This window comes from Notolepis coatsorum (genome assembly GCF_963971535.1).
Source record: "Notolepis coatsorum genome assembly, chromosome: 8".
In the NCBI taxonomy this organism is placed as follows: Eukaryota; Metazoa; Chordata; class Actinopteri; order Aulopiformes; family Paralepididae; genus Notolepis; species Notolepis coatsorum.
Window position 1 is genome coordinate 31317095 of NC_140172.1, and position 63075 is coordinate 31380169.

Genomic DNA, 63075 nt, shown 5'->3' on the forward strand with positions numbered 1-63075 from the left:
AGGCAACAACGCCATCTGAGTTCACCACTGACATCCAGCATGTGGCGGGGAAGGACAACCCTGTGGCTGACTGCCTCTCGCGGGCCGCCATTGGTGCTGTCCACCTGGGAATTGATTACGCCCGTATGGCTGCGGATCAGGTTTCAGACCCAGACATCCAGGCATGCAGGACGGCGGTTACTGGCCTCCAGTTGGCGGACATCCCCTTCTTTGATGATGGCACGACGCTGCTATGTGATATATCTATGGCGCAGCCAAGGCCAGTGGTTCCACGGGCATGGAGACGACAAGTTTTCGAGGCTGTCCATGGCCTCTCGCACCCGGGCAGGAAACCATCACAGCGCCTAATGGCAGCGAAATTCGTCTGGCCCAGGATGAAGGTTGACATTGGGGTTTGGGTCAAGACCTGCATGGCATGCCAACGCGCGAAGGTCCATCGACATGTTAAGGCCCTGTTGGAGCGGTTTGATGTCCCTGAGAGGCGTTTTGACCACATCAACATGGATCTGGTGGGACCCCTTCCTCCCTCCAGGGGGTACACTCACCTTCTGACGATGGTAGACAGGACCACCCGTTGGCCGGAGGCTGTCCCACTCACTGCGACTACTACAGCTGACGTGGCCCGCGCATTCATCAGTACCTGGGTCGCCCAGTTCGGTGTTCCCTCTGATCTTTCCTCTGACCGAGGGGCCCAATTCACTTCCGCGTTATGGACTTCCATTACCCAGCAGTTGGGTGTCTCCCTCCACCGCACACTCCCTGCCATCCACAGGCCAACCGGTCGATGAAAGCTGCTCTCAAGGCCGATCTCCGAGGCGACAGCTGGGTCGACAGACTTCCTTGGGTGATGCTGGGGCTCCGTACTGCACCTAAGGAGGACCTTCTTTCATCTTCAGCTGAGCTGGTATATGGCCAACCCCTCCGTGTCCCAGGGGATTTTCTTCCCTGTGTTACGGCCTCCTGGTCAGCACTGGAACAGCGGGATGCTCTGCTGGACAAGGCCAAGTCTTTCTTGCCCATCCGTTTCTTGCCACAGCGTTCCGAAGGTGCGTGTCCCGCCTGATCTGCAAGCAGCGGGGTACGTGTTTATCCGCTGCGACGGCCATCGAGGCCCCCTACAACCACCCTACGATGGTCCTTACCGGGTTGTGAAGGCAGGCGATAAGACCTTCGTCGTTGACATGGGGGGGAGGGAAGAACGGATCTCGGTGGATCGCCTGAAGCCTGCTCACCTGGATTTGGACCGCCCCATTGACTTGGCCCAACCGCCCCGCCACGGTCGCCCCCCTGGTAGGGCAGTCCCGACACCTACTCTAGCTACGGCGGACCCCCGGACCTGCCGTCCGAGGCCTGTTCAGTGTCAGCCTACTGCTTTACCACTGCCTCGGTTTCCTGTGCCTGCCCAGGGGTACCGGAGTCGTTTTGGGCGGGTCATCAGAGCCCCTGGAAGTTTTTTGGGGCCAGTTCTTGTGAATTCTGGGGGGACGTGTGTAGTGGCTACTGGGACATAATTCACGGCATCCTAGCCTTATGTGGTGTTTACTACATCTCCCGTGATCCTTAGCGGGGGATGACGTAGTTAAAGAGAGACGAATGAAAGAGGAATGGCAGTGTTGTTGTGCGACAGTAGAGTGCGTAATAAAATAGTATTTTTGCATTGGAACACGGCTCCGTTTTCACTATCATTACCGCATTCCTACAACTGAATGTTAATTCAGGTTGACAGTTGACATCAGTTGACAGGGGGCTGGAAAGTTGATTTAATAAAAGAAAAAAGACTAATTTAATCAGATTAATCACTTTATTCAAATTGAGGATTAAGTTTGAGGATATAATAAAAAAAATAATGTATACAAAAAAAATTAAATCGAATAAAAACGAAGGTTCGAATGTCCGTTCGAAGAACCCTAATGAAGTTTGAATCCCAAAAACAGGCTTCGGGGACAGCCTTACCAAACATATTATTTATATTATTCAAATGGCACTCAAACATGTTCCGTTGTGATGTCACAGTATGATGTCATAATAGAACATTTGCGATGTCACAGTATGATGTCATAATATAACATTCTAGAACATTTGTGATGTCACAGTATGATGTCATAATATAACATTCTAGAACATTTGTGATGTCACAGTATGATGTCATCTTGCCATCTGTTGGATTTAGCCAGGTATATCTTAGTTCTTGGCTCAGAGTCAAAACCATATCACAACACTGAAATAGATTTTTTGATTATCTTTAATTTATCTTAGAAAATAGAATCAATTATCAGCGCCCCCACCCACCCTAGTACTGCTAGCTGTAAGATAATGCTATTTGAGATTATGACTAGGTTTGCAGTGGGCTTGCCTGAAATTGATGCTTGATTTGTGGATCTATATAACGTGTTGCACTTTTTTTTTTCTTTTTTTTTTACAATACAGGTGCAGAGATGCAGATCTTCGTGAAGACCCTCACCGGCAAAACCATCACCCTAGAGGTTGAGCCAAGTGACACTATTGAGAATGTCAAGGCCAAGATCCAGGACAAAGAAGGCATTTCCCCAGACCAGCAGAGGCTGATCTTTGCCGGCAAGCAGCTGGAAGATGGACGCACCATGTCCGACTACAACATCCAGAAAGAATCCACTCTCCACCTTGTCCTGCGTCTGAGGGGAGGCATGCAGATCTTTGTGAAGACCCTTACCGGCAAAACCATCACCCTAGAGGTTGAGCCAAGTGACACTATTGAGAATGTCAAGGCCAAAATCCAGGACAAAGAAGGCATTCCCCCTGACCAGCAGAGGCTGATCTTTGCCGGCAAGCAGCTGGAAGACAGACGCACCATGTCCGACTACAACATCCAGAAAGAATCCACTCTCCACCTTGTCCTGCGTCTGAGGGGAGGCATGCAGATCTTTGTGAAGACCCTTACCGGCAAAACCATCACCCTAGAGGTTGAGCCAAGTGACACTATTGAGAATGTCAAGGCCAAAATCCAGGACAAAGAAGGCATTCCCCCAGACCAGCAGAGGCTGATCTTTGCCGGCAAGCAGCTGGAAGACGGACGCACCATGTCCGACTACAACATCCAGAAAGAATCTACTCTCCACCTTGTCCTCCGTCTGAGGGGAGGCATGCAGATCTTTGTGAAAACCCTTACCGGCAAAACCATCACCCTAGAGGTTGAGCCAAGTGACACTATCGAGAATGTCAAGGCCAAGATCCAGGACAAAGAAGGCATTCCCCCAGACCAGCAGAGGCTGATCTTTGCCGGCAAGCAGCTGGAAGACGGACGGACCATGTCCGACTACAACATCCAGAAAGAATCTACTCTCCACCTTGTCCTCCGTCTGAGGGGAGGCATGCAGATCTTTGTGAAAACCCTTACCGGCAAAACCATCACCCTAGAGGTTGAGCCAAGTGACACTATTGAGAATGTCAAGGCCAAGATCCAGGACAAAGAAGGATTTCCCCTAGACCAGCAGAGGCTGAGCTTTGCCGGCAAGCAGCCGGAAGACGGACGCACCTTGTCCGACTACAACATCCAGAAAGAATCCACTCTCCACCTTGTCCTGTGTCTGAGGGGAGGGCAGTAAAGTGTAAACATGAAAGAAAGGTCTACAGTAGAGGTTGAGCCAAGTGACACTATTGAGAATGTCAAGGCCAAAATCCAGGACAAAGAAGGCATTCCCCCAGATCAGCAGAGGCTGATCTTTGTCGGCAATCTGAATAAACTAACATATTTAGATAAGGTTATTTAGCATTATTACATGGCGTTTTAACAATCGCCAAAATGCTTGATTGTGATTGGTCAATAGCGCTCGGTTGCCCCTGACAGCGGTAAATTATTTCTCGATAACTGACCGATGTCATGGGCAACGCGCAATAATGACCGTTGTTAAGGGCAACAGAGTGCTATTGACCAATCACAATCAAGCATTTTGATTGCAGTCACGAAAGCTACAGTAAGCATTACCATTATGCACAGCTGCACTACATCAGGTGCAATCAGACCACACACCAGCCGGCTGTCGGCGATGACAGAGGAGCCACAGACAGAACAACTGCGTCTGCATTTGATCTCGTCTTGTCGATGGTGTAAAATGAATTAGGTATATTGTTAGTAAGTTAGCCATGTAATAAGCGGGATAATGTATAGCTATACTCGGTCATTGTCGCAAAATAATTGACCTTCACTTATCACTTCCAGAACTCTGTGTTGGTCAATTATTTTGCGACGATGACCTCGTAGCTATACATTATCCCTTACATATCATTCATCTGAAAACAAGATTCTTCATCTGAATGTTTAACTTGGAAGCTGAAAGGATAACCTCCAAAATATTAATACTTATACAATTGGTTTTCATTGCTACCTACTGTGCAATACTCATAAGTCTCTTCTAGGCTCACATTTGGTTCATAGTGCCTCAAAATTATTTCGTTTTGATTTATGACAATAAAAACTATTCTAAGAATAATAAATAAAGTATGTATAGTATATGTGTTTTGTAGACATCCGGCTCTTGACGATATTTTATATTTACAAGTGTATTTTGCGTTCGGAAAAAAAAGAAGCTATCGTTCTCTCGAAAATGTCAGGAAAATAGAAAGATTCCGTCATAAACGGCATTTATTGGAATATTCTCGAATACACTAGACACGTTGTCATTTGTCGGCCTATTTATGAATACATTTACATTTACATTTACATTTAGTCATTTAGCTGTGCGACAAGACAGCAAGAAGGGTATAACTCTATCAGCTGAGTAACAATGTTCATCAAAGTGTTGCGTGTTACAGTGTAGGTTAGTTTATTAGGACAAGTGCATGACATTAAGGTTAGTCGGGGTTAGTTTTTTTTTTTTTTTTTTTTTATCATTTCTGATAATGGTTGAAGAAGTGAGTCTTTAGTCGACGGCGAAAGATTGGACGGGATTCGGCTGTCCTAACTGGGATGGGTAGTTCATTCCACCATTGTGGGGCAAGGACTGAGAATAGGCGGCTTCTCTTTGATGACCCTCCGGGAGCTTGGATAGGAGTAGATCTGAGGCGGCCAGAAGACGCAGAGCGTAGGGGTCTTGAGGGTGTGTAGTTAGAGACCATTGAATAGACGCTAGATTAGACGCTAGATTATCGATAGTATATGTGTACTTATGCACGCTATAGAAGCGAGCTGAGAAATCGATTCTTGTAGGCGCCGTAATGGAGGTCTCTTTATTATGATTCAGTATTCTATTTGTGTTGTATTATTAGTTGTACTGTCACTTTAGGTGGTGGGCGTGCTCACGGGGGTGTGGCTCTAATGGGAGTGTTTTATGGAATTTCATTCACCTTTTCACGTCTGACAGTTCTCGTGTTTGACAGTTCACAGAGGTTGACAGTTCACTGAGAGAGGGGGTGAGAGTTAGGAGAGCATATTTTCTTTTGACCGCAATAATGCAAAGCGCAAATCGCAAATCGTATCTTGTTTGTCTCATGATGAAGCGAAAGAATAAAAGCCTCAAAAGTGTTTCCTGGACGTGGAACGGAGTTATTTCACGTTGCGCGTCAATTGTTTGAACTCCTCCACTCAGCCCCTCGGCACTACCTGTCTATGACAGTCTACTGCCGCAACATAGGCTCAGCTTCTTCCCCCAGGCCATCAGAGCCCTGAACAATGAACATTGAGTGCCACAGAACACTGAACTATCCACACACAAGCACACATGAACACACACACGACACGCACGCTGTGCACGCTCACACACTAGCAGCCACTTAACACTTTAACATGAGCGGGCACACACTCATGCCGCACACACGCACACTTATGGCCAAAAGGAAAGGCCACTTTAAATTAGAATAACAGGAACAGTGTATTGCACTACCAAAGCTACCTAGCATGTCCTATACGCTCTGTAAATAACTATATGCTCTGTAAATAACTATGTACAGATACCGAGATGTCACACCATGTTACCTGTTACCTGTTTATTGCACAATGTTGTTTTTTATTGGATTCTATTATATGTTGTACCACTGTATTGCACATCGTTGCGGGCAAGACCACCCGCATTTCATTGTATACTTGTATGCCGTGACAATTAAAACTCTTGACTTGACTTGACTTGACATAGTCAAAAGAAATTAAGCAAGCAAACAAAAGCGTTGATAAGAAGGAAATCAACTGGGACTTCCGGTACGAGAGGAAACGGGTAGCACGCGTGTGCTGGAGCTCCTGGTCAAATAAGTAAAAAAACGGATGAATAAAGACCCGAAAAGAAATAAAAAATGGAGATGCAATCAAGGAACAAGGAGGAAACAAGGAATGAGAAGAAGAGAGAAAATGAGGGATCTCTGAGAAGGGAGAATCTGAAGATACAAAATCCCCGTCGCAAGGGAGAGAGGGACCAGGTGGAAGGAGGAGGTGGGCCGGCCGCGCTCGACAGGGAAGTGCCAGGATGGGCGGTCTGCATGCAGGCCGAGATATTGGCATATATGAAAACAATGATGAAAACAATGACGGACGCAATATTGGCGGATATGCAGACAATTACGGACACGATAAGGACCGATGTCGGGAGGCTGGGGGAGGAATTGAAGACGGAGCAGGAGGATATCGGGGGAGAAATGGATGCGGGACTCGAAGCGGTCAATGAAAAGATGGTGGAACAGGGTGAGAGCGTGGCGACGTTGGAAGGGAGAACGGCAGAGGCGGAGGAATGGGAAATGAAGATACACGAAGTACTGACAATTGCAATTCTACAACAAGAAAAAATGAAGTTAAAGCTGTCGGACATGGAAGGGAGACCGCGGAGAAATAATACCCGGTTATGGAGATTGGAGGACGGAGTGGAAAGGGAGTATATGGCCCTGTATGTGGTGATGGAGATTCAGAGAGCCCACGGGGCGCTTGCGCCGAAGCAACCCGCTGGCAGGCCCCCCGAGAGCGGTTACTATTAACTTTTTGAGATTTGAGGTGAAGGAAATGATAAGGAGACGTGAAGGAAGAGACGAGGTGAGACACGGGGAGGCGAACGAGAGGAGTACATAAAGAACGGATTAACCACCCCAGCTATAGACAATAATGCCCAATGGAACACATACACGAATGCGCACTATAATCACTGCAGATAGAAATAATTAGGAGGGTAAATATACAACACATAGAATAATTGGAGGAGTAAACATGCTACACACAGAGAATGGAGAACTATAATCACACAGAGGTTTACACACATTGGACTGGGATGAAGGAGAGTCAATGGAACATGGGACTCGAATCACGGGAGGACTGGAAGGTGGGGGTCTCGGAACAGGAGGAAAAGCAGACAGAGAACTTTGACCAGGAGTTCTAGCACAATAGACAACACTAATGTTGGACAATTATAGTGAGAGGAAGGGGGGCCAAGACATCAGGCACCCCTCGCCACTAGGCAGAGCCCTCTCAACAGGAGAGCCAATACTCTGCACCTACCAGCAGGGGAGAGGGGGAGACACATGGATCCCCCGTGCACCTTGGGAGCGATTTATGTAAAGTATATATGTTTTAAATGTGCACATGGACAAATATGAAGGACAAGAATTCAAAATGTTGGACATGAAGAGAGGCTTGGAGAGCCTCCTGCGGGGGGTATCTTAGTCTCTGGGGGGGGGGGGGGGCTTCTCCAGTAGGAGGGCTGATCCCCCTCCAAACCGCCAACCGGGGAAAGAGTGTGCTTATTGTATTGTTAGTTTCATTTGTGTGTGGTGATGTCGGTGACATGGGAGGTACAGTGGGTTTCCTGGGGTCCTCGGCCATCGTGCCTGGGCGGTCAGGTGTCGGGACCGGGGGGGCACCGGGCTTGGCGTCGCGGGGGGTCGGGGGGCCATTGAGGCGTGGTGCTTAGACCTTCTGCGGACCTGGGCTTGGGGCTCTAGTGGGCCAGGGGCCTGGCGGTCGGGCGGGGGTGGGTGGGGGCTCTGGGGGCTCGGCTCGGTGCATGGTGGACCAGGATATGGGGGTGTTCTATCTCTCGGGGAGGAGGGAGGGGTCTCTCACAGGGGGATCAGAGAGGCTGGACTTTGCCCGGCGGGGCCCTGAGTGTTGGGGGGCCGATGGGCGTGGGGTGGGGCTCTCGGGGGCATGGGGAATAGCGGGCTTGGCTCGGTGGGGGGGAGTCCCCTATCCTTTCCTCTACTGGGCCTGGCCCAATTGATTCAAGGGACCCGTGTCGATGGGGGCCCGGCTACGGGCGCAGCGGCCTAAGATATGGGGGGCGCCAATGGGCTCAACTCAGGGGGGTGGGGGTCAGCGTTTAGGCAGTTTGACCCGGAAGAGTGGGATCCCGTGGGTTGTGGGTTGGTTGTGCGTGGGGTGGGGGGCTTGGTGGCATGGGAGGTAGCGGGCTTGGCTCGGTGGGGGGGAGTATTGCCCCTCGCCCCTCTACTGGGTCGGGCCCAATCAGATTCAAGATGCCCGTGTCGCTGAGTGCTGGACCCCGCGTGGGACGGACCTGGAATGCGGGGGAGCCCGGTTTCTAGGGGGGGAGGGTGGGAGGTTCCTCTGGCGGGGGTCTGGGAAGATGAGCGCAGCCGAGCTCAAGGGGCCTACATCATTGTACTGTTGTGTTATTGATGTTATTGTATATGTTGTGTTGTATGTCTATGAGTGTTCAATAAAAATGTAAGTAAAAAAAAAAAAAAAGGAAATCAACTATATTGACATTACGGATTCCTCGAGTCGCTTCGGGGCGCTGATCTTGAGGGCATCATTGGGACGCCTGGATCATCGCTGCATTGGAGGAGCGCGCCATCACTTCTGAAGGCCTGACACGCAGACCAGCAATAGAAAGCTAAGTAACTTGTTTTATTCAACTGTAAGCCTTTCGTGTTATAAAAAACAAAAACAGTGTGAATGAGTTACTCTGCTCGTCCATTGGGGACCGGTTGTTGGCTGGCTGCGTCGTCTTGCGCTCATGGACATTGCGCGGCTTAAGCGGCAGCTAATTGATTGATGGATTGATTGTTCATTGAGGAGGACTGTGGATTATTGTATAGTTACTAGGGATGGGTACCGAATTCGGTACTTTTGAGGTACCGAACCGAAACACGTCGGTACTACCGAGTATCGAATCAAGTGAGAAACCGAAAAAAAAATTAAAGAAAAAGAAATTACTTATTTTTTTTTTAACTTTTTTCTTTTCATGTCAACGTTCACACGCACAATATATGCTTACCTAGGATTTGACTTGATTCAACAACAAAGCAGTCGGAGCAATGACAAGCCGAAAACTGTCGAAATTGTAGTTATTTGAAGTTTGTATTTTTTTTTTTACGACTGAGGTAGGTAAATTAAATTTCTTGAGACTAAAGTACAGAAAAAAAGGTACCGTTGGGTACCGGTATCGATTCACAGGTACCGGTACCGGTATCGGTTCAAATGTGAAAGGTGCCCATCCCTAATAGTTACACTTGAGCTATTGAAGAATGGCGTCAGGAGGATCAAGTGTTGATACTAATGGCTCAAGGGTGGATGGGCAAAAAAAAGAAATTAAACTCACTGCCAAAGGCATGGCCTATAAATTGGAAACACTTCATAACGAACGTCACGCAAATGTTCGCAAAATGAAAGGTCTTATGAAGGTATTGAAGCAGCTTATGGAAGATAATGACAATGCTTCACAGGTGCAGTCTGAATTGGAACATTTGAATCAAATGGTTGAAGATACCACTCTGTTACACAAATCTGTAATTTCTTTAATTTCTGAAGAGGAACAGGAAAAAACAAAACGAATGGTTTGAAACAATATTAAAATGCAAAAAGGGATTCATGGATGATGTAAGGCAGTGGCTTTCTGAAACTGGGAAACAAAAATACAGTACAAGTGCCAATGTTTGTGTACATGATTCCCCCATACCTGTAACACAGCAAGTAACTCCCGTTGAAATACCTGATGAACACTGTGATGTAATTGAAGCTGATGATGAAATCAAACCAAGTGACAGTGTGTCAAATTCTGGAAGCAGAGGTTCAGCCAATCGAAGCTCTGTTGGGCCTAGGTCTAACATCTCAACCACGTCTTCCGCACGCAAAGCTGAATCTGACATGGCCGCTCTAATTGCAAAACAAATGCTATTAAAGGATAAGCATGCAATAGAGCAAGAGGAAGCAGAACAAGAGGAGCTGCTAAGAAAGAAAAGGTGCAATTAAGAACGGAGGAAGAAGAGCAAGAGGAACAGCTAAGAAAGCAAAAGGAGCAAAGAAGAAAAGAGGAAGAAGAGCAAGAGGAACAGCTAAGAAAGAAAAAGGAGGAACTAAGAAAGAAAAAGGAGCATCTTGAACTTGAAATGGAAATAGCTTCAGCAGCAGCTAAAGTCAATGTGCTAAGAGGCTCTGGAGGATCTCGTATTTCAACTAATATGTCTGTTGAATCTGATGGCATGAGCTCTTATTTCCGAAGAGGACAAAGGAATGTTCAAACACTCAGTGCTGAAGCACAAACCGCTACAACCACAGCTCAGAATCTACAACCACAACCCGAATTGTCAGGACACACAGGGGTCAAGGGACAAAGGACATTACAGAGCACTCAAGCACAGCCACGGATTCAGCACCAAAGCATTCACCCTGCACCACAACAATCAATCAGCAGCAGTAACATAATCACTGTTTTAGAGAAACAAAATGAAATAACAGCTTTGCTAGTCCAACAACAGTCTCTTTCATTCTTGCCTAAAAGAGACATTCAAATTTACGATGGTGATCCTTTACATTATCACACCTTCATGAGGTCATTCGAGCACAGTATTGAACAGAAGACTGACAACCATATGGACTGCTTGTACTTCCTTGAACAGTTCACTAGGGGGCAGCCTCGTGAGCTTGTCAGAAGCTGTCAGCATATGGCTCATGACCGAGGGTATGTGAAAGCTAAGGCTTTGCTACATGAGCACTTTGGGAATGGACATAGAATTGCTTCAGCCTACATGGGAAAGGCTCTTTCATGGCCACCAATAAAATCAGAAGATGTCAGAGCTCTGCAAGCATACAGTCTCTTTTTGAGAGGATGCTGCAACGCCATGGAAGAAGTGGAAATGATGTACGAGTTGGACATGTCTGCCAACATGCTAGCCATCATTAGAAAATCACCTTACAAGCACAGGGACATATGGAGAACTGTGGCCTGTGACCTGCAGGAAAGGCGTGGCCATAGAGCTAGATTTCCTGACATTGTTGACTTCATTGAACGACAGGTGAAAATTACAAGTGATCCAGTGTTTGGCAATATACAGGACACACCATCAGCAGCAGCACCTAAGGATGTGAGGAAGTCCAGCAATCAACCATATACAAGGGCAAAGGAAAGTAGCTATGCTACCACCATTGCAACAATTGAAAGGAAAGAGGAACCTGGAACAAAGATTGAGAGAAGCTCATCCAGTACAATGACTTGTTGGTTTTGCGGAGGTGGACACACATTGGATATGTGCTCTCTATTGGAAAGGAGGGTGCATAGCGAGAAGATTGGCTTCTTGAAGAATCATAATGTGTGTTTTGGCTGTTTGTGCATTGGGCACATGAGTAAAGAATGTAGGCAACGCCTCTATTGCAAAATATGCAATCTCAGGCACCCTAGCATACTTCACATGTACCACAAGGAGGAGGGAACAGATCAAAGGCCAGCCAAAAGAAAACCGGAGACAGCAGTGGGCAGTGCTCCGATCTCTGTACAATCCAGTGGTCTTACAGGGGCTGGTGAGCAGGACTGTACACTCTCTATAGTACCAGTACAGGTCAAATCTAAAAATGGACCGGATACAGTATGTACATATGCCTTCCTGGATCCCGGTAGCTCAGCATCCTTCTGCACTGAGGGGTTGATGAACAAGCTGAACCTCACGAAAAGAAGGACAAGTATTCTCCTTAGGACTATGGGCCAGGAGAAAGTGGTTGAAAGCCACATTATTTCAGACTTGGAAGTGGCTGCGTTAGATGGTGACTGATTTTATGAACTCCCTGACATCTACACGCAGGAAGGCATGCCAGTCCACAGAGGCAACATTCCGAGACAGAAAGACCTTCAAAGATGGCCTCACTTGGAACATGTTTACATTTCTGAGATTGACTCTGGGATTGACCTGTTGATAGGAGCCAACGTTCCCAAGGCATTGGAGCCTTGGCGAGTTATACGGAGTGTGGACGAGGGTCCATACGCAGTCAAAACTGTGTTGGGTTGGACTGTGAACGGACCTCTCGGAAGAAAATTGGACAACCAGAATCGTCCAAATAACGGGAGTTTCTTTTTTGAACCGAAAATTGGAAAAGAAAGAAGAGCGAACAGACGATTCTGTTGCTTCCAAGAGAGCGAGGCGGCGTGACAGAAACGTAGACAATAACATTAAGTTTGAAAGCAACAATTCTGAGGACCATCACATGGATTTCAAGCCTGTGTCCGAGGAAAAATCGAAGGGCAACATTGATACAGGAAAGAAATTCAGAGCTAAAAGAGAATCAAAGAAGGAAGCACTGGCGAGTCCAAAATCGAAATGGCCAGTTGAAGATTCATACACAACTGACTCTAGGGACAAAGCAAACGATGACACTACTTCTGAAATGCCCCGTGGCTATAAGGGCCAAATTAAAACGAAAAGGTGTCCAAGGAAGAGGAAGCGGTGCCGGCTCAAAGACAAAAGGTTTGCCTTCAACAGGAAAGAGAGGTGAAAAGAAAAGAAAGCCGTGAGAACGTCAGAAATTGAACTTCATCAGGAAGCGGAAGAGCCATGAGGACATCAGATGTTCATATTCATTGAACCCCATAGACTGGTGATACATAGATATACACCCATAGACTGATACATAGATATACACCCATAGACTGATGCATAGATATACACAAATAGACTGATACATGGAGATATACACCCATAGACTGATGCATAGATATACACCCATAGACTGATACATGGAGATATACACCCATAGACTGATACATGGAGATATGCACCCATAGACTGATACATGGAGATATACACTCATAAACTGACTTTGCCACTTTGGATTACAGTTTTTTTTTTTTTTCTGACTTGACTGACCAAGCGATCATAAAGATCCCTCCTTAAGGCTATGTGCTAGTAACCTCTGGCCCTAGGATACAATTAAGAAAGAAGAAAAGGACATTTGCGAGAAAATTATAAAAAAATCGAAAAAAGAAGACACTTGTTTGAATAATGTCAATAATTGTGCCTTATATTGAATGTTTTTCTTGTAGGCTCCTACATAATTTACAATTGTGTAATTATTACATTTGAATAATTAGGACCGGTAACGAAAAAAACTATTGTTTGAATAATTAGGAGCGGTAACGAAAAATAACTATTGTTTGAATGATTGTGCCTTATATTTAATGTTTTTCTTGTAGGCTCCTACATAATTTACAATTGTGTAGTTATTACATGTGAATAATTAGGGGCCGGTAACGAAAAAAGCTATTGTTTGAGTAATTAGGGGCCGGTAACGAAAAATAACTATTGTTTGAATAATTTAATGTTTTTTCTTGTAGGCACCTACATAATTTACAATTGTGTAATTATTATATTTGAATAATTAGGGGCCGGTATGTAGGCGCCGTAATGGAGGTCTCTTTATTATGATTCAGTATTCTATTTGTGTTGTATTATTAGTTGTACTGTCACTTTAGGTGGTGGGCGTGCTCACAGGGGTGTGGCGCTAATGGGAGTGTTTTATGGAATTTCATTCACCTTTTCACGTCTGACAGTTCTCGTGTTTGACAGTTCACAGAGGTTGACAGTTCACTGAGAGAGGGGGTGAGAGTTAGGAGAGCATATTTTCTTTTGACCGCAATAACGCAAAGCGCAAATCGCAAATCGCATCTTGTTTGTCTCATGATGAAGCGAAAGAATAAAAGCCTCAAAAGTGTTTCCTGGACGTGGAACGGAGTTATTTCACGTTGCACGTCAATTGTTTGAACTCCTCCACTCAGCCCCTCGGCAGTCGGCACTACCTGTCTATGACAGTCTACTGCCGCAACAATTCTCTTATTTCCTCAACAGCACACACACACACATATACACATACGGGACACGCTGTTATCTCAGTGAAAACAGCTCTGATTATCCTAAAACTGGTAACATAGACTACTTACCTTAGATCAGATGTTCTCCAAAAAGATTATTCCAATTCCTGATCGCCATTCGAAATATCAATCGCGTTTATTGATTGATTATTGGCTTCTGTAAATATATATTCCAGGCTGCTTTCCATCTCGCGATCACTTCCCTCTTCATCAGATCCCTCGCCAGCATAGTGGAGCCAGTAGGCTCCCCCCACAGAGATCCACCAGTGTAATCGAATGGCCTGCAGTTACACAGGGATAGACGATAGGGGGCAGTATTTTCCAATCGGAGCTCCTAGAGGGCCTGCTGTACCAACGGGAGACTCGGTTGATGAAATATGAATTCAGATCGCTAATAAAAAAATCAAACGACAATTAGCTTCGTCGGCACTCAACGGGGGGCATGAAATAACGACATAACACGTTGCTGGCACTCAAAGTGTTAAAGGCGGATGGATACCACCAAATGAAGTATTGGGTCTAGTATAAATACTGTATCCATCGCAATATCAGGCATATTTTTCGAGAAGAAAGAAGACATAAACCTGTGGGGAAAAAAACTCAAAACTAAAAAATGGCATAGCGCAAAACTGTTATATGTTTAAATTGAGAGTTCAACTTCCTTACACAAGCAGAAGATGAAAGATGCATTGGCCACAGCCATAACAGACATTCCTCTGAAGCCTGCTTTATTTATGGGTGCAGATAGTTGCAGACCTATTTCTGGTGGTTCACAGATGGCAACATTATAATATCTACTATAATTTAATGAGCTGGCGTCCCAGGGTGAGATTTATTTTAATTGGGTTCCACGCTGAAAACGTTAATAATTAACTTAAAAAACAAAGAAACTTCGCTCTAGGCTTTCCCCGTGACGTTTCTTGAGCTGCCCTCATATTACCGTGTTGAAGTGTTTAATTCCCTGTCTCTCTCCTTGGCCCTGGGGGTCTAGTTCTTCTTGACCTATATTTTCAGAGATGTAGGCCACAACACGTCACTCCACTACAGAGGCAAAACAAAAAAATACAAATCCAAAAAATACAAAACAACAGATACAAGTCTGCAGTCTTTCACTGCCACACGACAGCCGGTTAACGTTAGGTTATGACTATAACCAAGTTCTGTTAACACTTAGTGAACGCTCAGCGTTTCATGCATATATCTCGCTTCAGCATATATACACTGAATAATTTCACAAATGTACCTTTAAATGCCAGCATTCATCTGGCCACACCCCCATCCGCTTACCTATATAAGCAGGGATGGTGCCACACACTCATCTCCTTCCCAACAAATTTCACCACAATGAAAAATCAAGGGCCGCAGCGGCGTCTAGACGCTGAGCGTTCACTAAGTGTTAACAGAACTTGGTTATAGTCATAACCTAACGTTCTGTATCACACTAGCTCACGCTCAGCGTTTCATGCATAATAGGAGCTGAGCGGGAGCTAGAAGCTCGACAAATGTACCCTGCTGAGGCCCCCCACAACCATCAGATCAGGGAGGACCGAGCCCCCCCGACCCCCCCTAATGGAGGGCACCCCCCCTAATGGGGGCTTCACGGGAGGGCGACGGACCCGACCGTGCGAAGAGGTACTCAAGCAACTCAACGCACAGGGTGAGCAGACCGTGGCTTGACCCCACGACTACACACACGCACAACCCGCATGCCACCCGGGAACGAACGGAGGGAAAAACCTCGTTACTGCCCCCAGAATCACGGGGTCAAGGGTAAACCCAACCCCGTGGCAAGGCCGTAGCAGCGGAGCGCGAAGGAAGACCCAGACCCACCAAAGGGACTGGACCCCCTGGAACGGGGGCCCGGAGAAGTCCATGATGCCAGCATCAAGACCCCACCAGGTGGGCACTTAGTGACCCCGCCCCCCACATCGCCAGCGTATTCGGACAAAGGCCCCTCAGCCGAGCGGGCCCTGTCCCCCCAATAGTACACCGCCTGGCACACTGACCCTGCAGAACAGGCAGTCAGCATGGCCGTAAGCACACAAAAAAGGTTAACCAACGGAAGCAGGCAGCGCACCGGGGAAAAACCAGGCAACAGGCTATTAACCCTAGCCTGGAGACTGTGGACGAGACAGGCGCCAGAGGGGACAGCTGAACACAGCCGCTCCGGCGGAAGGAGCGTAAGCTGGCGGTGTTGCATGACCAAGCCTCCATTTAAAAAAACCCACCCAGAGGGGTTGAGGCAGAGAAGGCTGACACGATCGGCAGACGTCATGAACGTGCAGGGGCACCCTCAAACGGTGAACCCGGGAGTTGACACTGCTCCAACACACCAGGGAATCAACCACCTTGGTGTTACCTAATGCGGTGGTTGTTCCTATAACCCCTCAAGAAAAAACTCCAAAACACACCTGCAGGTATACACCGGCTATACCGCAGTACAAGTGTTTCAGTTTTCAAAAAAGGGTTAACCCAGGCCTACGGGTCGACGAAACATTACTTCGGACCGGGCCTGGCGATACAGGAAGCACAGGGTCACCAGAGGAGGTCAAAGACCATCCCAACAGGCCCCTCTTTGCCATGCGTGAGAGAGGAGCGAAAAAGAATGGAGAACCCGCCCCTAAGCACACCGTACTTGGTATTCCCAGGCGGTCTCCCAACCAAGTACTAACCAGGACCAACCTGTGTAGCGGCCGAGATCTGACGAGATCGAGCGTGTACAGGTTGGCATGGCCGTAAGCCATTACGACAGTGCTGAGTAAAAAACGTACCCAACCAGGGTCTCCATAGTGCTTAACCCTGTGGCACCCGGACCAACCTGGCATTTTTCCCTCTGAAAAAAGCCCAAGTCCCTCAGGGTACCAGAACAGCAGATCTGCATCCCCGGCGGACAACGGGTTCAACTGATCCGGACCAGCGTGACCAGAACCAGTCCCGTGCCCTAACCACGGCGACATGCCTACTCCAGGAGAAAGGGCAGATATGCGTGTCGATCTTAACATGAAAAGAAGGCGCCACCCAGACGTTCGGGCGAACCGCGCCTGGTGGCCCACCCCCAGGGCGTGAGACCCCTCTACATATGTTCAGATCCATTCCATCATCATCCCCCAGACATGAACGAGAATCCGTCGATAACCAACCCAGGTCGTGGGATGTGGTCGTCGGAAGAGGAAAAACCTCCATCCCAGTTGCTTTATAAAAACGCCGTTTTAACCTCAAGCAACCAAGGCGTGCCAGTCAGTCGCCTGTTTACAGCGAGCTAGCACTATGCATGCGTCGGGACACACCCACATCAATGAACAGGCTATTTAGACCTGTCATTGAATCCCCAAGGCGCCCAGGGGAACGACAAGAGGGGTGTGACACTTCCTAACTCCAACTCTTTTTTAATAGAAAAGAAGGAAGCACCAACAGCATGTATCCCAGTCTACACAGCCGGGGGTAAAAAAAATTCGCATTTTTACATCCCACCACCCTCCCATAGGAAGGAGACGGGAATCCCCAGAGAGACTTCCCACACGAGCTGTACAGATTGAAAAGAATATATTGCACCTTGAGCCATGTAAAAAATTGGTTTTTAGGGCTCTCCGGGGAAGAGGCACTGAACCCATACACACTCAATAATCGAATTGAATCGAATACATACACAATAGAATAGGACACCTTCTAGAGGGTCCACTCACTTTGACAATCTGAGGAGGAAGGCTCTGTACTCTGATGGAGGCTCCCTCACATGGAAGGAGGAGTCCGAACTCACAGAAGGCCCGAATAGGCGCTTGGTGAGGAGGAGCCCTGACCACCCCCCCGAAACAGATCCATCACATGGACCTGAACAGCACACGGAAGTCCTACCAACAGAGACGCGCATGGTGACGTACTCTATGGCGGGGGAATTTCTGCGGTGCACACGCCCAATATTCCAGGCCGTGGGACCAGGAAACTCCCCCCCCCCCCCCCCCCCCCCCCTCACCCCGTAACGTGCCGAACCGCAACGTGACAGGAACCTTGAAGGACAGGGGGTGTACCCCTGACCAACAGAAACAAGGGGAAGAGGAAAGGTTACCAGTTCACCCCTTTACGACCCCACACCCATGATACGATGTAATGACAAAAAAAGAATATGACACAGTCATAGTCAGCTCTATGAAGCGCATGAGCTAACATGCTATCTGATTTTTACTAAGGAAAAAACACAGAATAGAGAGGGCTCTCTAAGAGCCCCGGTCCAACATACACATGTGCTTCTGTGGCCAGTCCAACCCAGTTGTAGGTCACATGACACACACAACCCATCATCACCTACAAAAAATGGCAAAAACACTCTACAGAGGAACGCCGTTTTTCATAATGAGAGAATACATAATTCTCTATTAATATCGGCCACAGGCCTTGCTAAGCACACACGACAGCGACCAAACAATCTTTTTTTTTTTTTTTATCCACTTTTTCTCCCATTTTTCCATATTTTCTCCCATCCCAATTTCGTATCATCCAATTCAACCCTCCCCTGTCACGAACGCTGTTTCTTGCCTCCCACAAGCCGGCTGCAATGTGGACTAAGTCATACATAGCACAAGTCCCCTCCGGTACTTGAGGTAACAGCAGTCGCATCTTTTCACCTGCGCAGCTCGATCTCTCAGTGTCGAGGAGTAACGCGTGGGAGGCTCACGCTGCCCCCGACACTTCCTGATTCTACTGCGCAGGCGCACCAACCGACTTGTAGGAGTCGCTTGTTCACAACGTTCGATCCCCACCCTTCAGTTTTCCCTCCCCGTAATACGGCCAATGTGTATTACTGCGGACGACCAGCCAAACTGAAAAACAATGTGGAGAGCTGGATTCGAACACGCGAATCCTAGCGTCTCCACACTGGTGGCGAGTGCCTTGCCCACTACACCACCTAGCCGCCCCCAAACAATCTTTTCTTTTAGGAAAATAAAGTTTCTCCAGCAGTCATAGCACAACCTCAGCAATCAAGCTAAGGGTTACATCGCATCCCTACCACACAAAGACACAATGTAGTGCAACAACATGTCTGATAGGAGGATGAAAAAGTCCCCAGGGAACCGGGGGAAAACACAATCCTCCTACTTTACCCTTAATACGGCCAGTTAAAACAGGAAACCTGTTAATATGTGAACACACTGTTCATTGTCATCACAGGCTGAGAAAAGAATATTCTTTCACTCATTTGTCACTAAGCATAGCTTCATAGGTTAGTTACCTTAGTTGTGAGTACACGGTACATAAAAACACACATGATGTTTCACAACCAGATCATTTTCACATCTGTAACAACAACCCGATTTGCCCGGAGAAGCTAATTACCAGTGACAAGACAGTTCACACAAAACTTGCGTCGTATCCCAAATGTATTGCAGCAACACACGTTTTTGGAAAACAGCGTTATTTACAAAACATGTAGAAGGTAAAGCCAGAAGACGCGTATAAGGTCTGGCCAAACCTTTGTCCTACCCAGAGCGTAGATCAGCGAAGTGCAGTCTCAAGACACCGTAGAAAACACAGCCATCCTGTGTTGTTCGATCTGGGCAGCGTTGCCGCTCCACCCGTCGCTACGGTCCCCTTGTTGACGCAATCCTTGCCGTCCTGGCTCAGGGCAGGGTCGACGAACATCCCCTGTCAAAGATGACGTCGTAGTCAAGAGTGTAAAACATGTTATAATCAAAGCACGTTCAACAGAGTAGCATTAAGCTAACGGCCGCTCCAACCGTCGGTCGCTACTGCCCCTGCTCGCGAGACGCCGAGCGAACGGCGCACGTGACCAGTGGGGAGCTCGCGGCGGCGCGCGAGTAGCCGGAGCTACCCCGCGCTGGGCCTTGTCCGATAGCAGCAAGCTAACGTTACCTAGTGATCACAACAGGCTAGCGCCGCAGCTAACAGCTGACTGGCTAACAGTAGGCCCAACCTCTGTAGGCCACGCAGTGATCCCAGCAGGCTAACGCCGCAGCTAACAGCTGACTGGCTAACCGTAAGCTAAGCAGCTATCACCTGAACTTGTACACAATGATATAACACTCACCCAGACAGGCCGCCGTTCTGAAACCCTCCTCACTTTTTAAAAGAAAAGAGAAACAAGATGTCAACACAGCTTTACAACGGTGATTTTACCAACACCCGACGGAGCCAGCACAATACCAAACTGGCCTGTGTAGCTGACTTGAACATAGATCTTCCGCTATCGAACATCTATGCACATATCTCCTCGTGAAGGAATACTCTCATTTGGATATGAAAGAAGGGGCTACACGGTGACAGAGAGATACCCACTCGTCCAGAAAACACAGGGATCACCAGTGTTAATGGTCGCGGCCCACTAGTTAAAACTATAATGGTCTTCAGACCAAGGTCTTCTGTCGCCTAGGAGGCTGAATAAAGGACCCTAGCCTGGGGCCGGTTTTCATAAACATTGTCAATTAGCCCCCATAGCACTAACAGACAAGTGAAGCCTGCCAGCAACAGTACTCACCCAACCTGAAACCCACCGCTTCTCACAACAGCGGCGCGTCCTACAGTTCAGCTGTGGCCTGAAAGGTTTCACCCCAACCAACACAGCAAGGAACTGCAGTTGAGAAGCATGCAGCGGCGTGCTCCCAATACGAAAACCGGTGGAGGGTTTTAGAATGATCACCATCTTCCAGACACTCCAGTGACGAAGACAACATCGCCGTATTTTCTCGAAAATAGTGAGAGAGAAAATAAAGATATGATGTCAACGTATCTCCTTGTTCTTCCTTTCTTTGTAAACATTGCTTTTCCAGTCAATATTTTTCTCCACGTCAAGTGGGCATATGAGCAACACGTTGCTTGTGATGAAATTTGAGAAGGAGATGAGTGTGTGGCACCATCCCTGCTTATATAGGTAAGCGGATGGGGGTGTGGCCAGATGAATGCTGGCATTTAAAGGTACATTTGTGAAATTATTCAGTGTATATATGCTGAAGCGAGATATATGCATGAAACGCTGAGCGTGAGCTAGTGTGATACAGAACCCTTTCACTGTGACAATACAGAATGTTAGCCTGCCCCGCCTTTACTATCACACAACTGATAATGGCGGGGATGCAGAGCTAATGATGCTAATGATGGAGCATCACCGTCGGTTGTGTGATAGTAAAGTGTTAACCTTCTGTCGTGTGGCAGTGAAAGGGTTAAAAGCCTAAATCCGGGCCGTTCTTTAAATTATATCACAGTACGGTTAATTACATTCGTGAAGAGTTTTTATTATGGAAGTACTTTACGAACCCATTGTAAATAGGAATATATACATTTTTTCTATATATATATTTTATACTTGTGATTTGAATAAGTGACTTAACTTGAACAACAACAGGCATAGAATAAATACAACATATGTATATACCCGTCATTGTCGGATTTTTTAAATATATAATCTATAGGGAATATAGGCTTGGATCTAAAGGGATATAACACTTTACATTTTCGTTTCTTTGTTTTAGGCCTAGTTACTTCACGTCCCTCGACTAGCCTCGAAGCGGCATGTAGTAATTTCAGGCATTATCCAATAATAGTAATACCATTGGGTTCTGCTTAGGGGTGGGTGGGCACTCCCATGAATTAAATTATGAATGGTGACTCTAAAATGTATATCTATATAGGCTATTCATCATATTTAGTATTGTAATCTATACTATTTATTATTTATTCCGCCGATATTTGTCCAGTAACTCCTGCCAGAGCTTTCCCACCACACACAAGTGTAAGGTATCAAAACGACCGGCTTGGTCCAACTCGAGTTGCTATTACTTTTTGGAAAGTTTCACTGCACCGTTTGGCTACAAATCGACTTTAAAAGGGAGAATTTGGTCCATAAGGAAATGAATGGCAGAACTAGAGTGTAGAAGCTGCATTTTTGTAAATGGAATAAATGGAATTGGACATTTATATCTCAACTTATGACCATTTCTTTGAAAGTCATGCTCCACATAGACACGAATGGGCTCTCCACTCTAGCTAAAATCAAAAAAATGTACCGTTCCTTCCCTTGTTTTCCGATCGCCACACAGGCCACAATTGTCGACGGAATTATCACATAACCCTTCACATGTATCTTTTGAACCGTTTGTCCTACAGGGTATCCGCGGATCCTTAAAAACTTAAAAAGTCTTACATTTGTTTATCAACAATTAAGGCCTTAATTTGTCTTAAAATTTCTTAAATCCATCTTTCAGAGGTCTTAAAAATGCCATAGACAGGAAAGATAAAATGCCATGTCATCTTATGTTTCATTATGAAATCTGGGGAAAAACGGGTAACGGGAGATAAAGTCAGACTTTTTATTTACCGTGTTGCAGCATCACGCAGACCGGAATGGAGCGGAACCAACAGAGGTCCTGTTACGCACCCCAGTAGGGAGACGCAACACAAGGCCACAGACAGGGTAGGTGAGGGTGCAGTGACACAAAATCCAAGAGACAATTTGCAAAATAATAATATTTATTTTACAAAACACAAAACTCAGCAACACAGAGAGCAAGGAGGACCTACCAGTGGCACCAAATTAAATATCAAAAGGAAATGAAAGCCCACCCCCCCTTACAGGCGTGGACGCCCAAAAGTAAAGGTGGTGGTGCTCACTTCTAAGGTTGGTGTCTTTAACAGTAGGTCACCTACGTGATGCAAAGTGTAGACCCAGGGTATCTTCCTGTCCTCAATGTCCCTGTGTGCGAAACAAAAGATTAATACAAAAGAAAAGCAATCACCATAGGCTGGGTGACACAAGAGAACAAAATACACGGGTTAACAGAAATGTGCAACAAACTATAATGATTTAAACACAACACAATGAACCAGAGCTTTAGCTACCAGCTCTATACCAAACTAATGCCAAAAAGGCCACAGCTCTACAGAACACACAAACAGCACAGAACTAAACTAAACTCCTAAACTAACTAACAGCACCAAGTGCCAGAGCCTTCACCACCTCTATTACCAGAACACACAGAGCTCTCCCCCAAAGACACAAAATAGTTACCACAACCAAACGAACCAGGGAGCCTACTAACACTGCACACAAATGGGGTATATGAAGGAGTGTGGCGCTTGATTGCTTGACGAGCCTCAGCTGCTGCTCCTGCTGCTGCTGTTGTTCTTGATGCTGGAACTGAGACACCTGAGAATGGGGATATGTAGACACAAGAGGGAGACAAAAGAAAACAAACACATGCCTATACAACAGCTACATACATTACCCCCTCTATATATACACATAAGGACACCGTCCGTGTTTGCCGGGAACTATTTCAGCAACGGAGTCTATAGCTAACGTTAGCAAGCACTAACGTTGCATTTAGTTATGGGAAAGTGCAAATTTTACGAGAACTGGCTCGACAACCCAGTGTTTGCATCATGGAACTATTTCAGCAACGGAGTCTATAGCTAACGTAGCCCCTTTCGTGACTGTGATGCACGCCAATATGCTTTGGCGTGCATCACAGTCACGAAAGGGGCTATAGCTAACGTAACGTTAGCAGCGAAGCCTGCTGCAAACGCCGCAAAACAAGATTTTAAACTGGGGACGGTGGGAGTGAAAGCAGTCGAGTTGCACATGCTGAGCTCTAAGCATACCAACAAAACCCGCCTGCAAACTAGTATTTCGCATATCAGCCTCCACCTCAGCTGCGCCATCTCAGGTAGGACTACCGGCAACGTGTCATGTATGTTGTGTATGTCATAAATGTCACTATGAATCGAAAATGGGGGACCCTGATGTAAACGAGACAAATGTCTTTCTCTGGTCTGCATTCCCTTACCAATTGTGTGTATTGAGCCGTACTGTATTGTACCATTCTGCAATCTGTTAAATAAAGTTTTCATTCATTCATTCATTCATTCATTCATTCATTCATTCAACCTATTAATACTATATCTATATCTGTACATATATCTTACTTACTCTTAGTTATGCTGCTGGCTAGTACGACTTGAATGAATGAAAACTTTATATAACAGATTGCAGAATGGGTACAATACAGTACGGCTCAATACACAATTGTTAAGGGGATGCAGACCAGAGAAAGACGTTTGTCTTGTTTACATCAGGGTCCCCCATTTTCAATTCATAGTGACATTTATGACATACACAACTGAACATACTGTACGTGACATCATGACATTTATGACATAGGGACATACATGACATACAGGTATATATAGTACTGTTACATTTGTGACATATACGATATGCAAATATACAGTACTGTTACCCAGAGATCCTAACAGAAAATATATACATATGATGGGGAGGAGACTGTACATTAGGAGGGGGTGGGTGGGTGGGAGTAAATATATACATACGGTGGGGAGGAGACTGTCCATTAGGAGAGGGTGGGTGGGTGTCTTAGTGTCTTTATACCTGTATCACTGTACTACACATTAATTAATACTACTCTAATACAGCTCTGTACATACATCTGATAGCACTATTACTCAATAGTAGTACTAATGAATATGCTATATACCCAGTTTAATCACCTGTAGCCTACATTGTATATTACTTTTGCACTTTACTGTTACAGTTGCACTCTGGTTGAAGGCCAAACTTCTTTTCGTTGTACTGTACAACTACTAAGTGCTTTTTAATGACAATACATTTGAATCTAATCTAATTTGTTCTAATGGAGGAAGTGGCAGCAAAACCACTGAAGAGAGAGACATAGAAAGAGAGGGACAGCAGTCTGCCAGTGAGGTGGGTCCGTGTACGTTTTTCAAAAGGAAAAACGAAAAACGGAAATACGAGGTGTTTCCTATTTCCGTTTGAAACCAAAATCGAAAAAACGGGGAAAAACTGAAATACGGACCTGTTTTTCGTATTTTGGTATAAGAATCAAATGAAAAAAAGGAGTCAATAATGGGCCGTGTACGTTTTTCGTTTTTGATGTGAAGAATGGAGAACGGAACCACGTGACAAGTACATTTTTCAATGTAAAAGCCATGCACGATCTAACGTTAACGAATATGTATAACGTTATGAATAAATACATAAATACATGCATACAGATCTATACCAGGGTAACGTTATGATACATACATTTTTTGTTTTGTGCATTTCATTTAGACATGATATTTTATGTGAAGTAATAGCCTAATAATATGGAAATAGCCTGTGTGGTCTGTCCCAAGCAGTGTTGTCTAAACGCACGTTATACAGATATCCTAGTTCAGTGGTCAGCAATAGGCGGCCCGCAGGCCGAAATAGGTCCGCCAGCAATAATATCTGCCGATCAGATTATTTTGAGAATATGATTTGTGATGAAGACTCGCTTTATTGTATCGGAATCGGGAGATTTAGGTAATGCTACAACCTTATTTTCACCTAAACGAGGCGAGCCGACCTCGGAGCTGTACATTTAATATAATAAATATTGGTCTATATGTGCAGTCGGCCTTGACGAGGCAAGTGCGCAGCTAGGGACCGTCTAAAAAGTGCAACACCGAAAAGAGACACTGCAAAAAGATTCAATAACTTCACGTCATACAGTGTATAGTGTCACCAAAATCACTGCACACATCATCAATGGTATCCTATTGGTTATACTACAACACTTAGATTTGGAAAAAAAAGCTTTTTCATAATTCTGGGGATTTTGTATTGGAAAAAAACATTAAATATCTTCACTCTTATAGAGTGTAGTGTCACCAAACTCACTTAAAGTGCCACTTGCAGGTTAAACCCTATACAATTATGGGTAGTTTACATCATTGACCTAATTTCATTATTTATTTTTTTCCATTTGACGCCGGAAATTCCACTCAGAAAGGATTAAAAATGTCCACGCACGAATAACATGTATGGAGCCAATCAAAAAGCTTATCAGACGCTATCAGTGCCGTGACGTCACTGCAGGTAACTTTTCCCTACCTCTCATCCACTACAATGGAGTTTGCCGAGCTCAAACAAGGGACTAAACACATTTAGCAATTATGCCACATCAATGTGGAACGCCCGGGATCATCCCTATGTTCCCCGGGTCCTATGTTCCCCGGGTTCTATGTTCCCCGCTTTGATTGATTAATAGATTGAAAATTTTATTAATTTTTATTATTTTATTCATTATTAATGTCCGCCTTGTTTCGAACGGTTAAGCTTAGGCCCTCTTTCGAACTGGTTAAGGTTAGAGTTTGGAATCAGGGCTGGTGGTCTAAAATGTTCAATCAATCAATCAATCAAAGCGGGGAACATAGAACCCGGGGAACATAGGACCCGGGGAACATAGACATGCTCCCGAACGCCCTACCCAAAGCTGTAAAGGAATGTGAATCACTACCCACTTTCAAAACCACTCTCAAAGAACACCTACGGGAGACTGCAATTCGAAACTGGCCCCTGTAAATGTCTTGACCCAACCCCCTCAAATGTACAGTAAATTACCTAACCCAAGAATACACGAGACCCTCTTCTTAGAACCAAGTATGGTTTTGTCGATATTCCAATGTACAGTTTCTCTTGTACAGTTGTACAGTTTCCCACACCCTGCCTACCCAACCCCCCACCCCACCCACCCAACCACCTCCAATGTACAGTTCGCCCCCCCCCCACCCCACCTACCCAACCTCCTCCAATGTACAGTTTCTACGTCAAATGAATATACTCTCTTTTTTAGACTCTTTTTGTATCACAAACAGTACTGTATTTGCAAATCTGGTATGTCATAGATGTATAGATGTAGCAGTACTGTGTATGTAAGTTGTGTATGTCATATATGTTATGATGAATTGAAAATGGGGGACCCTGATGTAAACAAGATAAAAGTCTTTCTCTGGTCTGCATCCCCTTAACAATTGTGTGTATTGAGCTGTACTGTACTGTACCCATTCTGCAATCTGTTAATAAAGTTTTCAATCAATCAATCAATCAGCTAGCTTGCTAGCCGGCATTCTCGAAACTCCTAACTCCTGTATACCTTTGTCCTCACAAACAAAGTATTCTGCCAGGGAACTTATGGACACGACAGTAGTAGTAGTTATAAGGTGTTTGAGCTTGTAACGTTAACGTTAGTTAGCTATCGTGGTAGCCCGTTTCGTGACTGTGATGCACCGAGTGCATCAGTCACGAAAGGGGCTACTATCGTATCAACATGCCGTGACGTGTAGCTTGCTAGCCGGCATGATGCGTGCAGTGCTTGCCCCACAGGTCTGAGAAGAGGACCTGCACATTTTACTCGTTCCCGAAACTCTTCTACGTGCCCCGATTTAAAATGGTTCACGACAGTAGACATAATGCTAGCTTGGTACTATGACCCGTGACGGGGATAAGGCGACAGCCAATATCGCTGCTGTACTGAACAACAGGCTGCCTAGTGGTAAATGTAGTTATTTTTTTACGACATTAAAAACCTTATAACTACCTTTGTTTCAACCAAAAATGCAGTAGTACCTGGTCCATCAAAGTCTCTCCGACGATTAAACCCATTTCCGTCTTGTAAGGCATCCATTTGGATCAAGGAAATGGCTTTCCGCGCTCGTCAAACTCCATTGTAGTGGATGAGAGGTAGGGAAAAGTTACCTGCAGTGACGTCACGGCACTGATAGCGTCTGATAAGTCACTGCTAGCAGAGAAGCTCTCTGCGATGCAGCTGGAGCACGGCTTGGTGGCCTGGATCAAGGACTACCTCACTGAGAGACCGCAGTACGTCAGACTAAAGGACAGTCAGTCTGACGTACTGGTGAGCAACACCGGCGCCCCCCAAGGAACTGTGCTGTCACCCTTCCTCTTCACCCTCTATACCTCAGACTTCTGCCGCAACTCAAGCGGGTGCCACCTGCAGAAGTTCTCAGACGACTCCTCTATCGTAAGCTACATCACCGACGATAATGAGGAGGAGTACAGAGCCCTGGTGGAGAGCTTTGTGGGGTGGAGCGACAGCAACCACCTCCAACTCAACACCAGTAAGACCAAGGAGCTGGTGGTGGACTTCCGGAGGGGCAAGAAGAGGCCCCCCCCCCCGATTCCCATCACCATCCGAGGGGTGGAGGTGGAGGTGGTGGACTCATATAAGTTCCTTGGGGTACACCTGGACAATAAACTGGACTGGTCGGATAACACAGAGGCCCTCTACAGGAAGGGACAGAGCAGGCTGTTCTTCCTGAGGAGACTCAGGTCCTTCAACGTGTGCAATAGACTGCTGCAGTCATTTTACCAGTCTGTAGTGGCCAGCGTCCTCTTCTATGCTGTGGCATGCTGGGGAGGCTACATCAACTCAAGGGACACCAACAAGCTCAACAAGCTGGTGAGGAAGGCTAGCTCCGTGGTGGGAGTCGAGCTACCTAGACTAGAGGTGATGGCAGAGAGGGGGATGAGAAGGAAGCTGGCTGCCATCATGGAGAACCCCTACCACCCCCTCTACGACGAGCTAGTCAAGATGAGAAGCTCGTTCAGCCACAGACTCATACCCCCTCGACACTCAACTAACCGCCTCGGACAGTCCTTCATACCAGCGGCCATCAGGCTCCACAACAGTGGGCAGCGACTAGCGGCCTCCAGGCTCCACAACAGTGGGCAGCGACTAGCGGCCTCCAGGCTCCACAACAGGGGGCAGCGACTGCTGCCAGACATTGACCTGGGACTAATAGGAACCCAAGGAGGACAATAACACTACATTAGGCATACTGCACCTTATGTGGATACTGTGATACTGTGAATAATGTATATTTCAGTGGATACTGTGATACTGTGAATAATGTATATTTCAGTAGATAGTAACTTATAACACTACCTTATGCATACTGCACCTTATGTGACACTGTGAATACTGTGAATATATTTTTCAGCTAGTTAGATAGTAAATTATATTGACCTATTTGTTTACACAGCTTGTGTTGTTTTTACTACCTGTACCCCCCCCCCCCTTCCCCCATGCTGCTATGATGCCTGAATTTCCCCAAGGGGATCAATAAAGGAATATCCATCTTATACGCTTTTTGATTGGCACCATACATGTTATTCGTGCATGGACATTTTTAACCCTTTCTGAGTGGAATTTCCGGCGTCAAAAATGGAAAAAAATAAAGAATGAAATTAGACCCCAGGTGGTGAGAGCAGGCAACTGCACCTCCTCATCCATCACCCTCAACATAGGGGCCCCCCAGGGCTGTGTTCTGAGTCCCCTCCTCTACTCCCTGTACACACACGACTGTGTGGCTCAGCGGAGTAGCAATACAATCGTCAAATTTGCTGACGACACAGTGGTGGTGGGCCTGATCTCTGCCAACGACGAGAGGGCCTACCTGGAAGAGGTCAAGGTCCTGGCGGGATGGTGCCAGGAAAACAGCCTCTCCCTGAACGTCAGCAAAACAAAGGAGATGATTGTGGACTTCAGGAGGTCGGGGGTCAAGGACTACAGCCCCCTCAGCATCGACGGGGCACCGGTTGAGAGAGTCAACAGCTTCAAGTACCTCGGAGCCTACATATCCGAGGACTTGACATGGACCACACACATCAACAGTGTGGTGAAGAAGGCACGACAACGCCTCTACTTCCTCAGGCGCCTAAGGAAGTTCCAAGTCAGCCAGAAGATCCTTAAGAACTTCTACTCATGTACAATAGAGAGCATCTTGACCGGCAACATCACCTCCTGGTTTGGGAATAGCACTGCAAAAGACCGAAGCAGACTACAAAGAGTGACACGTTCAGCCGAACGCACAATTGGAGGGGGGCTCCCCACCCTCCAGAACATTTACTACAAGCGTTGCAAGGGCAAGGCTAAGAGAATCATTAAAGACTCCAGTCACCCGAACAACTGCCTCTTTGAACTGCTGCGGTCAGGCAAGCGATACCGGAGTCTCAAGGCGAGCACAGAAAGACTCAGAAGTAGCTTCTATCCCCAGGCCATCAGGCTGCTAAACGAACAATGAATGAACACTACACAACAACAACCACCAAACGCACATAGCACACACATCCACACGCACACACTCACTTTAAACAAACACACTGTAGCACCCACTCCACACACTTTATAGCACACACCCACTTTAAACAAACACACTGTAGCACCCACTCCCCACACTTTATATTTATGGATGAAGGATTGCACTACAACTCGTACACCTTACTGTAAATTGTACCTAAAATTGTACCTCATCCCATTTCTGCTTTGCACTAGATAGTACTGTACATTAGTACACTGCATAGTATTGTGTATTGTATATTATATGGTAACTCAGAACATTGTACATATGTCTATACCGAACACTGTGACCTCATTTTCTTCTTCTAAATTCATGCTATATTATGTTATTATGTTATTTGATACTATCTTGTCTAGCACAGTCTCTGGAGCGTAACAGTAAGAAGCATTTTGTATGAAAGTATTCTGTACTTCTGTATGACAACTATTAAAGAACTTGAACTTGAACTTGAGATACCAATGATGTAAACTACCCATAATAATTGTATAGGGTTTAACCTGCAAGTGGCACTTTAAGTGAGTTTGGTGACACTACACTCTATAAGAGTGAAGATATTTAATGTTTTTTTCCAATACAAAATCCCCAGAATTATGAAAAAGCATTTTTTTCAAATCTAAGTGTTGTAGTATAACCAATAGGATACCATTGATGATGTGTGCAGTGATTTTGGTGACAATATACACTGTATGACGTGAAGTTATTGAATATTTTTGCAGTGTCTCTTTTCGGTGTTGCACTTTTTAGACGGTCCCTGGCTGCGCACTTGCCTCGTCAAGGCCGACTGCACATATAGACCAATATTTATTATATTAAATGTACAGCTCCGAGGCCGGCTCGCCTCGTTTAGGTGAAAATAAGGTTGTACACGGACCGAGGTGACTTCTGACATGAGAGAGAGACAGAGAGAGAGAGGGACGGCAGTCTGCCAGCGAGGTGACTTCTGACATGAGAGAGAGAGACAGGGACGGCAGTCTGCCAGAGAGGTGACTTCTGACATGAGAGAGGGAGAGAGACAGAGAGATATTTATGTTTGTCACCCCTTTGTTTCATCCAATCCAGTTACTCCTTTATGTTTTAATAAACATCTTTGGACCAATGTGTCCCTAAACTTAAACTAATTGGTGTCGTTGCGTGATTTTTGCCATTTTGTTATTGTGAAATTGGTATTAAATTTCATTCTGAGTGGCATTAAAAAGTATTAAAAAGCCTTAAATCTGACTGGGCTAAACCTGCAGATACCCTGTCCTAGAGATTTGCGGGTTGTGCTATTGTACTCAGTAGGGATATCCTCTTTCATTGGTCTATGTTGACCAAGCCCCCATGGTTCGGCCTATTACCCCCTTGATCATTAGGCCACACCCCCTTTTTGTATCTTTTGAACCGTTTGTCGTAGAGACTTGCGGGTTGTGGCATTGTACTCAGTAGGGATATCCTCTTTCATTGGTCTATGTTGACTACTCCCCCGATCCTTAGGCCACACCCCCTTAGGCCACACCCTCTTTTGTATCTTTTGAACCGTTTGTCGTAGAGACTTGCGGGTTGTGGCATTGTAGTCAGTAGGCATATCCTCTTTCATTGGTCTATGTTGACCACTCCCCCGATCCTTAGGCCACACCCCCTTAGGCCACACCCTCTTTTTGTATCTTTTAAACCGTTTGTCGTAGAGACTTGCGGGTTGTGGCATTGTACTCAGGCCCCGTTTAGACGGAAACGCTAGCAGGTGAATCCGCAAAAATATTTTTTCAGATGTGCCTTTCGTTTATACGGAAACGGCGTTTTTACGGGGTGAAACCGCAAAAAAGTGAGACCACCTTCCAGGGTGGAATTCCTAGAAACGGTAAACCTTTGCGCTCTCGTCTAAACTATCAAACCGCATAAAACGATGACGAAAGGGTCGTCAAGGCTCTCGTCGCGCCTACTGCTTACATCACAGGCATGCGCCAGTAGCCTAGAAGCGTAAACAAAGCATGTCTGATTCTATCCATGGCGATCACCTGAAGGCTACATTGGCAGTACTTTTAAATACACAAGAATCTGTCCCGCGGCTATCACAACTATTATGACTGGACCCACTGTCTGTGAGTGACTCTGCTTTGGTCCAATCACATTCCCCACCCACACTCTGCGAATCAGAGGCAGAGTAGGGCGGGTCTTCACAGCACGTCATGTGACATATGCGCCAATCGTGTGACAGCGGGGCTCCGTTGTCTCGAGTTGTTACAGCGTCGTCTGCACGGAGAATTCCACCCCAAAACGCTCGTCTAAACGCAAAATTAAAAGTGAAACCGCAAGACGACTTTTGCGGTTTCTGTTCAGACTTTTTGTATCTTTTTAACCGTTTGTCGTAGAGAATTGCAGGTTGTGGCATTGTACTCCATAGGGATATCCTCTTTCATTGGTCTATGTTGACCACTCCCCTGATCCTTAGGCCACACCCCCTAAGGCCACACCCCCTTTGTGTATATTTTGAACCGTTTGTCGTAGAGACTTGCGGGTTGTGTCATTGTACTCAGTAGGGATATCCTCTTTCATTGGTCTATGTTGACCACGCCCCCATGGTTCGGCTCATCCCCCTTATCATTAGGTGCCGCCCCCTTTTTGTATCTTTTGAACCGTTTGTCGTAGACACTTGCGGGTTGTGCCATTGTACTCAGTAGGGATGTCCTCTTTCATTGGTCTATGTTGACCACGCACATAGTTTGGCTCCTCCCCCTTTGTGTATCTTTTGAACCATTTGTCGTAGAGACTTGCGGGTTGTGTCATTGTACTCAGTAGGGATATCCTCTTTCATTGGTCTATGTTGACCACTCCCCGATCATTAGGCCACACCCCCTTTTTGTATCTTTTGAACCGTTTGTCATAGAGACTTGCGGGTTGTGCCATTGTACTCAGTAGGGATATCCTCTTTCATTGGTCTATCTTGACCACTCCCCCGATCATTAGGCCACGCCCCCTTTTTGTATATTTTGAACCGTTTGTCATAGAGACTTGCGGGTTGTGCCATTGTACTCAGCAGGGATGTCCTCTTTCTAGGGGTGCATGATATTGATTTTTTGACCCCGATATCGATACCGATAACTTTCTGCTCCTCAAGGTCGATACCGATAACCGATAATATATATATTTATTGTATTATCATTATTTTAAAAATAATAATAATAAATAAAAATTTTATTGCCCCCCCCCCCCCCCCCCCCCCCCCCCACTCGTTTGACCTATCATGTGAGTTCCCCCCCCCCCCCCCCCCCCCCCCCCCGTTTCACTATACAGGGCTCCTCCCGACAACAATCGGTCTTCTCTACCTGGGCAATTTCAGCTGATTATCTGGGCGGAAGCCTCAGCCATTTTCTTTAACAACCTTGTATATATTTGATCTATCTGGCTAATAAACCTTGTTATTAATCGGATCCACAGAGTGAGTAAGTCATTTGACTCATTTCCTACTATTGATATATCCTACAATTTGCCGTCACGAACTTTCGTGCTTGTGCAAATGTGTTTCGCTCTCATGCATAGAAAAAAAGGGAGTAGTTAGCCGGCTTTATTGGAATGCATTGGTGCATTCCCCCTTTTTCTCTGTGCACGCTTGAGCATCTACGGTGTATATTAATATTGAGATCATGGCTGAGTAGTAGAGTGACGTGCATTGAATATTTGGTCTGTATTGTGAATTGTTACGGGAGAACGCGTGTATTCTGGTCGTGTGAATACTTTCGGCAGCCCACTTGTCCTTCCGCATTGCTCTGATTGGCCGAGCGCGTGCATGTGCATTAGCCGCGACGCGGCCCCCAGCCAGGCAGCAATACTACGCTCCAGTTAACCTAATTTATACAAATGGAGTATTGATTACGCCGTAACGAATCATTAAAAAAATATACCGTTAACTGGAATATGTTGTTTCTTTACACATATGTTGGATTATGTTATTGGTTTGTCATGACAAACCAATAAAAAATCTCATCGCCGGCTTCGCGGCTGCGTTGCGGGTCCACGACCCTCCGTGCTCCGATCGCCAGTGGGGAGAATATGCTGCCGCGAGCGGCATCGCTGAGCTCTGGTGTCCGCTGGACGAAGCCAGAGACGGTCTTATTATGGGGCTTATGCCGAGAAGCAGCCAGTAACACAACAGTGAACACATAGTTAAGCATGTGGGAGAGATACAGGAGAGCGTGTATACAGGAGAGAGGAGGATAAATTAGATAACGTGTCTTGGGGTACGTTATATAGCGTGTTAGATCCGTGATTGTCGGCGTGAACACTATAGCTTTGCCTAGTGTGTGTAACAAATACAGGACATAACTTTATTTTCATACACAACAATCCTATATCACTCGAAATAGTTGTGTTCATATTAATATTGTGTTTAGACAGTCGTGAGTCGACAGTCTCATGCACCCGACCATTGTAAATCGCGCGACATGCTAGCCTAGTAGCCTCCGGTGTCAACAAAAGCCGACCCTGTTAACACTTTGAGTTCCAGCAGGGGGCGCACGATTTATCGCTTGAGTGCCGGCGCTTAAGTCAATGTGAGGGCGAGCACATTTGCGAACGCATAAACTATATCTTAAATTATGGCTATGTGTCTAATACGCCCGTCGCTTATCAATGACTTGCTTGCAGTCAACATGTACGAAACGGATTGTTTTTTCATGGGTACATTTCCGCTTTATACCATTTTGAAAAACGCTCGTTTTTGGACATTTCCAGGAAAAAAAGAGATTCCGCAGGAATCGCCCTTTAGTGGAATACATAAAACACTAGGGATGGGTACCTTTCACATTTGAACCGATACCGGTACCGGTACCTGTGAATCGATACCGGTACCCAACGGTGCCTTTTTTCGGTACTTTAGTCTCAAGAAATTGTATTTACCTACCTCAGTCATAAAAAAGAAAAAAATCCAAACTTCAAATAACTACAATTTCGACAGTTTTCGGCTTGTCATTGCTCCGACTGCTTTGTTGTTGAATCAAGTCAAATCCTAGGTAAGCATGTGAACGTTGACATGAAAAGAAAAAGTACAAAAAAAAAAGAAAAAAAGAATAATTTTGGTATCTCACTTGATTCGATACTCGGTAGTACCGACGTGTTTCGGTTCGGTACCTCAAAAGTACCGTTTTCTGTACCCATCCCTACAAAACACGTTCTAATTTTTCGGCCTATTTATGAATAGTTTTCAAATAAACGCTAGATTACTTATGCACGCTAGAGTGTACTAGTGTACTTATGCACGCTAGAGAAGCGGGTTGAAAAATCGATTATCTATTTCCTGATCAGCACACACACATACACATATAGGGCCCACGTTGAGATATATGTGAAAAAAACTCTGATTACCCCAAGACTGGTAAAATAGATTCCTTACCTCACATTAGATGTTCTCCAAAAAGATTATTCCAATTCCTGATCGCCATTCCAAATATCGATCGCGTTTATTGATCCAACGCTGGGTACTCGAAACACATATTCCACGCTGTTCTGAGGGACCACAATGAGTCCGATCGGCTCGGGTTACATGCCTGAGAAGTAAAATGTGGATTCCGGATTTTTCTTTTCTCATCCATTTTCATTGAGTCCAATCCAATGCGTGCATTACCATCCGGGAGACAATAGAGGGCGCTATTTTCCCTGTTCGAGCTCAGAGACAGTCCCAATGGTAACGTGAGGCTAGATTGATGAAAAATGAATGGAAATCGCTAATAAAAGAAATAACGATTAAATAACGAGATTTCTCGTCCTTGGCACTCAACACATGGCATGAACTAACCAGATTTCTCGTGGCTGGCACTCAAAGTGTTAAACACTTCCGGGTTTACGGAGAATCAGACAACAACAGAGGGCGTAGTGACGCCACGAGGAGCGACCATTTTGAATTGTAGTTTGATCTCACGTCCGGTTTCGCGATAAATAGCGATAACAGCACTATAACTTGCTTATTGACAACGATACATAATGTAATTGGGTTAAGATGTTTAGTTGATTCAACATCTAAATTCGTTATAGCACTATACAATTAGGTTAATAAGTTATAATTAAGATATCAATTTATTTAGGATAACTAAAGACAACACATCGCCTGCTCCACAAGAGGGAGGAACACACTCGACCACTGTTATACCCCGTTCAGAGCCGGCTACAAGGCTGTAGCGGCTCCACCATTGACGGGGGCTACAAGCTCATCCGACCACGACTCCATCTTGTTATTCCCCGCTTACAAACAAAGATCACATGACGCCGTCGTGTCACGTGTGACAAAAAAATTGACCGACCAATCAGCGGCCACGCTCCAGGATGCGCTCGAGGACACGGACTGGAATATGTTTCAAGGAAGCGCCAGTGACGTCAGCGAGTTCGTGGACAGCGTTGTGTGCTTCATAACAACACTCGCTGACAGTATTGTCCCCATGAAAAAGGTGCAGGTCTTCCCAAACCAGAAACCGTGGGTGGACAGTACTATCAGAGCAGCTCTGAACTCTCGCACCACTGCTTACAACCTGGGCAGAGAGTCAGGAAACATGGAGGAGTACAAGGCTACAGTCTATACTCTGCGCAAGGCTGTAAAACTTGCAAAACGGACATATGCTGATAAACCGGAGACACAAATGGCACAAAACGACACAAGAGGCTTATGGCGGGGACTGAGGACAATAACTGACTACAAAGTCAGCATGGGGAGCGACGACGCCTCTCTCGCGGACAAGCTCAACTCTTTCTACGCTCGGTTTGGTGTAGACAGTGGCGCCGCTAGCTCAACGGCTAGTGACGTCACTGGCGCGCCGGCTGTTGTGGAGGGGGGGGGGCAACCGCGGGGGGGCGAGGGCGCTCTCTCGTTGTCGGAACACAGTGTGAGAAGAGCATTTATGCAGGTGAACACCAGAAAAGCGGCTGGCCCAGATGGTATAACAGGACGCATACTTAAGTCCTGTGCCAACCAGCTAGCCCCTGTGTTCACCGCCATATTTAATCAATCCCTGGCGGAGTCAGTGGTCCCTGCCTGCTTCAAGATGTCTACCATCATCCCTGTACCGAAGAAACCCTCCCCAACATGTCTCAATGAATACAGACCGGTGGCACTCACCTCTGTGGCCATGAAATGTTTCGAGAGGCTGGTCAAGGAGCACATTTGTGCCTCCCTCCCCAGTGATATGGACTAGTGCACTGCAACCTTGCCCAAGCCCGACGGGGCCCTATCCGACCCGACGGGTTCGGGCTGGGTAGGGCTTGGTTTTTAAATAAATAATTCGGGCTCGGCCGGGCCGGGCAGTGCCCTCTTTAAAAAAATATTTTTTTTTGCGCGCGCGCACTCACTGTACTCATATAACTAGGGTTATAGGATAACCTTAAGTTTCTGTTTCATTTTCGCGTAACGTAGAGCTGTCATCAGAGAGTGAAAGCCTTGTGTCTGAGGAGTCAAGATGTATTAGTTAACAGATAAAATTGGATGTAATTACCGCAGCCTGGAGGGAGAACTCGAGTGGAGCGCTGCAGGTGGACGATGAACAAATGAACCAGACCGAAGTGGCATAGGTTGAAGTTGGAATATAGCCAGTTGGCGAACGTTTTAATTTGTTCTTGGATGTATGTAGCCGGTTGGCGAAGTTTTGTTAACGTTGTTCAACGCGTTGCTGACATCAACACAGCGAAGTGGTGAGTGACGAGTCTGATTATTATTATTTGCTGGTGTGTGGGGTCGCTCTGCTGCCCTGTTCTGTTGCACTTTCATTATATAATAAATGTTGCTGTGCTCGAAATCTGATTTCTGTTTGTGACTGAGTAGGCTATTGTGTCGTGTGCAGTGATGCCAGTAACGCGTTACTAAGTAACGCGTTATTGTAATCTGATTACTTTTCCCCGAAAATAGTAATCTAACGCGTTAATCTTTAAAAGCCAGTAATCTGATTGCAGTTACTTGTCCAAGTGGCTGTGCATTACTATTTCGTTACTATCTCATCATAAATTCATAATGCAGGCGGAATGCAGTATTTTATTTCGTTTTCGACAGTCAAAAATACATTTTGAGCTGTTTTTCTTATTTGGGAGTGACGTGGTGTGGCAGTGAAAGGGTTAAATACAAGAATGTGTCCCGCGGCGTGACTGGTCCCTCTGTCTGTGAGTGACTCTGCTTTGGTCCAATCACATTCCCCATACACAGTCTGCGAATCAGAGGCAGAGTAGGGCGGGTCTTCACAGCACGTCATGTGACATATGCGCCAATCGTGTGACAGCAGGGCTCCGTCGTCGGAGAATTCCACCCCAAAACGCTTGGCAAAATTAAAAGTGAAACCGCAAGATGACTTTTGCGGTTTCTGTTCAGAATTCCACCCCAAAGCGCTCGTCTAAACGTAGCCTCAGTCACTACTTCACGGCGGAGGAAACAAAATACTGTCTACCGCTAAAAACAGCACATCCAATTGCATTGAAAGCATCTGGAATCACAACACTAGCCGACGCTTCAACTAGGTACAGGAGGGTTGATGGTGGCAGAGCAAAAGCTCTTATTTGCCAGATTTACAGTTAATTTACATGTTAAAGAGAGACTGATTGTATGTTTATAGAGAGACATTTATAAAAACAATTTAATAGTTACAGTTGATATAATTGAATAGTTCAGCCTGCATTTGTTAGATGTGATACACTGGTTTTGTAAAACCACTGGCTGGCTGCTCTAATGCTGTGAGCATCATAGACTGTTGCTTTACCATACTTGATGGTACAGAAGCTGAAGCACTAGTTTAACAATTTACGTTATGTGCAGAGAAACAAGTTAAAAACAATTTATGCACTTTCAATAAAGCGTTTAAAAAAAACTGTTGGGGGAACGACGACGACTTCGTAACCTAGTTACTTTCAAAGTAACTAAGTTACTCTGATAATCAAGTAATCAGTAAAGTAACTTAGATTACTTTTTAAAGGAGTAATCAGTAATCAGTAATCAGATTACTTTTACAAGTAATCTGTGGCATCACTGGTCGTGTGTGTGTGTGTGTGTGTGTGTGTGTGTGTGTGTGTGTGTGTGTGTGTGTGTGTGTGTGTGTGTATGTGTGTGTGTGTGTGTGTGTGTGTGTGTGTGTGTGTGTGTGTGTGTGTGTGTGTGTGTGTGTGTGTGTGTGTGTGTGTGTGTGTGTGTGTGTGTGTGTCAAAGAAGATTCAAATTTTTACGAGTCTGTGTGAGTCAACGCGAGCTCTGGGAAATAGAATTTGCGAAAAAGGCTATAAAATGGTTGTTAGTTTTCAGCATGATATGTGTTATTTAGTTAGACCTATTGGACATTTTCGTTTTTGTTTAATATTAAACAGTATTAATAAACTAAAATAAAAAATGTAGTTAATATATAAACAGTGTTTTATTTAAAACAAAAAAAGAATTAAGTTTTTGGCTATATAATTAATGTTTCTTTAGTTTTCACTGTCTGTTATTTAGGTAGACCTATTGAACATTTTCGTTTTTGTTTATTTATTAAGTTCATATAAAACCGTGTTTCGAATATTTAAAACAAATACAAAAAAATACAAAATTTTATAATAATAATAATTATTATTATTTTTTTTTTCTGGTTTTCACGCGGGCTAGGGCTTAAAATATTATTTACAGTCGGGATTATTTTCGGGCAGGGCCTGAAGTTCACGGGCTGGGGCTGCGCACGGGCTTCATTTCAAGGCCCTTGCAGACCACTAATATGGACCCTATGCAATTTGCATACAGGACAAACAGGTCCACTGACGACGCGGTCTCCCAGGTACTGCACAGCACCCTCTCTCACCTTGACCGCCAGAAGGGGGGCTATGTGAGACTGTTGTTCATTGACTACAGCTCAGCGTTCAACACCATAGTCCCCACCAGACTGGTGGACAAGCATATCGAGCTGGGTCTGAGCTCCGCCCTGAGCGCCTGGGTACTGGACTTTCTGAGTGAAAGAGCCCAGGCGGTCAGGGTGGGGGGTCAGACCTCCAACACCATCACCCTGAGCATCGGGTCCCCGCAGGGCTGTGTTCTGAGCCCCCTGCTGTACTCACTCTACACACACGATTGTGTGGCCAAGTTCAGCTCCAACTCCATAGTGAAGTTTGCAGACGACACGGTGGTGGTGGGACTGATCTCGGACAACGACGAGAAGGCCTACCGGGAGGAGGTTGAGGTACTGGAACGCTGGTGCCAGGACAACAGCCTGCTCCTGAACATTGGTAAAACCAAGGAGCTGATCGTGGATTATAGGAGAGGACAGCAGGAGACACACACACCACTGAGGATAAACGGGGCTACCGTGGACAGGGTGAGCAGCTTTAAGTACCTGGGGGTCCACATCTCAGAGGATCTGACATGGACAACACACATAGACTCAGTCGTAAAAAAGGCGAAGCAGCGTCTCTACCACCTGAGACAGTTAAGGAAGTTTAGAGTATCTGGGAAGATACTCCAGTCCTTCTACTCCGGAGCTGTAGAGAGCATCTTGACTGGAAACATCACTGCCTGGTATGGAAACAGCACGGCACAGGACAAGAAGGCCCTACAGAGAGTGGTGCGCTCAGCCGAGCGTACCACGGGTATTGCACTACCTTCCCTGCAGGTTCTATACAACAAGAGGTGCAAATCCAGAGCCTGCAGAATAATGAAAGACCCTCACCGCCCCAACAACAGCCTGTTCCAGCTGCTGAGGTCAGGCAGACGCCTGCGAACCCCAGCTACTAGGACAGAGAGACTTCGGCTCAGCTTCTTCCCCCAGGCCATCAGAGCCTTGAACACTGAACTCTCCACACACAAGCACACATGAGCACACACACGACACGCACGCTGTACACGCTCGCACATTAGCAGCCACTTTAACATGAGCAAGCACACACTCATGCTGCACACGCCCACACTAAGGAAAGGTCACTTTAAAAATAGTATAGTAACAGTAACAGTGTATTGCACTATCAAAGGACCTATGTCCTCCATGCTCTGTAAATAACTTATGTACAAATACCGATATGCCCTACTATGTTACCTGTTTATTGCACAATGTTGTTTTATTGGATTCTATTATATGTTGTTACTACTGTATTGCGCATCGTTGCGGGCAAGACCACCCGCATTTCATTGTATACTTGTATGCCGTGACAAATAAAACTCTTGACTTGACTTGACTTGACTTTACTAAAGGTTGACACTCACAGTAATTTCTTCCAGAACAAGCTTAAAATAGCAAAGGATATATGGTTGATCATTTGTCTGTCTATATCATGTCTGTTTGTAATGTAAAATACAGTTTGAAACCGTCTGTACACAGTATATGTGTGCTAGCAGAGCTAGTCTCCAGTCACGAGTCACGGTGCGGTGGTTTGTCCACCAAAAAAGCACCAAAAGATAGAAAAGAAACTAGCAGAGCCAGAACTGTTCAACCCCCCTGGAGCCACAGCCAGCAGAGACCCCGGTTTACTTTAGCTTTCAAACCAGCTGCAGCCTGAGAACTGGAGTGTGTGAGGGGATGTAACACTAAAGATGGCGGCAACGACAAAGAATTGCTGCAAAATAAACATATATCTGTTGTTTAAAATAATACTTAATTAATAATTATCGATATCGCGTGATATGATATTGTTATCGATATCGTTATCGCGATATAATTTTGGGCCATATCGCCCAGCCCTACAAGTGGTTATAGTGTAACAGAGTATTTTCTGTTTCCCAAATAATAGATTCTTATCAAACTGGTGAACTACACGCCTGTAGCCCCTAAAGCTGCTAAAATACACATTTTGTTCACTGTTTTGTTTCTAGAGGTAGAGCAGGTTGGAAACCCTAAGTATTACTCTCCCCAAAACCAAGACTTCTCAAGCAGAAACAATTTATGAGTAACACATACCTACTCCCATTATGGGCGGTAAGTGTGTACACAAAGTTAAAACACAGATATACACATTCTCTCCTCAAGTTATAATGTATTTTTTTGGGTTATCAATGAATAAAAAAATGTACATGTATTAATTCTAGAATTGCCACAGTTATCTACAATAGCAACGATAAAGAAGTGCCAACCACATATTATTATAATAATTCATCCAGTTTTCTTTTAAGTGTTTTGGTTAATCAGAGTGTTTACCAATCGTATATTATAGTTTTGTATAGTGTTATTTTTTATTACATCACTAACAAAATAATAAAAGAAAAAATACTCATTTAATCAGATTAATCACTTTATTCAAATTTAGGATTTAGTTTGAGGATATAAAGAAAAATGAATTAATAAAAAAACTGAGAATTTTTTTTTTATAATATTTTTCCGAGCGTCCGTTCGAAAAAGTCTCACGATGTTTGAATCACTTTATTCAAATTGAGGATTTAGTTTGAGGATATAAAAATTGTAAAATAAAAAATTTATAAAAATAAAATGAGAATAATTCGAATAAAAACGAAGGTTCGAACGTCCGTTCAAAGAACCCTGACGAAGTTTGAATCACAAAAACAGGCTTTGGGGACAGCTTTACCAAACATAATTATTTATATTATTCAAATGACCCCTAAACATGTTCCCTTGTGATGTCACAGTATGATGTCATAATAGAACATTCTAGAACATTTGTGATGTCACAGTATGATGTCATAATAGAACATTCTAGAACATTTGTGATGTCACAGTATGATGTCATAATAGAACATTCTAGAACATTTGTGATGTCACAGTATGATGTCATAATAGAACATTCTAGAACATTTTTGTATATATTCAACAATTCTCTCAGAAGATCTCATTGTGCATCTTGAAACAGTACTGACTAGTACTGAACAGATAGACTAAACAACATAGATTGAAGCCTGCATTTCTAGACCAAGGTGCCTTGCCTACCGTTTTGCTGTGGAAAGGTGAGTGTCCACCACGGCTAGCTAGCTGTTCTACTTGAATACTGAATGTTAATATTGAATCAGACAATAATGAATACTGAATGTTAATTCAGGTTGACAGTTGACTCATTTGACAGTTGACAGGGCTGGAAAGTTGATTTAATAAAAGAAAAAAGACTAATTTAATCAGATTAATCACTTTATTCAAATTGAGGATTTAGTTTGAGGATATAAAAAAAAATTAAATTAAAAATGTATAAAAATAAAATGAGAATAATTCGAATAAAAACGAAGGTTCGAACGTCCGTTCGAAGAACCCTGATAAAGTTTGAATAACAAAAACAGGCTTCGGGGACAGCCTTACCTTATTTATATTATTCAAATGGAACTCAAAACATGTTCCGTTGTGATGTCACAGTATGATGTCATAATAGCACATAGTATTATGTCATAATAGAACATTCTAGAACATTTGTGATCTCACAGTATGATGTGATAATATAACATTCTAGAACATTTGTGATGTCACAGTATGATGTCATAATCAAACATTCTAGAACATTTGTGATGTCACAGTATGATGTCATAATTTTTTTATTATCTTTAATTTATCTTAGAAAATAGAATAAATGATCAGCCCCCCCACCCACCCTAGTACTACTAGCTGTAAGATAATGCTATTTGATATTATGACTAGGTTTGCAGTGGGCTTGCCTGAAATTGATGCTTGATTTGTGGATCTATATAACGTGTTCCACTCTTTTTTTATTTTTTATTTTTTTTACTGTACAGGTGCAGAGATGCAGATCTTCGTGAAGACCCTCACCGGCAAAACCATCACCCTAGAGGTTGAGCCAAGTGACACTATCGAGAATGTCAAGGCCAAGATCCAAGACAAGGAAGGCATTCCCCCAGACCAGCAGAGGCTGATCTTTGCCGGCAAGCAGCTGGAAGATGGACGCACCTTGTCCGACTACAACATCCAGAAAGAGTCCACTCTCCACCTTGTCCTGCGTCTGAGGGGAGGCATGCAGATCTTCATGAAAACCCTTACTGGCAAAACCATCACCCTAGAGGTTGAGCCAAGTGACACTATTGAGAATGTCAAGGCCAAGATCCAGGACAAAGAAGGCATTCCCCCAGACCAGCAGAGGCTGATCTTTGCCGGCAAGCAGCTGGAAGACGGACGCACCACTCCTCACCTTGTCCTGCGTCTGAGGGGAGGCATGCAGATCTTTGTGAAGACCCTTACCGGCAAAACCATCACCCTAGAGGTTGAGCCAAGTGACACTATTGAGAATGTCAAGGCCAAAATCCAGGACAAAGGAGGCATTCCCCCAGACCAGCAGAGGCTGATCTTTGCCGGCAATCTGAATAAACTAACGTATTTAGATAAGGTTATTTGGCAATATCACTCATCTGAAAACAAGATTCTTCATCTGAATGTTGTCAAAGGTCACAGACAGCGTGACCAAAGAATGGTGACCTCTCGGACGTCAAGACCCTACCAGCAGAACCGGGGGTGGGGAAAACCCAGAGGGAATCGTCCAACACATCGCCAGCAGGCCTTTCATCCTACAGCTATTCCTATGGCTCCACGCCCCCCTCCCCCTCATCCGAGGTTCTATCCCGGATACCAACACACCCGTCAAGACGACCAGCGCAGACAACAAGAACAGAGGCAGAGAAGATCCTTAGATCCTGTAATGCCGTATTAGAAATCATGAGTAATGGGGATGATTGTATTAAAGATCTTACATATATCTGTTTAATCTAGTGTGTATTTTAAACTTGATTACAGAACAAGTGTGCCTCTGTTTTAAGTGCGGAATGCACTAAAAGACAGTGATTTACAAAAGATGTATTCTTTTCCTCCTGCTCAGGCGTCAACTTACATTCTAAAAGATGTTAGAAAATATACCCAGCGTCTGGCTAAAAGGTTTTTTCTTATGTATAAGTTAATAGTAAAGCCTTTAGTAGTAAAGGGCAAGTTTCTGTTTCTTTCTGGCTTAAACATCTAGCTCAGGGACTACAACTGAAAACTAGCAACCCTGCTAATGTTGGCATATTTACAGTTTTTAATTTGTATTCATTTATAAATGTATAACTGTTGATTGATATGCACTGTCCCTGGGGTGAGCCACCGTTTCATTTGAGTATTGTTTTCCCCCTTTTTTGTTAGCGTAATGGTTTAGGTTAATTAATGTATTTTCCTTTACAAGTGGTGTTGGTTTGTTGTTTTGCCCTTGGCTCACCCTTGAGTTACCATTGTGCTTCCTTTATGTTAATAAATATCATTTTTGTTTACAGACCTGGTCATCATTTCTGTCAACCAACAGACCAGGCTGCAGAAACAAATTAGTGGGGGGGGCATAAAATGTTCTCGGGGGGGCACAATGGTTTTTCAACACAGGTTCCCTTTTATACGTTTCAGCTGGGACAGCGGCGCTGTGGCTTGCTTGGCGCTGCCCACGGTGCTGAACTAAACAGCAGAGAGGCAATTGAAAAATCTAATTTCTCTCTATCTTAAGAACTTTCACTTATACAAAAACAGACTGAACGGATATATATAACAGACCTGCTGGGGCAGCGGACTGAGAGCAGGGGACACAAACAGGCTGGATAAGATGGTCAGGAAGGCCAGTAGCGTGGTTCGGGTGGAGCTGGACTCTAGCGAGGGTGGCGGAGAGGAGGAACCTTGCTAAGCTCCAGGCCATCAGGGAAAACCCCTCCCACCCACTATACACAGACTTGGCTGACAGTAGGAGCATGTTATAGGCTCACACTACCTAAATGCAGCACTGAACGGCACAGGAAGTCCTTCATTCCGACAGCCATCAGACTATACAATGCATCACTGTGCCTCACTGCATCACTGAGCACAGAGTGACAATTACCATCTTCCTGGACTCTTACTTTTTAAACAGCACTGTGCATTATTACACCTACTGTAGACTTCAGTATATTTTTACTGTATTTATTTACTGTATCTTTTATTCTATTTTTATTCTATTTCATTTTATTCTATTCTTAGGCCATTTGTTTTGTTATTCTTATTTGTGACTTGTTCTGTCTAAATGTTTAATGTTGAGTGATTTGCAGTGTCAAATCTCCCTCAGGATAATACATTTCTATTCTATTCTATTCTATATCTTTGGAAAGTCCCCATTTATTCAACACGTCTGAATTCACTGACAAATTGAACTGAACTGACAAAAATAAGGTGCATAAAAAAGACAAAAACAAAATTCCTCCACAGGCTACTCACCATCATAAGTAGAGAGGCAAGTGGTGTTTGGGGACAGAGTGAAATCTTCTTAAAACACTGCCCCTCCACTCATTCCTGAACTTTTTTGTTAAGTCCTTTTCAAATGCCAACTGAATTAAATTGGCCTTAGTTGCGTCGATGAAGCATACTAAGGCGATGTTCTGTAAAGACGTTCTTGAGGGTATAGAAAACTAATTCTCACAGAGTGCCGTGCTAGCTTCAGTAGTGTTGTTGTTGACATCAGTGCCCACTAGGGCTGTCGCCGACTAAGGATTTGGATAGTTGACTTTGATTGACAATTTTTTTTTTTTTTTACCAGGGTGGGCACAGCTGACTCAGTGGGCGGGCCCGGCCCTTTAATGCCCGCCCATGGCGCCGGGACTTATTATGTTACAGCCCTTACCCTCAGGGGTCGTAACAGGCTCATTGAAGAAATAGATGTTGCATGTTTTCTGTATGAATGATATATTTACTATAATATAAATATATAATATTATATAATATAGTAAATATATACATCTATAATATTATTATAGATGTTGCATTAAGTTTAAGTAGAATTAACAGTTCCCCCCCAAAATCGATCTATTCTTTCTCTAAATATCTTTCAAGAGGCTCTATTGTTATGCCTTATTGCCCAACCTTACAAAATTGATTATTCTTATTTATACTAACAATGACTCAATTGTTCAAAATAAAAAACCCAGAATCTAAGCTGTTTTTTTTTTTTTTTTTTAAATAATTGTCAACGCCTACTAAAAAAATCGTTTTCTCAGGCTCTGGAGTAGATATACACATAAAATAAAAAAAAATAAACATTTGATAGCTTACAAGTGTGGCTTTTATTTACAATTGATTGCTTTAAAATAGTATTCAACTAGAATAAATAAAAAATCAATGAATAACAAAATATCTATAAAATGTAAAATAACGTATGTATAAATGTGTAATAAAAACTATTCAGAAGTCAGAACACTTTTTTAATAACAATACAACAAGCATTACCACACAAATAAACAGATAATACAACAAGCATGAACATAACAAGAACCAAGAAAATAAGAACATAACAAATACTTTCTCTTTTTGCCTGGTCAAGTAAAGAGAATATCCAAAATATATTTTAAGAGTTCAATAAGCATGACCATGCAAATAACAGATAACAGTGAGAAACAATAAGAAGTGACAGAGAGCCCCCTGGTGGAGATCAGTCAACATGTCAGCTGTACTCTAGAAAGACTCTGTATAGGGTGAATGAATGAATGAATGAAAACTTTATTTAACAGATTGCAGAATGGGTACAATACAGTACGGCTCAATACATACAATTGTTAAGGGGATGCAGACCTGAGAAAGACGTTTGTCTTGTTTCCATCAGGGTCCCCCATTTTCAATTCATATAGACATATATGACATACATGACATACAGATAGTCAGTACTGCTACATCTATACATTTATGACATACCAGATTTGCAAATACAGTACTGTTTGTGATACAGAAGGAGTCAAGAAAAGGGAGTATATACATTTGACGTAGAAACTGTACATTGGAGGAGGTTGGGTGGGGGGGGTTGGGTACATTGGGATATTGACAACCATACTGGGTAATTTACATTGGAGGTGGTTGGGGGGGGGGGGGGGGGGGGGGGGAGCTTTTTTATAGACAAATGCAGACCAAGGTGTTTTCCTACCAATACAATGTAATGCCAGCTTGACGTGACGATAAATTAAACTATTAAATAACAAATAAATTATCAAATGAAAACCACAAAGAGGGAGAAAGAGACAGAAGGGGAGTGTGTGTGTGTGCGCGTGCGTGCGTGCGTGTGTGTTACGTGTTCAATTAGCCCTAGCAAGCAGATGTACACCACCTCAGTGCGGAAATATTGCCTGATTTTGTCAACATGTGTCAAAGAGTTCTATATGTAGCCTAAATTGATAGAAAGTTACTTTCCACACGATATGAGCAATCACTCAATCTGTAGTGGCCTTGTGACAAAAAGGAGGTCACCACCAGTTCAAATCCCCAGACTGACGGAACACGTGTCATTCTCCCCTCGCTGTTGAAGTTTAGTTTAGTTTTCACACAGTATAAAAACAAGATAAAAACCACAACACAATAACGACAACTGTAAAGTACAAAAGATATACAGTGCAGGAAGAGGCAGACAAGCCCAGAAGGGCTTATAAGAAACCTCCACCTATAATAATAAACAGGATTATATTACATATAGCAAATTGGAAAACAAGATCATTGTAAGGACCTTTAAGAGTAAGTAGTAAGTAATGTGTGTGTGTGTGTGTGTGTGTCCACCCACTTCAATGACAGAGCTCGGCGCATTACATCAGGCTGAACGCTGTTATGCTGCCACCACCCACTTCAATGACAGAGCTCGGCGCATTACATCAGGCTGAACGTTGTTATTCAATGACAGAGCTCGGCGCATTACATCAGGCTGAATGCTGTTATGCTGCCAGCACCCACTTCAATGACAGAGCTCGGCACGGCAGGAGCTTGGCGCTTGAAAGCTGGCGAGCGCGGCGCGCGGCAGGAAGGGGGCGTGCTAGCGGAGGTCACGTGGGCGTCGTGGCCAATCGGAGGAACCCGGAAACCGAGCTCCGTTGTAGAAAGTATAGACGCAGCCAGGACTGCCTGTGAGGGCCGCGCTGTGAGGACCGCTCAGCAGCGCCACCCACCCAATGGCAACTGGCCATCGGGAGCACCGGGAGTTTTCCCGGTGGCCTGGCCTGCACAGATAAACAAATAAAAATAATTATATATAAAAATATATATATATATATATTTTTAAATTATTATAATATTTTCTTTTTTTTGCCAGGCCATTGTTTCTAGTTGTGGCGGTGCGATAGTTAGATAACCTAGGTGGGTGGGGAACAACCAGGATTTCACTGTCTGCGACAGAGTTGGAGAACTATCTGACACTCTCCCTCTTGCGGATCACACACACACAAATGGAGCCGTGCTGCCGCTTGTGATTGGTGGAGGTGGGACCAGGCGATAAAACTGATTGACAGCGGAGGTGGCGAATGGAATGGCAGATGGCACTCAGATGCAGAATAACAGCCAGGCAGTGAGCCAGGTAGTGAGGGACTCGGGAGAGATACAGTAGAGTAGAACGAAAGTCAATTAACGTTGATGTCAAGATGGACAGTGGAAGAAAGAGAAAGGGTGGAGGAGAGAGGGATAAAACAAAGAAAAAGAAAGGCCCTTACAGGAGATGCTGCTAAATCCGGCAACATTTATCAAATGTTTTCTTGCACCAAGGTCAAGGAACCAGCAGGTTAGTCAGTGATCAAAATAAACATGTGGATGTTGGCTAGCTAACGTTACCATGCAATGCATCATCTCCCCTGTCAAAAGCCCAATGTTAAATCTGCCAAGCAACAAATAAATAATTTAACCCTTGTGTCTGAAAACTAAAGTGTTATACTCTTACCATATTAGGGGACTAAATTGAAAAACGCCATAAAAAGATTATATGTTGAAATAATTTCCCACTTTCTTTTCCATACATATTTTATTCAACTTCAGATTAAAAATGAAATACTCCCACTTTTCTGAAAGGAGTTGTTACATTTACATTTAGTCATTTAGCTAACGCTTTTATCCAAAGCGACTTACAAGTTCTGTACAACAGGTCATCAGGAAGGGTACAACTCTATCAGCTGAGTAACAATATTCATCAAAGTGTTGCGTGTTACAGTGTAGGTTAGTTAGGGTTAGATTTTATTTTATTTTTTTATTATTATTTCAGATAATGGTTGAAGAAGTGCGTCTTTAGTCGACGGCGAAAGATTGGACGGGATTCGGCTATCCTAACTGGGGTGGGTAGTTCATTCCACCATTGTGGGGGAAGGACTGAGAATAGGCGGCTTCTCTTTGATGACCCTCCCGGAGCTTGGATAGGAGTAGGTCTGAGGCGGCCAGAAGATGCAGAGCGTAGGGGTCTTGAGGGTGTGTAGTTAGAGACCATTGACCGGAGGTAGGCGGGAGCGGTTCCCTTTGCCGCACGGTATGCTAGGTCGAGGGCCTTGAAGCGGATACGTGCAGCAATGGGGAGCCAGTGCAGGTCCCTAAGAAGGTTTGAGATCAGGCGGGCAGCTGCGTTTTGAATGAGTTGAAGAGGCTTGATGTCAGTGGCCGTGAGGCCAGCTAATAATAATAATAATAATAAATCAAATTTATATAGCGCCTTTCATAGAACCCAAGGTCGCTTTACAATCAGGACAAAAAATAGGGCAAGGAAAGTAGGGGGGGAGGGGGAAGAGGGGATGAGGGAAAGTAGGGGATAATGGACCTAATTTAATCTAAAACTAACTGATGGGGAAAGCCTTGGTGAAGAGGTGTGTTTTTAGAGCGGATTTGAAGGTGTCCAGGGTTGGGGCGTTGCGGATTTCGGGGGGGAGAGAGTTCCAGAGGGTAGGGGACGCCACGCTGAAGGCTCTGTCCCCAAAAGTCCGTAACCTGGTGCGAGGGATGGAGAGGAGACCTAGATCAGAGGATCGTAGGTTCCGGGATGGAGTGTACTGGTGGAGGAGATCAGACAGGTACCGGGGGGCGAGGGCATGGAGGGATTTGTAGGTGAGGAGCAGGAGTTTGAAGGTGATGCGGAACCTGACTGGAAGCCAGTGGAGATGGATGAGGGTGGGGGTGATGTGCTGCCAGGGCTTGGTGTGAGTGAGAACCCTGGCAGCTGAGTTCTGGACATACTGGAGCCTGTCCAGGGCTTTGCTGGGTACCCCGAACAGGACTCCATTACAATAGTCCAACCGGGAGGTGACAAATGAGTGGATCAGGGTCTCCGCCACAGAGTCTGAGAGTGAGGGTCGGAGACGGGAGATGTTCCTGAGGTGGTAGAAGGCAGACTTGGTGACAGAGCTAGCAGTGCGTTGCAGTAGTCGAGGCGGGAGATGACTGTTGATTGGACGAGGAGTTGGGTGGCTTCTTTTGTCAGGAAGGGGCGGATCCTTCTGACGTTGCTCAGGAGGAATCTGCAGGTTCTGGTTGTCGCTGCGATGTGAGCGACAAATAAATCTGACATTACAAAAAACAATATGTGGTGGTTATAATCGGGGCTGAAGTTGAATAAACAATTTATGAAAGAGAAAGTCAAAATAATTCCAAGAGAATTCAAAGATTACACACCTTTGCCACATATATTGGCTACAAACATAATCACTGCAAAGTTATCAAAAAAATAAGAATCTGATCAGACACAAGGGTTAAGTTGTTGTTCCCTTTCTAATTTCCTCAAAAACATCTAGTCTAGTTAATGTGATCAATATTATTTGACAATTGATGCTTTTTGTTGGAAATTTCAGTCAGTGAGCTCATACTTTGAGCTCATTTTACAGTTAAAATGATTGAGACAACGCAATCTTCTGTCTTCGTTGTGCATGCATGCGTGTGCTCACCACACGCAATACATGTGTCACTATTCTGGCAGTGGCTACTGTTATTATAGTATTGTAATGAAAGGTCTGTTATTTAATGTTTGTGTAAAGGGCTATTTTAACTGTTGATGGGTAGTGCATCAGTAAAGTGAATATGGTATTGTGATCTTGCTCTGTTTGAATAGGTGGAGAGAGTGGTTAACTGTATTATAATAGTAAATAGAAAAATATGTTGTGCTCTTGCTTTTTTCTTTTTGAAAGTGGAGAGAGTAGCGCTAGTGCCACAACAGTTTTATTTGAGGTTCATAACAGTACATTGTACTAAGCAATTGTTAGCTCATTAGTTTGTGATTCACATGTACTAAAATTCACCAGAATGCAGGAAATTAAGTCTTTGTAACTCAAACTTTCCTGGTGGGCGACCCCCAGACCCCCTGCTTAAAAAGTGGCCTGACTGGGGCTATATTTCGCGCTATATCTCCCGGTATGAATTATTTCCCCAGTCCGGCCCTGGTGGTGGCAGCATAACAGCGTTCAGCCTGATGTAATGCGCCAAGCTCTGTCATTGAAGTGGGTGGTGGCAGCATAACAGCGTTCAGCCTGATGTAAAGTAGCGATTTTGTCATGACAAACCAATTACATAATCCAACATATGTGTAAAGAAACAACATATTCCAGTTAACGGTATATTTTTTAAATAGTTTATGCATTCGCAAATATGAGAGCCTGTCATTGAAGTGGGTGGTGTTACCCATAGATATATCTATGTTACCAACAGCCAGCGTTCACCCTGATGTAAAGTAGCGATTTCCATTTCATTGAGGAAGCTGGGAGCGCAGCGCGGCGCGCGGCAGGAAGGGGGCGTGCTAGCGGAGGTCATGTGGCCCACAGTGGCCGTCATGGCCAATCGGAGGAACCCGGAAACCGAGCTCCGTTGTAGAAAGTATAGACGCGTCCTGGCTCTGCGGCGCTGCAGCTGCATACTATTGGCTGAGCCCGCCCCCCCCTCCTCCTCCGGTATGATAGACTGTGTGAAGTGGCGAATCACCAATGAATGAATGAATGAATGAAAACTTTATTTAACAGATTGCAGAATGGGTACAATACAGTACGGCTCAATACATACAATTGTTAAGGGGATGCAGACCAGAGAAAGACGTTTGTCTTGTTTACATCAGGGTCCCCCATTTTCAATTCATAGTGACATTTATGACATACACAACATATATGACATCATGACATTTATGGCATAGGGACATACATGACATACAGGTATATAGTACTGTTACATTTGTAACTATACAGTACTGTTACCCATAGATCCTGACAGAGTATATACATATGATGGGGAGGGGACTGTAAATTAGGAGGGGGTGGGTGGGAGAGAAATATACATACAGTGGGGAGAGAATATATACATACGGTGGGGAGGAGACTGTACATAGAAGGGGGTGGGTGGGTGGGCGAGAAATATACATACGGTGGGGAGGAGACTGTACATTAGGAGGGGCCCGAGGAGGTGGGTGGGTGGGAGAGAAATATACATACGGTGGGGAGAGAAATATACATACGGTGGGGAGAGAATATATACATACGGTGGGGAGGAGGCTGACTATTAGGAGGGGGTGGGGGTGGGGGGGGTTTGGACATTTACGGTGGCCAGTTTCGAATTGCAGCCTCCCGTAGGTGCTCTTTAAGAGCGGTTTTGAATGTGGGTATGGATTCACATTCCTTTACAGCTTTGGGTAGGGCGTTCCACATTGATGTGGCATAATTGCGAAACGTGTTTAGTCCCTTGTTTGAGCCGAATCTGGGTTTAACATGATTTGTTGAGCTTCCTCTGGTGTTGTGGTTGTGGTATTCACTGACCTTTGGGAAGTATTTTGACATGTACATGGGTACCTTAGTCGTATAGTGTACAGTGGCTGCCCGCCCATAGGGGGCGCTGGGGTGCCGCCCCCCCTGGTAAAGAGAGCAGGAGAAGAAGAAAATGTTTTATTTAAATTAAAATTTTAGACCCCTAAAAATGTTTAAAATTAATAATATTTACTAATTTTAAGTATGTTTGTGTTTCAAATGCACAATAACGTTAATATATCAAATATAAAATATAAATCATTGTTTTGTGATTCACATGACGTCACTGTCTGATATGATATAGAGTACCTCTAAAGCTGGGCGAGATGTAGCACGCACACAGTGGGCGTGCACTGGTATCATCGCTGTATCATCGCAGCCAATTAAATAGGTCAAGCTAATACATTTCGCCTATCAGTGCGTTCAAATATGATGTAATATGATGTAATCGGAGCGCGTTTTTCTAGCGCTCCAAGCAAGCAGGGTCCTTCCTGCTGTGTTGTCACTCCCTCAGTCCGGAGAGTTTGATAGCTTACTAGTAGCTACCATGGATCATGAAGGCAGGACATTACAACCTCGAATGCAGGTAAATCCCTCAAAGAGAGAGAGAGAGAGATAGAGAGAGATAGATAGAGAGAGAGAGGGAGAGAGAGAGAGTGAGAGAGAGAGAGAGAGAGAGAGAGAGAGAGAGAGAGAGAGAGAGAGAGAGAGAGAGAGAGAGAGAGAGAGAGAGAGAGAGAGAGAGAGAGAGAGAGAGAGAGAGAGAGAGACCTGGGCGTGCGTGTTTGTGTAGGCACTATTGGAAACGTGGCTGCATTGAATGTGATCATATATTGATTGATGGCAATGGTGATAGTTGTACTCTACCTACTTAAATATTCGTACCTTGTGGTTTCGCCGAAGCTCTGACGTGCACAGTAGGCTACTCAGTGTGTGGTTTCGCCAATGTGTGCCTCGGTACATGTTTGCAAAATGTTTGGTATAGCGCCCCCCCCCCTGGAGAAGAATTCACCAGCTGCCACTGATAGTGTATCTTGTAGACCAGGCCCATTGCAAGTTGCTGTACTCTGTTGTCTACTCTAAGCCATCCTAGGTAGTCAAAGTGGGCAGGAGTGAGGTGGGTTCTAGGGGTAAGGTCAAGTAGAAGTCTGACCAGTTTGTTTTGTGATGTTTGTAATCTTGTTTTTAGCGCTTTTGAGTTGCTTTGGTACCATGAGGTGCAAGCATAGTCGTAGTACCCTAAGTGCTCCTGCCAGAGTCTTCAGGGTATTCTTGTTTACCAGAGAGGAGATCCGGTACAAGAATCTAGTTCGTTGGTTGACTTTTTTTATTACCTTGGATGCCATTTTGTCACAAGAAAGATTTGCCTCTAGGATGGAACCTAGGTATGTAATTTCATCTTTCCTTGTGACAATATTTTCACCCACTGTAACTGAGAAGCAGTCGGTCTTGCTGAGTTTGTTATGATCCGAAGAGAATGGACTCTGTTTTACCCAGGTGCAGGCACGTTGGAACTATAAAACGGCAGGGGGTGCTGGGGGGTCGCCAGTCAGGCCACTGAACTTAGAAGCAGGCCAGGCCAGTGTTTCTAGTTGCACCAGCGCAATAGTTAGATAACCTAGGTGGGGAACAACCAGGAGATCACTGCAACTCACACAAGTTGGAGAACTATCTCTCTCTCTCTCTCTCTCTTGCTCTCACACACACACAAAGGGAGCCGCATGTGATTGGTGGAGGCGGGATCCTTACGAAAAACTGCTAATCATTGACACATGCTAGCCTGTAATAATCCCCCCCAGATAAATGTACTTTGCATTTGATATATTGCAAATATATGCCATCACACAGACTGGCATTTAAAGGGTTAGAATTATAAAATGAATATGTGGTGTTATGATCAGGGCTGAAGTTGAATAAAATATTGTATTTATCAATTACAAAAAACTGAAAATCCATAAAAATCTGTGTTGTTGCTAATCATACATATGCTAGCCTGTTTTTTAACAATAATTTGTGATGCCATCACAAACACTGGCATTTAAAGGGTACAAATAAAAAAAATGCCTGCACCAGAATGCAGGAAATGAAGTCTTTGTAACAATAAAATTCCTGGTGGGGGACCCCCAGACCCCCTGCTTAAAAAGTGGCCTGACTGGGGCTATATTTCCTGGCCTGAATGATTTCCCCAGTCCGGCCCTGGTTAAAAGCCTCCAATGCTTATTAGTGTATAGTGTGCGTTTGAACGTTTGCATGTTTCAACCATACATTTCCATTTAAAATATATATTTTTTGCCTCCTATAATAGTGGGGGTCGCGGCTCTCTGACACCGTTTTTTTTGGGTCGCGGCCTGAAAAGTTTGGGAACCCCTGGTCTAGCCTGTACCCCCCAGACATGTTGCTGGCCCCGTCAAAACAGTATCCTATCAGCCTCTCCATGGGCAGGTCGAGGCGTAAAAGTATTTTATACACAAAAACAGCGTCTCGGCTGTTGTGTCTGGGCCGGGCATTGTAAAAACCCCAAAAGAAGTTCTGAGCTTCCAAGTTGTCATCGGCGAACTGTATATTACACGAAAATTGTTCTTTTCCAGTGAGTGACATCAGTGGTTCCGTCAGCGCTCAAGCCAAAGAATGGGCTTTTGGATGATTTGCCTCTAATTTGTCGCTGAATATCATGGGCAAACAGCTGTAAGATTTCGTTTTGGATGTTGTTGGACATCCAGTTGTCTCTCTTTTGGAGCCAATTCTTCAACTCGGGATCAGACTCGGTGCGCACTCTTTCCATCATGAGCTGCCATAACACCCCATCCCTATTTGCATCACCCCTCAGTGGAAGCCCCTGGCGCCCGAGGGGGGGTATATAGGGGAACAGACTCAGTTAACTCTTCAATACCTGATGCTGAGGCTGAATCTGTCGTCTCTGTCTCTCTCTGACGTTTATCAGATTTAGTGGGACTGTCACTGGGACCGGCGGGACGTTTCGAAAATAAATCTGATATTTTTCTTTTCTGCAAGTGAGACATTCTGTGCTAGCAAAGTCTGACTACGAGCTAAAATCGACTGACTGCGCAAGCACTGTATCACAGTAGCTCAGTGGTTCGTGGCGCGTGGGAAGGGCGGGAGACGGGAGGTGAATACAATTAGTTGTTTCACCTGTCATTCAATCAGTCTGTGACAGTCTGTCATCACTCGAAAATCTACTCGTTTTACACGTATGATTGTGTACATACAGTAGTGTAATGAATGAATGAAAACTTTATTTAACAGATTGGAGAATGGCTACAATACAGTACGGCTCAATACACACAATATTAAAATGGTGAAGTGCTTTGAGCAGGATAAACTTATAATATACAGTGTTACAGTAATACAGTTACAGTATATACAAATATATAAATACTGCCATAAAAAAAAAACATAAAAAAAAAAAAAATTATATATTATATATATATATATATATATATATATTTTTTTTTTTGCAATAATTGAGAGGGGGTGCTGCAGCCCCCCCCGCACCCCCCTTACAACGTCCCTGCCCAGGTGTAATGATAGTTTGTTATCAGCGAGCCAGGTGCAGATTCTGCCGAGTTCTGAGCTGAGGGTTTTTTCAACCTGTAACTTGTTCTTGTCAGAGACCAGCAGGGCTGAGTCGTCCGCGAACAAGAACAAGTTGCAGTCACAAGCTGACGACATGTCATTTGCATAAATTAGGAACAGTAGCGGTCCTAGTATGCTTCCTTGTGGAACACCACAGCTCACTGTGACGGGGGGGGGGGGGGGGGGGTAGAGTACCATTTACCTCCACCATCTGTTCTCTCCCCTCAAGGTAGGATTGCATCCAGCTCACTGATAAGCTATCAAAACCAATTGCTTTTAGCTTGTCAATCAGAATGGAGTGATTGACAGTGTCGAAGGCCTTTTGTAGGTCCAGCATGACCATGCCGCAGTATTTGCCCGCGTCCACCTCTTGTTTGATGTGGTCGTTCAAATAGAGAAGGCATGTGTCAGTGGAGTGGGATGTTCTGAAGCTAGATTGGAATTCGTAGATTAGATTTTTTTCCGCAGGGTACTTTTCGACATGTTCGTAGACTATTTTCTCCATGACTTTCGAGATGGAGGTAAGAATAGAAACAGGGCGGTAGTTGCCTGGGTCTAATTTGCTGCCCTTTTTGTGCAGAGGGGTCACTCTCGCAATTTTGAAGTCCTTGGGGACGTGTCCCTGTTTTATGGAGAGGTTTATTATGTGTGTGATGACTGGGGTGATGGCGGCTGCTGAGTCTCTGAGTCTCTGAGGGGATGTTGTCATGGCCAGTAGCCTTGATAGGTTGGAGGGCGCTCAGTTTTTTGAGTACCTCATCTGTTGTTACCATTTCTAGTTTAAAGTCGTCTTTGCGGACCCCTAGGTTTTTGTAGTATGCTACTATGTGTTCTACCCCATAATGCCCTGAGTGGGAGGGTAGTTTGTTTACCAGTGTTGTGGCTATGTTTGTGAAGAAGATGTCTAAGTAATTGGCTACATCCAGCTTGTCTGTGATGAGCGTGTTGTCCGTTTTTATGTTTATGTTTGTGAATCTGGTTTTAAGTTTTTTACTGCAGCCTAGTTGATTATTGAGTAATTTCCAAAGTTCACGTGGTTTGTTTTTGTTTTCCTCAGTTTTGTCATTAATATTTTTGCGGTTTTGATCATGGTGTTTACGTCATTTCTTAGTCTGTTTCTTTGAATTTTTTGTTCAACCACGTGGGCTTGGAGTTCACTGTTTGAGCTTTTGGAAAGCTTTGTCTGACTTTTATGAAGTTCAGAGCATTTTTTGTCTCTGGTTTTCATAGCGGTCAGTATTTCAGTGTGCATCCATGGCTCATGGCTGTCACTTTACCTCTCTGATTGCATTATTGTTTGTCACCTGGGATTGGCTGTCACTCTGTGGAACGTGTGGAATGTCTGGGCTGACTCTTCACTCTCTCTCAGAACCAGTGTGGAATGTCTGGGCTGACTCTTCACTCTCTCTCAGAACCAGTATGCGGCGGTACCAAGAACAAGTGCTGCTGTTACTTGTACCCCTGTTCGATTGTATTCTATTATTTAGTTTTTCTTGTTTTTGCTTACTCTCTCAGTTGAAGCCTGGCGTCTTTCTTGTTTACCTGGCTGCTCTAGTGCATTCCTGAATAAAGAGGATACACATATTGTGAAGAGCAAAACCTACTCTCCGTCTCCTTATTGCCACCACTATTGGAACTCCACTCTCTTACCTGGCACCGTCGTAACAGAAGAGCCAACCACGATGAGTTCCATGGAGGCAATTTGGGCGGAATTTCAGGCGCAGAAGGACGATCTGCGGGTGGTGACGGAACGTCAGAGGGAGGTGGGCAGCAAGCTGGGTTGTATAGTATATCCGATACTGTCCAGAAGACAGCGGATTCAGGCGGCTGCCGAGGCGAGGGCTACAGGCGATCTCTCACCGGAGGATGCGGCTTCCAGCAGCGAGAGGGGGCGAACGCATTCCGCGTTTCCGGAGGAGGTTCGGGAGCCAAGGCTGACGCTGCCTGGGCGTTACGGAGGAGCCCCGGAGGGTTGTCGGGAATTTGTCACCCAGTGTTCACTTGTGTTCCAACTCCAGCCACGTTCATTCCCCACCGCCATGTCCCGTGTGGCCTACATCATTACCCTCCTCACCGGCCGGGCCCTCTCCTGGGCTACGGCAGAATGGGAGAGCGGGTCGGTGATCTGCCACGATGCGGACGCCTTTACTGGGGAGTTAAGACGAATTTTCGACACTTCCAGAGTAATTTCTATTTACGAAGCCGGTGGGCGGCTTATCGCTTGCCGGCAAGGCTTCCGCACCGTGGCAGATTATGCCATTGATTTCCACATTCTGGCCCGGGAGGCGGCCTGGCCCGAGATACCCTGCTGTGTCCTGTTTGTCCAGGGGCTCTCGGTTCGCATGAAAGATGAGCTGTCCGTTCGCGAGTTGCCGGAGCGCCTGGACGGCATCATAAATCTGGCCATCAGAATGGACAATCGGCACCGGGAGAGGGAACGTGAGAGAGGAACAACAGCATCTCAGGTACGATTCCCTTCTTCTTCCGGTGTCGATCTCATCCCGCAATACACAGGTGAACCACTGGGTGACGAACCCATGCAGCTGGGAGCGCTGTCGCTGTCCGACGCCGAGAGGAGGAGGTTAATTGAGCAGAAACGCTGCTTCCGGTGTGGGCGGACCGGTCATCGCTTTGGCAGCTGTCGGGCAGAGTCGGGAAATGGGAGGGCTCGCTAAGCTCAGGAGAGGCATTAGCAGGTGGGCTTTTTTCTCCTTTCACCCATGATTTATGCAATTTTTTTGAGGTTACTGTGGGTTGTGGGGAGACTTTCAGAAGAACCAGGGCATTGGTGGATTCGGGGGCAGTGGGGAATTTGATACATGTGGGGTTGGCTAAAGGGTGGGGTATATCCTTGGAGACATTAAAGGTGCCTATTCCGGTCCAGTCGTTGGATGGACAGCCACTGGGTGATGGGATCATTACTCAGAGAACGGCGCGGTTGCGCATTCAAGTGGCCGGTGGGGGGTGGGAATGGGTACAATTTTATGTTATCAGGTCCCCTCATTGTGTTATTGTTTTGGGTCACCCTTGGTTAGCCGAACGCAATCCTGACATTAATTGGGCAACGGGTGAACTTTCAATGGGGAGCGGCGTCGAGTCGACCCCCGGCGAGAGTTTACCCGTCCCTTCTTCCTCTTTTTTGTCTCCCTCTTCTCTCTCCAGGATGGTGGTGAGCGTTGCAGACTCTGTCATACCTCCTAATCCTGATTTAATGGGTGTACCTGAGATCTATTGGGACCTTGCGGAAGTTTTTACTAAGACGCGTGCTAAAGCACTACCGCCTCATAGGTCATACGACTGCCCCATTAATCTTCTACCCGGTACCTCTCCACCCCGTGGGCGTATGTTCTCCCTCTCTCGCCCTGAGACTGTGTCTATGAACAATTACATTCAGGAGGCATTACTCTTGGGGCATAGCCGTCCTTCTACATCCCCTGCCGGCGCTGGGTTCTCCAGCAGGGCAGGGCCGTCCGATCTAGAATCTACCAAAAAAAATCGTGCCCAGTCAGAAACAACTATTATCGAGAAAAAAAAAGAAAAAGAAAAAGATACTATACGTTTGGACAACCGCACCCCTTCATTCGTGGTTTATGTTGCATTGGGGCTACATTTAGCTTTTCTATTCACATGAATAGAAATGCACGCAGAACATGCAAGGGGGGGGGGCGTGCTTACGAAACCAAGCCGCATTTCTCGGAGACGCTCTCTGATTGGCACTGACTGACGCTCTCTGATTGGCCACTGACGCGTTTGCCCAATCCGTGACGAGCTGTGTCTTTGCCCATTTCCACGCCAAACAGCCTGCAAACTACCTGGCGTTCTATCGCCATGCTCTAAGACAAACTCTAACCTTAACCAACTTCGAAAGAGTGCCTAAGCTTAACCGTCGAAAGAACTTGCCGTCACGCTCTAAGACAAACTCTAACCTTAACCAACTTCGAAAGAGTGCTGTTACGTCTGGTACTCTAGCGAGTGCCAGCACTTTAACTAGTGTTCTAACTATTGCGACAGTGTCGTGTTATTCTGTTGAGTTTCACGTTACGGCATATGGCCGAACATGACGTTGACGTTGATGTTCTGGTGTACGTTACAATGTATGTGTCTTGAGTTCAGTAAACACCGACATGCTAAAACTACGTGTTGTCTGATTCTTCCAACATAACATTGGCGACGAGAGATGGCTGAATTATCTATCCCACCCCCTCCACCTTTCCTACCGCTGCCCGGTGAGCCGCCCGTCCCGTGGGCGCGTTGGATTTCCTCGTTCGAGATGTATATCCTGGCTACCGGTTTGGACTTGTCCGCGGTGAGAAAACGTGCATTACTACAGCACTGTTTAGGCGTGGAGGGACAGCGTGTGTGTGAAACGCTCGGCACATTAGACAGTGACACATATACGTCGGTGGTGGCGCTCCTAAAGGGACATTTCGCCACTCCGCAGACTGCACTCCTCCGTCGAGTTGTGTTCCGACGGAGACATCAACGTACTGGCGAGTCAATAACGCAGTACGTCGCGGACCTACGGGGCTTGGCTAGCTCATGCAAATTCGGGGCATTACAGGATGAAATGGTGAGAGACCAACTCATATTGAACACTGACAGTGATAAAATCAGGGAAAGACTACTGTTGGAAAATGACGAGCTGACATTAGCAGTAGCTATTAGACTAGCAGTGCAGGTGGAATCTGCTATGAACTGTGCAGCTAGTTTGTCTACCTCCCCCCGCCCCAACACACACATGCCAGTAGAGGCTGCGAGCACGCTCAGCTCAAGGGTGTCCCTCCTCAATGTGAGTGCAGACGACGGCGGGGACAATATACTGCTAGCCTCCCAGTCACGTGACCGCTCACGCCAGCCGTGCGGGAATTGTGGCTCCCTTTCACACAACTCCAGAGCCCAGACCTGCCCTGCCCGTGGCAAAGCCTGCTCCAACTGCGGGAGGCTAAACCACTTCCAAAAGGTCTGCAGGTCAGCCCCAGCTAGCGCTTCCAAGCCACCGACCACTATCATCCATAATGTCAGCTCAGGACGAGTGCCATTCAAAACATGCTCATTGGTGGTTGGTGACATCACACTGCCCCTCCTCCTCGACACTGGAGCCACAGTGTCTCTATTGAATTGGGCGACATACTCTCAATTCTTCTCCCACAAACCACTGGGCCCGCCCACCACCACCCTGCGAGGCTACGCCGACTCCAAGATTGACATCGTTGGCTCCCTCCAGCTGCCGGTGAGGTACGGAGAAAGGACACTGCCTGCCTTCAATTTCAACATCGCACGCCGAGGGACCAACCTCCTCGGCCTCGACCTCTTCAGTGGCCTCGGTTTCTCTCTGCTGGACACCACAGGCTCAGAGATCCACACCGTCACCGCTGTCTCCTGGCAGCAACAGTGGCCGGCACTGTTCAACGGCGTGGGCTGCCTCCAGGGTTTCGCTCACCAGCCCCTGCTAGACAAAAAAGTGACTCCGGTCATCCAGCCCCTTCGCCGCTCCCCCCTGGCTCTCCGTGAGGGCATCGCCACCGAGTTACAGAAGATGCTGGACGACGACATCATCGAACAGGTGAACGCGTCACCCTGGATCTCCAACTTGGTGGTAGCAAAGAAGAAGACAGGAGACCTGCGACTCTGCGTGGACATGAGAGCGGTAAACAAGGCCATCGTCCCTGATAAATACCCCCTGCCAACCACAGAGGAGCTCACCGCCCAGTTCCACGGGTCCAAGGTGTTCTCTAAGCTGGACCTTCGTCAGGGGTACCTCCAGGTGCCACTACACCCAGAGAGCCGCAACCTCACCGCGTTCATCACCCACAGGGGGGTCTTCCGTTACAAACGCATGGCTTTTGGCTTAAGCTCCGCCCCCAGCTGCTTCCAAAAGATCATGGCCTCCGTCTTCGCCGGGATCCCCGGGGTGGCCATCTACCTCGATGACATCGTGGTGCACGGGGCCAACGCCGAGAGTCACGACGCGAGCCTCCACAGTGTCTTAAGTGCGATGGCGAAGCACCACCTCACACTCAACGGCGAGAAGTGTGTCTTTGCCACCACGACCATTGACTTTGTTGGGTTTCCGCCTCTCGGCTGACGGCATGTACCCGCTCCAGTCAAACACAGAGGCCATACACAGTG

The 63075-nt window shown here is 45.4% G+C and overlaps 1 protein-coding gene across 1 annotated transcript; it reads left to right on the forward strand.

The window, feature by feature from the left end:
* Window positions 1–2828: 2828 nt before the first annotated feature.
* LOC311233390 (polyubiquitin-B-like) lies at window positions 2829–58340 on the forward strand (the record flags this gene model as incomplete). Its single annotated transcript, XM_084320365.1, has 2 exons — window positions 2829–3514; window positions 58316–58340. The coding sequence occupies 2 exons, from the start codon at window positions 2829–2831 to the stop codon at window positions 58338–58340; spliced, it is 711 nt and encodes a 236-aa protein (XP_084176491.1).
* Window positions 58341–63075: the final 4735 nt, after the last annotated feature.